The sequence below is a fragment of the Quercus lobata genome, chromosome 6 (assembly GCF_001633185.2).
Source record: "Quercus lobata isolate SW786 chromosome 6, ValleyOak3.0 Primary Assembly, whole genome shotgun sequence".
NCBI lineage: Eukaryota > Viridiplantae > Streptophyta > Magnoliopsida > Fagales > Fagaceae > Quercus > Quercus lobata.
Genome location: NC_044909.1, coordinates 42,354,643 through 42,426,012, shown reverse-complemented (window position 1 = coordinate 42,426,012; position 71,370 = coordinate 42,354,643). Strand labels below are relative to the sequence as shown.

At 35.8% G+C, this 71,370-nt stretch overlaps 5 protein-coding genes across 5 annotated transcripts; 4 read left to right on the top strand and 1 right to left on the bottom strand.

Annotated features, from left to right (window-relative positions):
- Window positions 1-4,749: 4,749 nt before the first annotated feature.
- LOC115995094 (patatin-like protein 3) lies at window positions 4,750-7,349 on the bottom strand. Its single transcript, XM_031119526.1, has 6 exons — window positions 7,034-7,349; window positions 6,776-6,957; window positions 6,460-6,652; window positions 5,679-5,840; window positions 5,232-5,537; window positions 4,750-5,129 (listed from the first exon to the last, which is right to left on the bottom strand). The coding sequence occupies exons 1-6, from the start codon at window positions 7,145-7,147 to the stop codon at window positions 4,905-4,907; spliced, it is 1,182 nt and encodes a 393-aa protein (XP_030975386.1). The 5' UTR covers window positions 7,148-7,349; the 3' UTR covers window positions 4,750-4,904.
- Window positions 7,350-17,150: 9,801 nt separating this feature from the next.
- On the top strand, window positions 17,151-22,980 carry LOC115995174 (phosphoglycerate mutase-like protein 4). The gene is made up of 7 exons (XM_031119631.1): window positions 17,151-17,466; window positions 17,573-17,651; window positions 18,405-18,455; window positions 18,559-18,669; window positions 19,747-19,878; window positions 22,030-22,105; window positions 22,486-22,980. The coding sequence occupies exons 1-7, from the start codon at window positions 17,249-17,251 to the stop codon at window positions 22,707-22,709; spliced, it is 891 nt and encodes a 296-aa protein (XP_030975491.1). The 5' UTR covers window positions 17,151-17,248; the 3' UTR covers window positions 22,710-22,980.
- Window positions 22,981-36,637: 13,657 nt separating this feature from the next.
- LOC115950753 (CDPK-related kinase 5) lies at window positions 36,638-44,426 on the top strand. The gene is made up of 11 exons (XM_031067991.1): window positions 36,638-37,470; window positions 38,612-38,742; window positions 38,923-38,964; window positions 39,130-39,238; window positions 41,415-41,493; window positions 41,588-41,884; window positions 41,966-42,078; window positions 42,362-42,469; window positions 42,545-42,607; window positions 42,688-42,855; window positions 43,836-44,426. The coding sequence occupies exons 1-11, from the start codon at window positions 36,886-36,888 to the stop codon at window positions 43,974-43,976; spliced, it is 1,836 nt and encodes a 611-aa protein (XP_030923851.1). The 5' UTR covers window positions 36,638-36,885; the 3' UTR covers window positions 43,977-44,426.
- A 7,971-nt stretch (window positions 44,427-52,397) lies between these two features.
- On the top strand, window positions 52,398-56,761 carry LOC115950754 (zinc finger CCCH domain-containing protein 62). The gene is made up of 8 exons (XM_031067992.1): window positions 52,398-52,743; window positions 53,382-53,499; window positions 54,716-54,777; window positions 54,858-54,909; window positions 55,021-55,126; window positions 55,331-55,429; window positions 55,522-55,639; window positions 55,738-56,761. Exons 1-8 carry the CDS (start codon window positions 52,509-52,511, stop codon window positions 56,292-56,294), a joined length of 1,347 nt encoding a protein of 448 aa, XP_030923852.1. The 5' UTR covers window positions 52,398-52,508; the 3' UTR covers window positions 56,295-56,761.
- A 3,661-nt stretch (window positions 56,762-60,422) lies between these two features.
- On the top strand, window positions 60,423-60,941 carry LOC115994367. Its single transcript, XM_031118488.1, has 2 exons — window positions 60,423-60,801; window positions 60,877-60,941. The coding sequence occupies exons 1-2, from the start codon at window positions 60,490-60,492 to the stop codon at window positions 60,898-60,900; spliced, it is 336 nt and encodes a 111-aa protein (XP_030974348.1). The 5' UTR covers window positions 60,423-60,489; the 3' UTR covers window positions 60,901-60,941.
- The last annotated feature ends 10,429 nt before the right edge of the window (window positions 60,942-71,370 follow it).

Sequence of the window (71,370 nt, the reverse complement as noted above, 5' to 3'; positions counted from 1 at the left end):
GTTCATTTTCCGCACACAAGTTGTTTGACATAAAACTTGAATTGGTTAATTTGTAAATTAGAGGTCTAAACGTTCAAGAGTGTTTTTACACTATTTAAACTTTCACAATCATTGTAGCCAAACTACGTCTTTTTAAATTATAAGCATGATTATTCATGTATCAAAACTCAACAGTCGTCAACGAAGACGTTCCAAAATTTCAATTTTTCCATAATCATGTCAAGTTGATGCCAGAGGAACATAATTAAAAGATGCATCATACTCTGGTCAATATGCAAACTGGTTTGGTATGGGTTGTTAGAAAATAGGTAGAATGCATCCTCTTCTTCTAGAAAGCTGCCTGAACTGGCTAACTTTTTCTTGACCATAATGTTTTTTTATTGAGAGTTCGTTAGGTCTTAGATTATGGTATTATAATGGAGCACATTCCATACGGGCTGCCTATTTTAGCTTTCAATGAAATCACTTAAAGCAATAATTTATAAATCTGATTGGATGAATATGACTGTATCAGTATGACATGAAAATGACAGCCCTCCCAAGAAGGGTACGGTAACTTTTATGTGCAAGTTCAAGAACAAATTAAACTAGTTTTTACAATTAACCAAGATTGTAGAGTTGTAATTTTAGCAATATTATTTTAACATGAATTTTGTATTATTGATAATATTTTTGTTATATCTATTTCTATTAACTATTAAAAAAATAAATAAATAAATAAAAAAGGCAATGTCTCTACCGTTCCATTTAGGTTTATTGAGTCACTTTGCCTCTATTTTCATTTTTCTTTTTCTTTTTTTGAACAATAACTACAGAACCAAGCGGCAATGTACCTACAGTAGCTACAGTTTTTTTTTTTTTTTAGTCTTCCGTTTGTACTTTTTTTCCTTTATTATATATATATTGTTATACTGACACAACAAATTTCACAATATTTTCACAATTATTGAGGTGTCAATTTCTTATAAGTCAAAATAAAATAATAAAATATGAAACTGTAACCAATCATAACTGAAAATAAATGTTTTGTGAAAATGTTGTGACACTTATTAGATGAATGTATAAAAACTGCAGTACTTTTGGTTTGTTCAATATGCACTGTTTTTTTCTTCTTCTTTTTTCCAGTCATCGATTTGTGCTCTTTTTCTACTAACTATATAAAAAAAGGTAATGCCTCTACAGTGCCCCTTTTGGTGTAGTGAGCCATTTTTTTTCCCAAGTTTTGAACAGTTGCTATAGTGCTACTTTGGTTTGTTCAAGTGGCACTATAGCTACAGTGGCTACAGCATTTTTTTTTTTTTCCAGTCTTCCATTTGTACTTTTTTTTTTCTTTTAAATATTTATAAGAACCCGCATATATATTATTATATTGACACAACAAATTTCACAATATTTTCACAATTATTGAGGTGTCAATTTCTTATAAATCAAAATAAAATATGAAACTGTGACCAACCACAACTAAAAATAAATATTTTGTGAAAATATTGTGACACTTGTTGGGTGAATGTGTAAAAGTTATAGTACTTTTGGTTTATTCAATATGTACTGTTCATCGTTTTTTTTTTTTTAATTTTTTTTTTCAATTATCGATTTGTGCTCTTTTTTTCTATATATAAAAAGAGCAAATAGGCTCATGAATAGTGTTATGAACAGTATTTTTGGTTTAGTGACTTGCCTTTTTCCCTTTTTTTTCCTTCAAGTTCACCAACTTGGTTTGAGCTTGTTTTTTTCTTTTAAAGGATCTTTATATGTTTACTTTATACTTGTAATGTAAGCTTATATTATATACACACAAAAAGTAGCAAATATTATATGCATTTGCAAAAAAAAATTGTACAAATTTTGCAAATGTGTACAACATTTACCAATTTTTATGTATTTACAATATAAATTTACATTGTAAGTGCAATGCATATTTCTACATATATATATATATATATATATATATATATATATATTATATAAAAAGCGTGAATGAGAAAGGTTATAGTAATTTCGCTACAGTAGTTTTCGTTTGGTTAACTTTAACGGTTTTGTTGGCCTTTTTTCTTTCTTTTTATTTTTTTTGTGAATGCATAAAGTTGTAGTATATTTGCTATATTATTTTTGGTTCGTCCACAATAATTTTCACAATACTTTCATAACAAATCAAATATGGTAAATTGTTATTGGTTTCAATTTAAACTTACCAATGAAACTACTTTTTTGCCCACCAATAACAACTTGTAATAACCTGTTACTTATAATTTGTTGTGAAAATGTCATAGACATAGTATTTTTTTGTGTGAAAAATGTTAAGACATCTTGATGTTGTTACAATATTTTCAAAATTGCTGAGCTGTCAATTCTTTACAAGTTAAAATAAAATATAAAAAAATTATAAAGGTATTATGAAAATGTTGCATCATTCTGTTGTGTTTTTAGAGATTTTTTGTTGGTTTAGCCAAAATTCACTATTCTTAAGAAATTCAACTTGTAGTATTTAAACTAATACCAATGGCAAGAAAATATGACAGAAACACTAAATCAAAGGAAGAGGACAAAAGAAAATAATATTTTGGTCTGAGTGAATTGAAACTACAAATAATATATATTAATATATATATATTTTTTTTTTTTCTGTTTTCTATTTCTTTACTAAAATCTTTTTTTTTTTTTTTTGGGCGCTTGGTGCACAATTTTAACCTAGTGCACGTCACAAAATAAGAACAAGTAATAAAGAACACAAAAGAAACAAGATAGGATGATAACAGGAAACAAAAGATAAAGGGATAGAAAACTGATTTTAGAACCTGTGCTCTGATACCAAATGATACGAACCTCAATCGACACGTTTTGAGACCTAACAAAAATATTGGAATACTTACCCAAGAAAGCTAAAATTCAAATTTTTGATAGAAACCCTAACCCAACGTTTATAATCGAAACGCGAACCAAAGGTATAAGTATAACACCTTGACCCAATGATTATAATTGAATCACGAACCAAAGGTATAAAATTTGAACGCCACAAGGAAGAATCTCTAATAAATTCACAATTCTTGAAGAACCAAAAGAAGAGCAAAGCCTCACCTTTTCTGATTTTTATTCAATAATTTCTCCTCTATTACAATAAGTGCATGCTATTTATATGACATGACTGAAAATAGAAAATCTGAAAACGTACTAAATAATAAAACCCTAAATAAAAGTTGATTTGATCTGAAATTAGCAAATCCAAAATAGGAAAATAGCTAAAAAAACGTTCTAAATAATAAAAGCCTAAAATTAAGGTAGATCTAGTCCGAAATTAGAAGCTCCAAAATAGGAAAAATATCTATTAACTGATATGGAGCTGGAAAATCAATCAGCCATTAATCCACGCCATAAATCAAGCCCAATTAAGCCAAATCATCCCTCAATAGCTTGAATTAAATTTATTATGCCTTCATCTTCCTTTGGGCCCAACTTGGAATGTCCTGCGTTTGAATCAGCCCAAATCTCTTGAATTAGCCCATTAAGTGCTTCTTTGATCTTCTTGGATCTTGCTTTAGTAATAGGCCCAACTGGAACATGCAATGGATCCTTGAATGCTTGTTGATTCTCATCAGAGAAGATCACAGAAATGAATACTTCGGTTTTTGCAATGGTGACAGAGCTCTAACTCGCCGGAAACCAAACTGAGACGCCTTGGTATTCCGGTTCCGATTCAGATGCAAAGAAATCAGCTGGGTTTGGTGCTTCGATTTAGATCTCTGGAGGTTGAGATTTGATGGAGTAGATGAAATGTGAGACAAGACGGAGAGAGGGAAGTGAGAAAGAGGGAAAAATTTTGCTGAAAATTTTTGAGGAAAGTGAGAAATGTTGAAGCCCAAATTTGCAACAATAATATCACATGAGTTCTGAACTGATTTGACAACATACAGGTTATGGGCCCCACAAACTCCTTATATCTACCGTTGTTGCCACTGAGAATTAGTTCTCAATTTTTGAAAACACCCAATTCCTGTTTCCAGTTTCCATCGCTCTAACTCAAATTTTTGAGTTTTGAGTGATGGAAACAAGTGTTAAAAACCAATTCAAACACAAAATTTTTTTGTGGGACCCACACGTTTTGGAAACTCAGTGATGAAAATTGAGTGATATGATCCAAAATCTTAGTGATCCAAATAGGCCTTTAGTTAGTTAGTTAGTTAGTTAGTTAGAGATATCTTTGTAATTAAACAAGGGGCTACAGGTAGTTACAAACTTACAGTGCCAACAGCCATCCTAATCCCCTTGTAACTGATTAGTTAGTTAATTAGTTAGCTAATCGTTTAAATATTGGCCAATAGGACTTAGACAATTGTCAACCATCTAAAAGGTGGTTACCAGCGCTAAACAGTGAGTATTAACTATTAAGCATTTTGTAACCAGCTTTGTATGGGAGGCAGCTAATGCAATGGTATTCATTTTCGCGGCTCTTCCATAAGAAGTAGCTATGGCATCTCTATCAGCTAGTTAGCTAGTGTCATGGCCTATGGCAGGTTGCTTGACCGCCTTACCCGTCATTGAAACAAAAGCTGGAGAATGGTATAAGAAATCAAAGGCAACCCAATAGGGAAGTCAACGAACTCACCCTCACATATTTCCATAATATAGATTTATGAGGGTGTGATAGGAATGCCTAAAGCGTAGTGATTTAGCTTTTTCAGTTCTAACTTCCAAACAATCACTTCCCATTTAGTTCTATAAACCATGTTACAGTCCGTCACATTCCTTGCATCATATTGAAACTTAGCTGTATAAAATATTAAAATGTTAAATCATTACAAACCTTTTTCCTTTGATGGAAGGTATTATTTCAACCAATACAAGTTCATATTTTGAAAACTTAGTGTTTAAATAAATTATCATACAAAAATAATATTCCTCAAGAACTCTCATTTGTCTTGCCGAAGCTTCCTTTCCTCGGCAAGCAGTTTGGCGAAGTAGGTAAGAGCTTCTTCATTAGTACCCTCGCCCTCAATTTTCTCAAACCTGCCAGTTTCCAAATTCACTCTTGACACTGGCTTCTTCAATAGCTCATTTCCAATCTCCACAAGCCTTTGCAGATTCTCCGTGGTAGCAATATCAACAAAGGAGGCATCTCCAGTTAATGTATCATCCTATGGTTTATATTTTACCCAAAAAAAAGATGTTAATAGCATATGGTCATGCATAATGTCTCAAATAGATATAGTAAACGTGGTCATTTAATTGGTACGTACCTGAATACGGAGGTAGTTTTTCTTGCAACCAATGGCTTGGAAGAGTGTGGACACATGAATGTCGACCATATCAGAACTTGCGTCTGCATAAACGTCGAGCAATGGAGTTGCACCATTGTCATAAACCCAACTAAGCAATCCCCATTTTGAGGCTTTGGCTGCTGTGTACTTCTCTTCATGCTTGGCCTCACCTGTGCCCAATGATAGAACTAGCATTCTCTTGCTGTAATCCATTGGTTTTATGTCAGGTAACTCAAAGCTTTGCATCAATATTTCTTTCCTAATTTGGGTTATGGCCATCATCGTCTGTGGATTTAGTTTAAAATAGATAAGAGAAATTGCCAACTTGATCCAAAATAAATCAAGAAATATCTAAATAGAACAACCAAATTTCCAAATTAAGCTTCGTCACCAAATGCAACTTAAATTATCAAATTAGGTACTGACAGGATTATTTGCAGCAACCCCGCCATCAATGAGATCAAAACTTCGAGTTTTTTCCTCTGCATTTTTTGTCTCGAAATAGTGTGCTGGAAGAAAAGTGGGTGCTGCAGAGGTGCCGATGCAAATATCTGCTAGCCTAGCGTTCTTCAATTCATTTAGCTTTGCCTGTACAAATGATTATAACGGTTGAGACCATGTAATGGCCAATTGGCCATAATTCCAACACCACTTTATTTAAAAGTTTTAACAGGTAAGTTTATTTTCAATTATGTAATCCCAATATCACTTTTTTCTTTTCTTTTTTTATGCAAGACTTTCACCAATAGAAAAAAGTTTTTCTCCAAGCTTCATGACATGGCGATTAAAGACGTTATTTTAATTATATAACTTTCTAAATGAATCATATGACTTATTTAAATATAATATACATAAAAATTTATAAAATTATTTATTTTGAAAAAGATAGCTTGAAACTAGTTTGAAGCGAAACCATTACTTATCTCGTGTGTGTATGGTTTCTCAAAAGAAAAATAAAAAATAAAAAATTATCTGAGTAAAACTTTGTTTCCACCGATAAGTCTTAACATTTATTATTATTAAAATGATATGTTCTTATTAATGCATAACGAGAAATGGTGTTAGCCATAAAATCAGAGAAAAGTAATATTATTATAATTACAAAATTTTGTAAGAGATATTGTAAGCATATATAGTATTACTCGACTTCCACTCACAAGCATATATATAACACTTTCAAGTACACTTATTTTTGTCATACTCATACATCATTGGTCGAAAAGATCACTGGCTGAAGGAGTTTGATATCAAAGGTTGGAATGATCACATCTGTTAGAGTCTGTTTCACAGTTAGGTTGCCAAGTAGCCCGTTTGTCAATGACCGCAGGTACTTCCCATCATACTTGGGCCCCACCACCGCACCAAACAAGCTTGTCACTGAACTCACAAAATTTTTCTGCCTGCTTCCATGGAACCAACTTTAATGGAAAATATATACCTTTTTTGAATTCCCTTAAAAATTGTAAAAACTGAAACAAATTAAAGGCTTTTTTTTTTGGTATTGTGATTTCATTGAGATTTACCTGCTCTGGGGAAAAATTTTGGGACAGTTCTCCAAATAGAAGTTGATGATGTCCTTTGCAGCATACATGGGCCGTTTGTCTTTGTCTGGAGCTGTAACCATGGCTGTTACTAGCCCACCTGTACTTGTTCCTGCAACTACGTCGAAATAATCTGCAATTCTTGCATTGGGCCCGTCGAATTCCTAAACATAATATAGAGATACACAGAAATTATAACAAAGAAAGAAGAGGTTCATGGCTATGGTTAGTGAAGTATACCTGAAGTTTGGATTCAAGAAAGCCCAAGAGGGTTCCAGGAATAATGCCTCTAATGCCACCACCATCAATGCTCAACACAGTCACCATCTTTCCCTTTGCAAAACCAGTCGCCATCTCTATATTCAAGAGAGCTTTTCGTACTGTAATTCAAGTGTCTTTTAGCAAATTAATGCCAATTAATGTTGTGTATCAAGCACATATAAGATATATCTATAGCCAGATCAACTTCAAGCTAGGATATTTTATGTGGATTCAAAAGAAGACTTTAAAAGCATTCCATGGCCATTATAATCAAAACAAAGAATTCTATCACTTTTGTCAAAAAAATAAAAATCAAAACAAAGAAAAACCAATTCAATGGGCCACCCACGTGTTTCAGCAAAAAAAAAAAAAAAAAAAGGGCCACCCACGAGTGAATACGACCTTATTAATTATCACATCCTTGTCCGTCCTGTCGGCACACCTTTGTTGATAAGTTTTTTGATCTTATCGCTCTTATAATTGGATAGGGTAATTATCGAGTCCTTTTATGGCATTATAAATGAGTATTTTTTCTTTTCATATAATTGAGGGTCTTATTAATTAAATTTATAGTGAAACTTATAATTCATATGAAAGGGAAAAAAGTATTAGGTCCACAAGAAGGACTGTTGACGTGGTCCTCCCTAACTTTCCAACCAATAAAATGCTGTTATTTATGTAAATGTGACATCATCTGATAATTTTTATTTTTTTATTCATTGTGCTGATTAGAAAGCTTACACATACATTTGCATAGATGACATCATCTCATTGGTCAAGGAGGACCAAATCAACAGTTCTTTCGATGTAAATAATAATTTCTCATGAGAGGGGGAGTACGCATTTATGATACTCCCAAAGTATCCAATAATTTTCCATTGAGTAGAATAGAAAATTAAAGATGTTTTTAAATGTAGATAGTTTAGTTACAACCTTAGTTGTAACTAGTGGTTACAAATTTATTTAATTTTTTTTTATTGAATGTGAATTTTGATAAATTTATCACTGAATTATATTTTCTTCTCATACCTTCCATGCTTAAAAAATTTTTAGAAAATCAAAAATCAATAACTTTGTCATCAATCAAATATGTAAATTTCTTAAGTTTTTGCAATCTAAAATCTTGCATTAAAAAAAAAGTTTATAGATCGAATAGTAAATAACATCAGATTGACACAAAATATGACATATGTATTAAAAATATAAAGAATATTCAATCCAACGATTAAATTTTCAAAGTTTGTAGTTATATTAATTTTTTTAGTGAATCTTGTAACCACTGGTGAAGCTAGGGGGGGCATGAGCTAGCTTTTGAAAATTTTCATTTACAACAACGAATTTCCTTAATTTCAATCACAATATACTTGCCGCCGCCCCCCCCCCCCCCCCCCCCCCTAAATTTTAGAATTTGGCCTCTCACAATGTAGAGTTTACACTTAAAACATTTATAATTGGCTCTCAACTTTTGAACTTGTCTTGGAAAACCTAAATAAAATTGAACTCTTTTAAGAAGAACTTAAAAAACTGAACTTGTTATAAAAATAAAATAAAACCCGGAAATTAAAATAGCCGAAAAATAAAAATACCCAGCCCATTCCTTAGCAGGTGACCCTCCAATTCTCTCTCTTCCCTCTTTTCCTCTCTTTCTCTCTCACCGTATTAAAATGTATTTTTATTTTTACAACTCATGAATAGTAGGGTTGTATATATACAATCTTACTGTTCATAGTTGGCAAAAAAATTTAGGTATATATACCTAACTAAAGCCCTCTTTTAGTGTCTTGTTTGGTAAACTAGCAACTGGGGGAATTTTTACACCCCCAATGCTAATGCTAATGTTCTAACAATCTCAAATCACCAATATTTAAAATAAACAAATTAAACAAAACAAAACAAAAAAATCCAAATTCCTATAAGGTTACTATGTGTACACCCGCCCCATGCTGCCTCCTCTTACTGCCAATCTATCACCATGAATTCGGCCATGACGTTGTTCGCTTGGCTCCAAGCTCATGATCCAAATCAAGCCAGCCACCACTACTTAACTTTTACCTTTGGTTGACCTCTAACTTGCGTTGCAACCTGAAACCCAATTATGTCTACACTGTCTGATTATAATTTTTAAATAATATATTATAATATATAATTTAACGGTTTTGTTTGTTTTCTTATTTTTTATTGTTTGTTTTCTTGTTTAAAAGAAGAAGGCTTTTGTTTATATGCACGCTCCGTTTTTTTCAACGACGATATTTTCTAAAAAATGAGTTATTTTTTAAAAAAGTATTTTCTATAAAACTATCTCCTATAAAACTATCTCATTTTCTTATGTTTGGTAGCAACTTTAAATGAATTGAAAAACAATCTCATAACTTCTCTTAGTTAACTTACTGTGAGATAGAGTTGTTTTCCAAAAAAAATTAGTGAAAAACAATTTATCAGAGAGAAGACAGCAATGAGCATAGCAGCAAGCAACAAGAGCAGCAAGCTCTGTGGTTAGAACAAAACAGAGCACAAAAACGACAGTAGCTTGTAGTGAATTTATTTGTACATGTGACTTGTAGTTTAGTAGATGAATTAATTTCTTTAAGTAATAGCACATGAGAAAGGTAGTTATCACTCTAGGGACACGTGTGTAGTTAGTTTTTCTTTTTTGTTAAGCAGTTAAGCGGTTAGCTTGGTTCAATCGCTGTATATAAAACTTTTGTACTCATTCTTTCTAATTAATTTGATTGAGATCATTTTTCATCCAGTCCTTGATATGGTATCAAAGCTGAAGCTCTAGATTCCCCCCAATTTTGTTCAATCTAGGGTTCTTCCAGTTCAACAGTTCCTTCAATTTCACTTCATTTCTTGAAGTTTTTCTTTCAGTTACACTTCATTTCTTGAAATTTTCCTTTCTTCATTCGAAGAATTTTCCTTTTTCAACAATGGCTTCTGCTTAATCATCTCTTCCTACTGCTACTGCTGAGACTAGGGGTGTTCACCAAACCACACAAACTGCAAAAACCACACCAAAATCGCCCACAAAATATCATAAACGCACCGCACTGCATGGTGCAGTGCAGTTTATGGTTTAATAATAAGAAAACTGCACAAACCGCACTGCACTACAATATTAATTTTTTTTAATATTAAATATAATATTAATTAATAGTTTAATTCTCAAAAAAAAATTAATAGTTTAATAACCCTAGTTTTCAAAAAAAATTAATAACCCTTGTAAGTGTTAATTAGGAAAGCCAACCCAAAATAAGGAAAAACAAGCTCAATATTTTAAGACTTGGCCCAAAACAAATGGGAAAATTAGTTTTTTGCTAGGCAGGAAAAACCCAAAATCTGGAAAAAAAAAATATATATATATATATATATATTAGTTTCAAACCGCATCTTATATATCGCACCGCACAAGTGACCGCAAAAATGAGGTGCGGTGTGGTTATGGTTTTCGTTAACTCTAAACTGCACCGCACATGTGACCGCAAAATTGAGATGCGGTGCAGTTATGGTTTTGCCTAAACTGCACCGTAAAGTGCGGTGTTAAAAAAGGCCCAAAACCACACCACGAACACCCCTAGCTGAGACTACCACTTCAACACAAGAATCTCCAATGGATGACCCATTGTTTCTTCATCATGGAGAAAGCACCAACACTGTTCTTGTGACTCAGCCATTAATAGGGAATGAGAATTACCCAACTTGGGCTCGATCTGTGAGAAAGGCTTTGCTTACAAAGAACAAACTAGGTTTAATTGATGGAACCTTGACTCTTTCATCTCCATTAGTGTCAACTCCTTTAGCCATTCAAGCCTAGATTAGGTGTGATAACATGGTTGGGACATGGTTAAAAAACTCAAAGTCTCCCAAGATTCAGGCTAGCATTGTGTATGAAGACACGACCTTTGAGATCTGGACAGAATTAAGAGATAGATTTTCTCAAAAGAATGGCCCTAGAATCTTCAATTTGCAGATGCAGATAGTAGAATTACGTCAAGGTGAAGTTTCCATTACTGATGTCTTTATTCAGCTTAAACTATTATGGGATCAATTGCAGAGTTATAGTCATTTCCCTTCTTGTACTTATGGCAAGTGTGTCTACAATGTTAATAAAAGATTGACTGAATTGTAAGTTAGAGAGTCAGTAATGAAGTTCTTGATGGGTGTAAATGACTCTTTTTCCCAAGTAAGAACTCAAGTGTTGTTAATGGATCCTCTTTCCTCACTTAATAAGCTGTATGCCTTGTTAATTCAAGAAGAAGTGCAAAGGACCATGATCAATGGTGCAAGTACTCATGTTGAGTCTACTGTGCTTGTAGCCAAAGGTCAAAACTTCTCTTCTGAATCAACAAGCAATTTGAATAATAAAGGGAATGATAGGCCATTGTGTACACATTGTGGAAAATTGGATCATACTATTGACAAGTGCTATAAGTTGCATGGGTTTCCACTAGGGTTTAAGTTCAAAAACAAACCCTCAATGGCACATCAAGTGTCCTCAAGTCAAATTTCAGAGTCATTACCTTTTGCTTCTCCATTGCACAATCATCCTGCTTTCACTCCTTATCAATATCAACAACTATTAGCTTTGATTGGTGCTTCAAACTTATCCCCTTGCAACAAAATATCAAGCAAAGGAAGTTCCAATGGCCAATGTGGCATCTTCTTCCAACACTGCAATGGCAGGTATTGATTTTTCTCACAGTGTTTTTTCTACACAAATGGTCAATAGAAGGGCTTATGGTAGGCATACTTGGATGTTAGACACTGGTGCTACTTACCATTTTGTTTGTTTTATTGACTTGTTAACCAAAATTACTACTACTATGCAGTCTCTGGTTCAATTGCCTAATGGAGAATCAGCACAAGTGACTCACATTGGAACTGTTGTTCTATCTTCCTCTCTCACTCTCAAAAATGTCCTTTGTGTCTCATCTTTCACCTTTAACCTTTTATCTGTTAGTACAATTACTTAATCTCAACCATACTGCCTTGTTTTCCTTTTTGCTTATTGTTTTGTCCAGGACCTTTTATCTTGGAAAACAATTGGGGTGGGAAAGGCAATTGATGGATTGTACATGTTGCAGTGTGAAAGCCTTCAGCATACTCCTGGTTCTTCCCTAGCTGACTTCTTAGCTACTCATAAAATCAATGCTGCATTTCATCCTTTCTCTGCAGCAACTTCTACAAATCCTCATTGTAACTCTTTTTTCCTTTGGCATGCAAGATTAGGTCACCCTTTTGACATTAAACTTAATGTTTTGAGTCATGTTATTCCTTCTTTACAATCTTCTTGTAATAAAGACTATCAAGTTTGTCCTATGGCAAAACTTAAATGATTGCCTTTTCCTTTCAATAATAAAATCAGTAGTTGTGTTTTTGATTTGGTTCATATGGATGTAGGGGGACTATATTCAACTCCTACTTTAAATGGCTTCAAATATTTTTTAACTGTTGTGGATGATGCAACCAGAGCAACATGGTTCTTTTTTATGAGGTCAAAGTCTGAAGTTAGGCAATACTATGGTTTCTACACAGTTTGGACTAAAAAATCAAAGCTATAAGAACTGATAATGCCAAGGAATTTGATATGCTAGATTTTCTTAATTCTCATGGTATCATTCACTAACATAGTTGTGTTTACACTCCACAACAAAATTCGGTTGTGGAGAGGAAACAGCAGCATCTCCTTTCCATAGCTAGAGCATTGCAAATTCAATCTCAAATTCCTATCCAATTTTGGGGTGATTGTGTTTTAACTGCAGCCTATCTAATCAACAGATTGCCCTCTCCTTTATTGAATGATAAAACACATTTTGAACTTCTTTTTAAAAGGCCACCAGATTATAATCATCTCAAGATGTTTGGTTGTTTGTGTTTTGCTTCCACTATTGCCCAAACTAGGAACAAGTTCTCTCCAAGAGCAAGAAAATGTGTTATTGGTTATCCTTTCAATATAAAAGGATATAAGCTTTTTGATCTTGAGTCTCATACTATTTTTGTCTTAAAGGATGTCATTTTTCATGGGTCAATCTTCCCTTATATTTCAAACTCATGTGAATCTAATCCTCATCCTTCATTGTCTTTACCTTGTGTTCCTACTATCCCTACTATCTTTGATGACATTATTCTACCAAAAGCTCCTCCTTCTGCTATTCCTCAAGATTCAATCATTCAAGTTCATCATATACTTGATGAAGTAACAGAAGAACCTCCTGAATATGTTGTTGATCTTGTCCCTCTTAGAAGGTCATCTAGACCAATCAAACAACCATCTTACTTACAAGCATATCACTGCAATCAAGTCTCATCTGTCATTGATGCCAGTCCTACTCATTCAGGTACTTCCCATCCTCTATCTTCTCATGTTTCTTATCAGCACCTCTCTCCCTCTTATAAAACCTTTTGTTGTTTTATTACATCCATTGTTGAGCCCACTTTCTACACAAAAAGAAGGAGTGGACTACTTTGAAACATTTTCCCCAGTGGCTAAGATGGTATCTGTCAAAGTCCTTCTTGTTGTGGCTTCAGTTAAGGGTTGGTTCCTTAGTCAATTGGATGTAAACGATGCCTTTTTACATGATGATTTGGATGAAGGAGTGTATATGGCTCTTCTAGAAGGGTTTCATAGCCAGGGGGAGGTAGTTTGTAAGCTCAATAAATCACTATATGGCCTTAAGCAAGCTTCTAGGCAATGGTTTGCCAAATTTTCCAACACTTTGATTCAGCTTGGCTTTAATAAATCCAAAGCCGATTATTTTTTATTCACTAGGAAGCAAGGGGATATTTTTATGGTTCTTTTAGTATATGTAGATAATGTTTTAGTGGCTTGCAATGATAAAGATGAGATAGGTAGGTTCAAGGTTATAGATGAAAAGTTCAAGTTGAAGGACTTAGGTGATTTGAAGTACTTTCTTGGCTTGGAGGTTGCCAAATCAGACAAAGGCATAGCTCTTTGTCAAAGAAAGTACACACTTAAATTTCTTAATGATGTTGGTTTGCTTGGGTGTAAGCCTACTAAAACACCAATGGAGCAAAATCTCAAGTTAAGTAAGTTTGAGGGAGAAGAACTTAAAGACCCAAGTAGTTATAGAAGGTTAATAGGCAGACTTTTGTATTTGACAATTACAAGACCTGATATTACCTTTACTGTTCATAAGCTTAGCCAATACATGTCTAGACTAAGAAGGCCACATCTAGATGCAGCATATAGAATCTTGCAATACCTGAAGAGTGAACTAGGAAAGGGACTTTTGTTTTCTTCCAACACAAAATTGCTCTTGAAGGGGTTTGTAGATGCTGATTAGGCCTCATGTCCTGACATTAGAAGGTCTGTGACAGGTTACAGCATTTTCATTGGGGACTCTTTGGTGTCTTGGAAGTCAAAGAAGCAGTCTACAATGTCAAGGTCTTCAGCAAAAGCTGAATACAGGTCCATGGTAGTTGCAACATGTGAGATAGTGTGAATTTTGTATTTTTTTCAAAGATATTGGAGTAGAACATGATAGAGAAGCTCTGCTATTTAGTGACAGTCAGGCAGCATTGCACATTGGCTCTAATCCAGTCTTCCATGAGAGGAAAAAGCATATTGAAATTGATTGTCACACGGTCAGGGATAAAGTTTTGAAAAAGGTTATCAAGCTAAATCATGTTAGGACTCATTGCCAATTAGCTGATGTACTTACTATAGCATTGAGTTTCAATCAGTTTTCTAACCTTACTTGCAAGATGGGAATGATAAATATACATACACCAGCTGCTCTTGAGGGGGAGTATCAGAGAGAAGACAGCAATGAGCATAACAGTAAGCAACAAGAGCAGCAAGCTCTGTGGTTAGAACAAAACAGAGCACAAAAACGAAAGTAGCTTGTAGTGAATTTCTTTGTACATGTGACTTGTAGTTTAGTAGATGAATTAATTTCTTTAAGTAATAGCACGTGAGAAAGTTAGTTATTACTGTAGGGACACATGTGTAGTTAGTTTTTCTCTACTATTTTGCAGTTAGGTGGTTAGCTTGGTTCAGTCACTATTTATAAAATTTTTGTACTCATTCTTTCTAATTAATTCGATTGAGATCATTTTTCATTCATTCCTTGATACAATTTATAAAAATAAATCATACTTTTTATGTTAACTAAATATAGTTTTCCTTTGACTCATTTTTTCTAATGCTACTAAACATTAAAAAACACAGAAAATTATTTTTACATAAGATTTTCTATCGAAACAAATAGAGTGGTAATTTTTTTTTTAACTTTAGAATATTTAATATTAAACTTGGCTCCCTTTTAAAAAAAATTATGACTTTGCCTCTATTTGTAATTTGGATACAATCATTGTAGCCAAACTACGTCTTTTTAAATTATAAGCATGATGGTTGTTATTCATGTATCAAAACTCAACAGTCGTCAATGAAGACGTTCCAAAATTTCAATTTTTCCATAATCATGTCAAGTTGATGCCAGAGGAACATGATTAAAACATGCATGATACTCTGGTCAATATGCAAACTGGTTTGGTCTTGACCATAATTTTTTTTTATTGAGACTTCGTTAGGTCTTAGATTATGGTATTATAATGGAGCACATTCCATAAGAGCTGCCTATTTTAGCTTCCAATGAAATCTCTTAAAGCAATAATTTATAAATTTGATTGGATGAATATGCCACTAGGCTTTGTAGCTTAGTGGCATCTGGTTTCGTTGTGTACCTTTAGCTCGGGGTTCTATCCCTCTCATTTACCCAGCAAAAAAAAAAAATCTAATTGGATGAATATGACTGTATCAGTATGACATGAAAATGGCAGCCCTCCCAAGACGGGTACGGTAACTTTTATGCGCAAATTCAAGAACAAATTAAACTTGTTTTTACAATTATCCAAGATTGTAGAGTTGTAATTTTAGCAATATTATTTTAACATGAATTTTGTATTATTGATACTATTTTTATTATACAGTGAAAAAAATTTGTGTCATGTAATTTTTATTTTTTTTTTGAGAAATTTGTGTCATGTATTTTTTGGTATAGCATCATAGTAGGATATAATAGGATAATAGTCCTTCCCCCACCCAAAAAAAAAGTTATTAGTCCAATGTGAGCCATTTTATTGGGCTTGTAGGCATATTTTAGCTGGACCAATCGGGTGGCTAGCCCAGTACTTATACAGTACCCTTAAATCCAAACCTTAATAAAAGAGAACCAACTTCTAGATTGGGACTTGTAGGACAAATACAAAAATGAAGTGGGGCAGAGGTGGAGCTTGGAAACCTTCACGGTGTTCGACCGTAAAATGAAATAGAAGTAAGGGTTAATTATATGTTAGACTTCAGAATTTAAAAGTGGTCTAAAATTGAACTCTACGTTTTTCAAAATTATTAAAATAAACCATATGCTCTAAAAAAATTTATTTAAACTATAAACTCATTTATAACGAAGTCGTTAATTGAAAATGTTCAAATAAAACAATGTTGTGTGTGTTCTTTTTCTTTTTAATATATAAGAAAATAGTGTTCCAACCTTTAACTAGATTATTATTCCACTTTTAGTCTCTGAGACACTCAGGAACCCATGGACACATAAGCTAGTCATATAAACAATTATTTCAAACATTTCTACCTAATTAGTTCAACCGTAAAATCTATTTAGCAACTAGATTTTAATCAATGGCCCAATGTTGGAGGCCCACTAAGTAGCATCCACCCAAATACCCATTCTTTTTTAAATGAGAGTTGGCTCACTGATGAGTTCTAAATCATAGAACTCTCAAAATGTCTATCGAGTTCACCTCATGTTTCCAAGAGATTTATGGTTTAAATCATAGGGCCAATATTGTCTAATGGAGTCCTTATGGTTCAAATCCTAATATCTCTATTCGCTGGATTGCTAGAGAAGCGAATTGTGCAGCAAATGCTCTGGCCCAAGTGTTCCTTGAAAAACAATATATTTTGTAATTTTGATTTTAGGTTGTGGCCCTCCTTATTTTGTTTCTGTTATCAGGGCTGAAGATAGCAGCTCTCCTTTGTAATCTCTTTTTATCACTAAAAAAAAATGGAGTCTTTCTTTGACTTCCTAAGGAGGCCCTATACATTTGAGAAAGAACTAAAAGCCCACAGCCCATTTTCAGCCCCACTTGTGCCAATCGGAAGACGCGGTAGTAGTGGTAGAATAGAATCTGGTTCCAAATTCCAATTGGTGAAAGATTATGAGCACGCTGCAAACCTGGCTCTCTATAAATCCAGCATCTTTGTGTTCGCGTAATCCCTCACAACCAGTTAATCATCTTCGTCCACCTTCACGCTTCACATTTTCTGGAGCTAAAACCAGCGCGGCACAACGCTTAACCTTCACTCGCCACACAATTACTCACCTACTCAAATCGTACATGGCCGAGTCCCACTCCGAGTCCAACTCCGATTCTAGGTTCGATCCCCGTTTCTCATTTCTTTTTAGACTTATTTATTTACAGTCTAAAATTGGAAACTTTTTATTTTATTTATATTTGGGGTTCGAACTTTTAACAACACAGCTTGGTAAATCCAAATTACGCTGAGATAATTGTGGTGCGTCACGGTGAAACGGAGTGGAATCATGATGGAAGAATTCAGGTACTGCCTTTTTTCTCTAACATCAACTTTTTTTTTTTTTTTTTTTTGATGATATGTAGTCATATAATCGAATGCATGTTTTTTTTGTGTATAGTGTGCGCTTTGCATTTTATACTCTCTTTTTTTTAGACGTAGGGGACGCTAATGCTTTTGAAGTTTGCTTATATTAGCATTGAAGTAATGTCACAAATAACCTTTGCTGTAAAATTCAACATAGAGAGAATTGATATGCAAGTCCATTTTTTGCTAATAGTCCAGTATGTTTAAGGTGATCTTACAACAACTATTTAGTTTATCTTTGTATGAAGACTTTGGGACATATGTGCTTATATGGGTAGTTATTAGATGTGGCATTTTCATGCACTTGGGCAGTAAAATGAACTAGGCTACCAAGCTCATCCTAGAATTATTTCATTGAGGAGCACATGAGATTTTTCTTTTTGGATGTTTCTCTCATATGCTTACCGCGTATTAGTGTTGTGCCTCCATATTGTGGTTTTCCCTTTTTAATGAATTGATTTCTTTTTTTTCTTTTTCTTTTTTAAATCAATAAGTAGCTGATAATCTTCTGAAAAAAAAAATTACCCTTAAAGAGGCTATCTACTCAATCTCAACTTTAGGTCAGCTTAATAAATAGTTTGCTTGAGATCGCTCTATATATAAAAAGCCAAGCTCAAACCTTTTTTGTGGCTCTCATTTTTGCCTTGAAGTGTCAATGATTTTCGTTTTATAAATTAATTCATCTTTAAACAGGGACATCTGGATGTTGAATTAAATGAAGCTGGGAGACAACAAGCAGCTGCAGTAAGTTATGACTTGTATATTACATGCTTCACTTTGGCTGTGAAAACCCGATGAAATATGTCATTTGCCTTAGCCTTTCCACTTATTCTTCTTTTCTTGTAAGGTGGCTGATAGGCTATCCAAGGAACCTAACATCTCTGCTGTATACTCTTCTGACTTGAAACGAGCTTTTGAAACTGCACAGATAATTGCAACCAGCTGTGGCGGACTAGAGGTATGAATCCAGAAGCAACATTTTTGAAGTTGGATTTCATTTAAATACTAAAATAGATATTAGGAGATGACGGTACTGGTTTGGATTGCAATAATAATTGCATGTATATTACTTACATTGTAGTCTTTTTTTTTTTTTTTGATGTAATTAATTTTATTTTGGCAATGAAAGCAGCATGAAATTAATTGACTGTGTTTTGGTGATCAGCTTAAGCAGAACTATTCACACATGGAGTCCTGGATTTGGATTATTAACCCACATGAGAAACTTTCATAAACTATTTGGCATTGACCATATGAATCTTTTTCTCATGTTCTACCATATGTGGGGCCATGTCTTTTGCTAAATTATAAGATTTTTTTCATCTCAACCTTGACTCCAGTAACTGACCTTTGGCCTTGAACACTAAATGTACCAAATTGAAGATAAAATGGTGGTTAAGTTGTCATAAGAGCGTTATGTGAAATGGAACGCTAATCATTTTAAGCTTGAACAATCAATTTTGTATTGATAAAGGTGCCGACTAGCTTGGCCAATAAAGTCTCTTTTATTAGAAGCATGACCTTGATTCAAATCTCATCTTTATAGAGTTAAGGCATGAAAAAGTTATATATCCTATAATGCGAGCAATCTCCAATGGAATCCACCCCCTCCCCTCTTTCTCTTGCTCCCAAAAAAATAAAAAAGGCTTTGTTATTGCTATATGTTAATACTCATTCCTGATTACAAGGGAAACAATTGGTTCTTTGATAATGATTATCCATACAATATAATTTTTATGGTACTACACCTCTCTCTCTCTCTCTCCCCTCTCCCCTTTATAATTGTTGAAACCTATTAAGGTAATTGGGATAGTAACAAGGACATATTTGGAAATTCTCAAGATGGATACCATAATTGGTGCATCTTGAGATGAATAATGATTAAGTCTTTGACAATATTGGGTTCCTGTATATTATGAAGCCAAAAGTAATCTGTTTCTCATCTGTAATTTGGACTTACCAAAAAAAAAAAAAACCTTTTTCTCATCTGTAATTTGGAATCTGGCGCATTATTGTAGTTGGATTTTAATTTCAGGTAAGTAAAGAACCTGACCTACGGGAAAGACATTTGGGGGATCTTCAAGGCCTTGTACTGCGCGAAGCAGCCAAAGTTAGTACTAAGGCTTACCAGGCTTTTTTATCCCACAGCACAGATCAAGAAATCCCAGTAAGTACTCTTTACTTTAGAGTTGCAATTCCCTATTGGAGAATCTTATGGCCTGTGAAGCATTGAAGTTTGTTCTATAAATGTATGGCCAAGTAATGTTGGTTCAGTAGGTGACGGTAGATCTCAAGCTGGATATTTGATAACTCTTTTTTAGGGGTGAGCTTACTAGATTGATTATGGGGACTACGCCTGATGGAGTGTAGGTCACTAGTTCCTCTTTATCCCTCCCCTTGGGTGAGAACTCACTTATAAAAGTAAATAAATAAATAAGTTGGAAGTTTGAAGGGGGATACTTTAGTATCTAGAGGTTTTATGTTAAGCAGAGCTAAAATGGAGTATATGAACTGCAAGTTTAGTGACTTATCCAAAAAAAAAAAAAAAAATTGCAAGTTAAGTGAAAAATAGAAAGGAGGGAGAGATAGTAAAACTTGATGGTTGGGAAATACCAAAGAGTGATTGCTTTTGGTATCTTAGGATGGGTAATTGAGGAAGACGTGGCTCATAGAATATGAGTAGGTAGATGAAGTGGCGAAAAGCGTATATGTAGTATTATGTGACCATAGAATATCTACTAAAAAGAAAGTAAAACTCAATAGGACTACTGTAAAACCAACTATGCTTAATGAACAAAATTTCGGGCTCTTAAGAAGCAACTTGTTTGTAAAACTTGATGGTTGGAAAATACCAAAGAGTGATTGCTTTTGGTATCTTAGGATGGGTAATTGAGGAAGACGTGGCTCATAGAATATGAGTAGGTAGATGAAGTGGCGAAAAGCGTATATGTAGTATTATGTGACCATAGAATATCTACTAAAAAGAAAGTAAAACTCAATAGGACTACTGTAAAACCAACTATGCTTAATGAACAAAATTTCGGGCTCTTAAGAAGCAACTTGTTTGTAAAATGAGCTTAATCAAAATGAGAAATCTTAGAATAATGGTTAAATAATTAAATTCACTATTTCCTAATAGCTTAAGCTCTTTGGACAATCAGTAATTTATCATATTATCATAGAATGTTTGATGCAAGATAGAAGCTTGCATGGGCGTTGATACCAATTTTGATGTAGAAAGACTAGGATTACTAATAATAAATTAAAAAGATACTCGAGAACTTCTAAACAAAAGGACTCTAAACTCCAATTAGACTCATGGGCCTTTGGTACAGCTAAGGAAAGTCCATTCCAGTAATCTAGAAGTTTCGTTCTCTTTTTAGTAAAACTTAACCAACAGCTTTCTAAGCAAAGTAGCCTATAACTGAAGCAGCCTATAAAAGGTGCCAAGATAGTCCCACATAAAAAATAGACCACAAATCTTGAATCTTTTTTAATTTAATCTTGTTTCTCCTTGAACTCTTCTTTACTGCCATCACAGGTGGTCTTGAATTTGAACCCTATCTCTGCTCTACCTCTCATCTAAAAAAAATTAAAAATCTACATGTAGGGTCCCGCTTCTTAAGAGAGATTTTGGGCCACTTGTGAGGAATATTAGAATAATGGTTAGATGATTAAATTCACAATTTCCTAGTAGTTTAAGCTACTAGAAATGGAAATACTAAGAAAGATAAGAAATGGAATCATTGTTAAATGCTAGAAGTGACTCTTATAGAGGAAAATATGACATGCAATACTAATTAATGCTTAATGAACTGTTAAGAAAGAGTAATATGATTCTAATTGATAGAGTGCAAAGAGGCAGAAAGAGATCTAGAATAATATTGGTAGGAATAATAAAGGATATGTTAGATAAGGAGATGACAGTCTACGGTCATGAGTCTTGTAGCTCAATTGGCATCTCCTAGTATTTCCAACAGAAATGTCCACTGTTCAAAATCCCTCCACCCTCAATAATCGAATTATCAAAAAGGAGATGACAGTCTATTATTCTAGATAGGATAAAATGGGGGAAAGAAGACTTAGGGTTGATCTGAACTAGTTGATGAGAATTTGTATCTGCCCCAATTTAATTGAGATGAGTTAAACCCGTTCCATATGATTGATTCTGCTATGTACTTTTTTTTTTAAGAAAAAAAGCAAAATAGTTCGAAAAATATGATTAAAACAACAAGTACTATAATATTGAATGTGCATGAAATTTTAGTTTGGAAATAAGCAGAAATTTTTTTGGATCAATCTCTTTCATTACATGCAGGGTGGTGGAGAAAGTCTTGATCAACTTTATGAACGTTGCACGTCTTCATTGGAGAGAATTGGTAGAAAGCATAAAGGTATGGCGTCATTTGGCTTGTCTCTTTTATAACCTTTCCATCTGGAACATTTTAAAAAGTTAATTTTATGTACTTCAAAAACCTCTTCAATTTAGGAGTGAAGAAATTTTACTAAGTGTTACAATTCATGAAATGTATGTGTGCTAGCCATTTTGTTTTATGGTTTGTATTATTACTTCAGTAAATTGCAGTACACATAAGTTCTACCTCTATGGGGGTATGATAGCAGAGGCTTGACTTGGATTCCCAACCACCCTGAGTTTGGGTGGGGGACAACATTAAAGTTTCAATATTGTTGGTGCAAGACCTATTAAATATTACTAGTATAAGACATTGCACTTGGAGAATGACCAGTTGAAAGCTGCATTTGCCCATTGCAGGAGAGCGAGTGGTTGTGGTCACTCATGGGGGTGTTATCAGAACATTTTACAAGCGAGCTTGTCCAAATGGTCGAGCTGGAGGGAAGGTACTGAATACATCCATCAACATATTTCACTTGTCAGATGGAGATGAGTGGACCATAAAATCATGGGGTGATGTTAGTCATCTCAACCGAACAGGGGTTCTAGAGTCGGGTTTTGGTGGGGACAGAACTTCTGGTTAGTTCATGCATGGTGTGCTAGCATTTTGCAGTCATTTCTTTCAAACATAGCTAAGATCAAAATTAAAAACATGAAGTTCCAAGCAGTAGCATGCTGAATTTCTAATGGAAATAGAAATACTTGGCATTATTGAGGCTCTAATAACAGTGATTGTTTCACCAATCAGCCCGGGAATTATTTTTATATGTACGTCTTTATCATTACGGTTGTTAAGGTGTACCCAAACTGCTATGATGATGATATATTTACCTGCAATGGAAATTTTCAATTAAATTTTATGTCTCAATATATTGAATTTGGTTCTGTGGTGTGAATTTGTTACAATGATCTAATTGTTATTGTAAAAAAAAATCTATTCAGTAGATATACGAATACCTAAATAACTTTTTGCTTGTTGAATGTAAGAACAATTGAATGGATTGATAGGGAAGGATCTCTTTGGCCAAATATAAAATTTATCTGGGTTGAAGTCATGAGACATTGATTGATCACCAACGCCACATGGCTTGAATTGTGAAAGGTCCATTCATAAGATATTTAACTTCACATAGCATCAAAGTAAGCGGTTAAAACAACCCGAGCATCGAATCGGAATCTTCATATGTTGGAATTATTTCTCAAATCGGAAGCCCTCTTGTCCAATGTTGAAAAATCTTTTGGAGGCATTGTCTTTTAGGTAAGCTTATGCAGCTTTCCCCTCTTGGTAGTATTTGCTCAATTAAATCATACTTAGAGCATCTCCAATAGAATAGGCAAATCGCAAACCCAAAATCCTCTTTATTTTAGAGAGTAAATCCTTAAAATATAGGTCTAACAGTCTCTCTAATATATACATTGCTCATGAACAATGACTCTCTTTGTTTGAAGACTCACTATTTATTAGCAAAATATTTTTATGGCTTAAAAAATGAAAAATAAAGAAAGAATGAAAAACTGTATTCAAAAGAGTGAGTAAATTTTTTTTTAAGAAATAATATTTAAGTGGGTAGAGAAAAAATAGAATATATAGGAAGATAGTATTTGAAAAAGTAGCGGGTAAAAATTTAAAAATAACTTTTACTTTCTAATTTGGGTGAGAAAATACCTCTACACTGCAGATGTAAGGGCCTTGTATCGCATTCAACAATTATTTGGATCAGTTTCACAACACACTATGGAGCCTCGTATTGTTCACCATTTTCGGGATTTACCAAATAAAGAGTAGAGTGGACAGTGGAGCTTTACCCAAACAGTCATAATCACAATTGCGAAAACAAATTTCCCCTTACCAAGCTTGCAAATTCCTTTTCTTTTTCATTTTTTCTTTCTTCAAACTGTTTGGCCAATTTCCAGTGTTGCTTAGAATCACTTTCCACTAGTAGAATTGAAATATGCAATTTAAAAATAAATAAATAAAACTATAGGGAAGATATAATTATGCAAACATTTTAGTTATGTCGTCGAGGATCATTTTAGGTGATCAAATTTTATGTTCTATGATGAATAGGTAGTGCAAAATATATATATATATATATATGAGTATTGCTAGTGTCATATAAAATGGCACAACTTTAACACAACTCGCTTATATAGTGAGTTGTGAATGGTAAAAGTGTAATGACGGGTCCACGCAAAAAAGAATTTTTCATTTTCGCTATAAAAATGTAAGTTTTTCGTCAAAAATCTTATAATTCAATTAGCTCCTTTTATTCTATGCATTTTTAATAAATCTAGCGACACAACTCTTTTGCAACCTTTTTTATGTTCATAATGATGTCATGCTCGCTTTGGTACTCCCGAGAAACAAATCTTCAAAGACTTGCTAAAATGATATGTTGTGATTGATGCACCATAAAAAGAGTGCTAGTGGCAAGTCCATGTGAAATTAATATTGCATAAATCACGATTTGTCATCTTAACAAGTTGTGATCCCTACTTGATCCACCCAAAGATTAGCCAAACCAAGAGCTAAAAAAGTCCTAAAACACTTTAGAAAAAATAGAAACGAAGAAATAAGGTATGTGTGATATATATGTGTGTGTGTGTGTGTGTGTGTGTGTGTGTGAGAGAGAGAGAGAGAGAGTAATGCTAGTGTCACATAAAATAACATAATTTGTACCACAACTCGCCCACATGACAAGTTGTGAGTGGTAAAAATGTAATGGTGGGTTCACACTAAAAAGAATTTTTCATTTTCGTTAAGCTATAAAAATGTAAGTTTTTTATCAAGAGTCTTATAATTTAATTAGCACATTCTACTTTTGGGTAATTTCATCAGCCGACCTCCCCCACCCCCCTCCCCAATTTTCTCTCCATTTTCGAGGGATTGAATTTTGGTGGGCCCAAAGAGAAAACTACTGGGCCCCACCATTTTCACCCCATCTCTCTTTCCATCCAAACAAACATACTCATATTTAGCTTTCTCTCCTTTCTTTCTGGATCCATTTGGTTAGGTGTTTTAGGAATTTAAAAAACCGTTTCTTAAAACTCAAAATTCTATTTTACCATAATTCCTCATAATTTTTTTTACAAACGCTCATTTTAAACACAATTTTTCAAACGCTCATACAAACACACACTTTCTATCCTCCCTATTCCACCTCCAACCAAATGGACCCCTAGATGCAAATCTCCTTCTCCCCCAATTATTAAATCATAAAAATAAAAAATGAAAAATGTTCTTCATAACTATGTTCATTATTGGCAAGGGACCGTGTTGCTACTTGCTATGCTGCTATAGGCGCACTCAAATTTATTCTCAATTTAAGGTAAGCACGCGCGTCATGTGTGGGTCTGATTATTTTTTTTCTATGGTGCAGAGGCAATTATCGAGATGTGGACAACTTTTCATCTAGTTGGTGCTGTTGATGTTGAAGCCGCGCCACTTTTTCTTCTAACTTTTCTCGGAGAGAGACCTTTTTGACTTTAGCTCAAGGGCCCCTTTTGACTTGGAGAAGATATAATTACACAGACATTTTGATTATGTCTTTGATTATGTCTTTGATGATCATTTTAGGTGGTCAAACTTGATGTTCCATGATGAATTGGTAATCCAAAAGAATAGTAAACAAACGGAGAAAAGGGACATTTGCCTATTTTACCAAAAAATTTTAGCAAAATGTTCCATATTTAAAACTATTTAGAGAAATGACTCTGTTTTGAAACTCGATTTTCTAAAAATCGAGTCTCAATTAAAATTCGATTTTTGGACAATCAAGTTATAGGGAATTGAAAATAAATAAATAAATAAAAATTCTGGAACTCGAGTTCCATGTGAAGTACTCGAGTTCATGGAACTCAAGCTCCAAAACAAAAAAAATTTCTAAGTCCATGTTCGTTATAACTTGATGTTCCAAAAATCGAGTTTTACATTTAAAACTCAATTTTTAGAAAATTGAGTTTCAAAACACGGGCATTTTCTTAATTAGTTTTAGACATGGGGCATTTTGCTAGAAAGTTTGTGAAAAATGGATAAAAGCCCATTTTGGCCATAAACAAACAAATTAAGCAATATAGAACTTGGTCATTGATGGGACTGACGAGCTAAACTTCCCTAGACGATCTCACTAAATATGCTCGTCCACCTAGGCATGACACAGACGAACGGAGGAGAGTCATTAAAGGGAGCATTCAATACCTTGAACAGTTACGAAACAGTTGGCAAAGCATTGGAGTCTCATCAAAACCCATATTCATGAGCCTTGAGGCAATACAAAAAAGGTACTAAAGCCACAGTTAAGGCTCCAACAGCTAGGAATCATGAAATTGTATATATACACTTTGGTCAGAGACAAACCAGGTACATAGAAACACCTAAAAGCACTCATAGTTACTCTGATATTTTATCTCATTCTCTAAAGGCTTCCTTATACTGACTTTGGCATCAAAGACGTTATGGCAAGCACCACATCAGTGACCAACCTGAGGGAACCATCTCACTATATTTGCAGAGACACGTACAAGGACTCAGCTCCATCTAGACGCACCTACGAAGACTGATGATTTGCACTTCATTAGTCATGTTCAGTCGCCCAGAGAAGTTGAACTGAAAAAATCGATTTCACAATGGCTCTTTTATAATATTGTGCCCATAATCTAACACATTACTTTTATTTGAGAATTAGTTTGCACTCCTTAATTGTTTTTGTTCAATGGATCCATCGTTTCTTTGGTCAAATGGATGTTATTCGTCAGGCTTTAAAGATGGTACATTTGGTGGATTGAGTGATGCACAATGAAATATTCATTGGCAATACTAACAAGATTGACTTCTTCTTTGGGATGGATACAGTAATCTTTTCAAGCCAAAAATAAATAAAATATAAAATTCCATATCCATGACCGAAGCTTAGAATCAAACCCGCGTAATATTTGACAAAATCAAACTCCACCAAATAAAATCAAATAAATATACTCACTGCACATGTAAAATCAAACCCAACACAGCATCGACACAACCCCCCACCATTCAAAATCTAAACAAAGACCCATTTGAAACCCTCTTAAATGATAAATCTATGATTCAAAAGGTCACCTAACAACCAAATCCAATACCTAAAACCCTCATCAACCTGAAAACACCAACAAATCTCTTCCTCCAAAGCAATGTGGGCCATACCCCCACCACTCTACCATCAAACTCCCAAAACCAAGACAATTTTGCCACCTTGTACCCCCACAACCTCCATCTAAACAAGGACGGAACTACCTAGGGGTTGAGGGGGGCCATGCCCCCCCACCCCCCTAGTCTTTGAAAAAAAATTCTCTAATATATATATGAGCATAAAAAATTTACTTTTGACTCTAAAATTAATATACTTGGCCCCCTCTCCCAAACAATTTACAAGCTGACTCATGAAACCAAAAATGAAAAAAATTATCAAATCATCCCTTGTTTGGTTGTCCCAAAAATATCAAGGAAAACATTTAGCTAAACATTTGGACAATTTACAAATTTGGACTACAAGGAAAATCTACAAAACAATTCACATATTCAGATAATAAAAAATAAAAATAAAAATAAAAAACTTTGGACACAATCTAAGTGTGTGTTTGTATTCAGCTTCTGCGTTTCTTTGCTGCGTTTTGTTCCTCTTTTTTTTTTCTTTTTTTTCTTTTTTTTTTCTTTTTTTTTTTTCACGCGTTTTGGGGTTGAACAGTAACCGCAAATGTTGACTTTCTGCAGTGAACAGTGCATATATGCACTGTTCACGAACCCACAAATTTCATTTTTTATCAATTTTTTCATTAAAAATGAGTCCCACAGCACTATTCACACATTTAAAAATTATTTTGCTACAGTGTTTTCAGTTTTCAATTTTCAGTTTCAGCAAAATAAGTTCTATCCAAACACACCCTAAGTAAAAAATAATAATAATAATAACAAATCAATTATAAATCCTAGCAAAACAAATCACAAAAACTCAATAATCTTTACCCAATTTTTACCTCTAATTTGAGAGCTCTTTGTCCCTCTCAAATAACTCTACCCCATAGTCAAATAGACAACTCCTATGTTGCTAATCACTCCATCCATACACCAATTAGTGTCACTGGCAACTTGGATTAGCTAGTGCCTTTAACTCAACCCATGAAAAAATTTTATTTTTTTTAAAGAGCTGCTGCTCTTTATCACAAACGGTGGATAATTTTTTTTTTTTTTTGAATGATAGAATTTTATTAATTTTTAATGTTTTATTAATTTTGGGACACACTTGACATGCATGCATAAATGTAATATACGTGTGAAACAAAAATATACTATTTTGTGCCTTACCTAAACTGCCACCAGCATGTGTCTGATTAGTCTATTGGTAATAAACTTTCTGCCTTAGCTAAATTAATGTAGTGATGGGAAAAACTTTATTATTTACATAGTTGAAGACTCAAAGTTACTGTTCATTATCATGTGATTATTTAACAGATTTCTTTTTCTTTTCCTTTTTTACTACTTTTTCAAAATGGAAATTTTTTAAAGGAAAAGATCTCACATATTTATGCTACTGCAACCTTAACCAAGTAATTATAAATAAAAAAATTCCTTAACCAAGACACCAATAATTGTTTCAACCTTTTTTTCGCTAAATATTAGTGCATGTTGTTGATTAACCATTATTTTAGTTGTTTTATTAATGTAATACTAGACATGGATTTGAACTTTTAACTATAGTTTTTGCATTTTTTTTTTAGAATCTTTTATATATAGCATTATGAATTTATTAGTAATAGAATTATGTGAAAAGAATAAATATATTTTTTTTTAAAAAAAATTATAAATATCTATTATTGATTTAAGAAAAGAAAAAATTAAAAAATTAATGCTAATAATGTATCATTGTCAACCTCTAGTATTAATATTCAAACTTTCTAAAATTCTTGAATAAAGAACTTTGGCTCCCTCCAAGTTTGAATCCTGGTTTCATCCCTGCATCTAAACCTCCATTCGTTGCCCCAACTTCAAAAAATTACCACCCAATCACAAACTCTCTCTCTCTCTCTCTCTCTCTCTCTCTCTCTCTCTCTCTCTCTCTCTCTCTCTCTCTCTCTCTCTCTCTCTCTCTCTCTCTCTCTCTCTCTCTGAGAAGAAATAAGAAATTTCCTTTTTTAAATAGATTTTTTTATCATTAAAAATGAAAGTAAAATTTTTTGGATAGGGAAAAAAAAACTAAAACTGTATAGGGGAAACTAACAAAGATGAAATTTAAAAGACAAAAAATGATGATTAACCAAATTGGGTGTAATTTATATTTTTGTCTAAATGAAAAAGGGAGAGAAAGAGAGATTTTTCCTTTTTCTTCCTTATGTTTTATTAAGTAATTTTATTTAATTTAAGAAAGAAATGAATGAATGGGACTCACATTAAATTAAATATATCTTAAGCCCATTTCAAAAGAATATTTATTCTCCACCTTTTAGAAAGGAGTGAGAGATGCAGAGAATGTGGAAAAACTTTTTCAAGGGCTTACTCAAGACCGAACCCTTCCCTTGATTTGGGCATGACAAACTAACAAGCAGCTAGCACATCAGTGCATCATTATTGTCATCATTATAATACATAAGTCAAAACCATAGCTCAAGTGTGGCAAAGATAAAATGCCAGCATCTAATATTAAAATAAAAAAGGACGGCATTGCATGAATATCCAAAGCTTTTCTTTTTTCTTTTTCCTTTTTTTGAGAAGTCATGAATGTCCAAATCAACCGTTCAAAGTGGATAAAAATATGTAAGGGCGCAAAAAAAAAAAAAAAAAAAAAAAGGCCTATGCTTTTCTTGTGTATCAAGCACCACGCGGGGTTTTGAATTCCAAAGTCCAAAGTCCAAACATATATAGAGACAATAATTAAGCATAATATATATAAACAGACTCTAAAGCAATAACAAATTTTAGAGGAGTTTAGCAATAATTTTTAAGGATGATAGGATAATTTTTATTAGTAAATTAATAGTGATGAATTAGTTCGATTGTATGACTGATGTGAATAATATATACTCGGATACACATATAAAGAAGAAGTCTGAAAGATATGGTATGGTGCTGGTTAAGTTTATATATATATTTATAAGAAGTCTTACTAGCTAACTTATTCTGAGTGAGCCCGAGTTAGGTTTGGCCTTGAATGGTTTGGCCTAGCAGAGTAGATAACATGCATGAACCATGCATGTGTTGCTTGTGAATGGATTAGAATCTTAATGACATGAGCACCCTACACATGTGAAACAACGATCTATGTGAAGTATTTTGTTATCTTCAAGGTAGTTTGACTTTAAACACATAAAGTAATCACTCCTGTCCCAAACTATATGTGAAACAATGTTTAAAGTATCCATTTGTTGCAAGCTTTTTTTTTTTTTTTTTAATATCATTAGTAAATAGTTAGTAGCTAGCAATGGAAGAATTGGTAAAGGACAAAATTGTTGAGTGGGCAACAAGATATGCAATGAATGTTACAAACACTTTGATGCGAAACTTTTGAACTAATATATTATTTTTTTGAAGGATAGTCGTCCTGGGCTCAGTGGGAGGACCAAATCAGCAAGATGTTTCCCACAGGCTTTTTTGCTTTCTTTTATTTGATCTTGAAGTGGCACAATATATGCATGGTAATGAAAGAGCTAGGAATAAATGTGTTTGCCACTTTGTACAGCTTATTTAATTTCTGCTGACAATAAAAAACTACATGAGGCGACATGCATGATGCAAATCAGCTTGAAACATTCCATTTGATATAGTTCATTGTGCGTCATGAATGAGTTCATATTGTTCTAGAACTTTGGCCTAGCCTTTCAAAAGAAAAAGTAAAAGTAAACGAAACCTCAACACTGTTGCAAGTGAAGCAAGAGCATCACAAACAGACAAAAACTATTCTAGAAAGATTGTGAAAACAAATTTGAACCATGCACAAACACCTATAGGCTATAGCTAATGGTTGGAAATAAAACTTGCACTATTAACATGCACAAACCCCTAATGGTTGAAAACATAACTTGCTGTAGCCTGATGATCTGGGGATGAATATCTATAGTACTTCCCATAACCATTAACACAGCCTATATATGGCTTGAGTTTGAAAGCTGGAGATCGGTGTTTGCTTAATGTTTTTAATTGCTGTTATATCATATATGCTTTCTAATTCGAGCTAGTTAAATAAATTTTCCTTTTTCATCGAAAAAATAACAGCTAATGGAATCTATAAGGGTTTGTGAACCAAAATCCTAGCACTGTTTAGCCTTTGCCAGTTTACTAGGTCTAATCCGATAGCGGTCAAGAAGAAATCAAGAAAGTTAGAAAGGTCACATATCACATGGATTTCTTGCTTCTTATTTCTTTCTTTCTTTTATGTTTGTATACTTTACAAATACTTCATTCCAATTTATAGATTGTGTCCATAAATTCTATTTCTACTAAGTTAAAAGGGTTTTGTAATTTAATGATACCATTTAATCTTCTCCATGAAAAAAATCTTCCATTCAAATTATCCTCCCCAACTTGTTGTAAGCAAAAGGGAGGAAAAAAAAATTTCTCCATATAAGTGGCCACTTACATGTAAGGCAAATAAACCAAACTGTTTATGGATAACCCTTGGACTAGTCTCCAAAAATACTTTTCAAATTTGTTTATTTAGCAAACAAACAAAGGTCAAACTTAAATTTTAGTTTTGAACGAGTTCAAATGTGATATGTACTAGTGAACAATCTCATGAGTATGAGTTTGATTTAAGTGATTATCAAAAAAGATAAAAAGAAAAAAAGAAGAAGAGAGGTTTGATTTAGTATACATATATGTACATATGTATATAAAAATATACTTATATAGATTTGAGATTAAATATGGAAAAATTACACTTTACCACCCTAAACTATACCTCATATTATATTTTGTACCTTAAACTTTTCGAATGCACATTTTGCACCCTAAATTATGACCCATGCTACCATTTGCATTCCAACGTTAAGTTTTCTATTAATTTGAATGGAAATTTAAAATTTATGATGCAAAGTGTAATAAGGGGTACAGTTTAGGATGGTAAAGTGTAGTTTTTTTTTTTTTTTAAGAATTGAGAAGATGGACAAAAAATAGAACTTTTTACATGGTGTCATATTTTTCCATCCAAGTTAATGGTAAACTTGATGTAGGAGTGCAAAGTGTAATAAAGATCATAGTTTAAGGTGTAAAACGTTCATTCGGAAAGTTTAGGGTGCAAAGTGTAAATAGGGGTATAGTTTAAGGTGGTAAAGTGCAATTTCCTCTTAAATTACATATAAGGAAAATATTAACGGATGCACTAAGAACATTAATTAGTTTAAAAACTATTTTTATAAATATTTTATGGGAAAATGATAAATCAATTAATTTTTTTGACTTTTTTTTATATTTCCAATGAAATTTGTATTAAAACTTTCATAGTGTTAACAATTGTTCTAAAGACACTCATTAACATGACCTAATATATAAATTTATAAATAAGTCCATAGGATTTCAAATTATTTATTTAAAATTTATTAAGAACATAAATAGTCAAATTATATATATTATTAACAGTACAAGATTAGTAGATGTAATTTCTATAGTTTAATTAATAAACAAAAATCATTCTATCTAATATAATTAATAACTCAAGTAGTTTATGAATAAGTTTGAACCTATTCAATAAAAAGATGAACTAAACTTAAACTTATAACTTACAAGGCTTATATCTAAAATATAATTAAATAAACAATCAATGTACTTTTAATAGCCGGCCGGTTCAAATTGGCTTGTTTGCTACAATGCTTTTAAATGTTTTTTAAACTTATAATTTTCATTAAAGAAATTTTAATTATCAGTCAGCTAATAAAATAATACTCCTATATCTTTCGTGAATACATATATTATTAACATGTTAAATTAAAAATGTGATGTATATGTTGTTTGACTTTTTTTTTTTTAACTTTTATATCTTTACCGTCCGGCCGAATTGTACGTTGAACACTGACCTATGTTTATTTTAATTTTTGCTGGTCATTGGTGGATTGCAATGATTCAAATCTATGGCTCAATGATATCGTACTGACTAAGAAATAAGAATACAGGTAACGTTTCTCTTTCATAATATTTGAAACAAAATTGAAGATGGGTTCTAATTAAATTGTCAAGTCATCGATCTCGTTGCATGTTTACATTTTGGTGGTATATTATTCCACATACCATCCTTATTATTTCTAAATATTAAGATGATATAAATATAAATATATCATGAAGCACATTCAAGTTGAAGGACCACCTATGCATGCATAGACTTGTAGCTGAGGTGAGGTGTAGGACACTAGGATGGTGATTCAATTTTATTTTATTTTTCCTTCTCGCATTAGCTGTACCAAGGTCCAAGAATCGTTGGGATTTGATTCCCTTTTAATAGTGAGATCGCTTCAGAATGAAAATAAAGAAGAACTGTATAAGAATCACAAAACACAAATGTTTACTTGGATCTTAAGTGATTGAGTTAAGAATTAAGATACTAATATGATGGCTAGAAGCAATGTACATCACTGTGATCAAAAAAAAAAAAAAAAAGGTTACCCTCCTTAAGAGTGATACAAAAATTTTGGACCCTCCCTTCAAATCAATAATTGCACATTTGCACCCAAGGTTTTTATTATTTTCTTTTTTGCTTAACGATTTTTTTTTTTTTTTCCTGAATGAAAAAATGGGGTTTCTGATGTAGATTCATCAACCTCATATTACGTGACAAAAATAGATAATATCACATATACCACTAGAGTCTTGATAAATTTATCATTCGAACTATTCATCAAGTGAAGCAATATGAGAATTCCTATGATTCTACCATCAAGCCACACCTTGCAATGGTATTTGGCCCCAAGTTCATGAGCTACTCTACGAACCATCTTTGTTTTGAGCTCAGCAATGTAAATAATTTTAAAAAGGTATTAAAATCAAAGATATAAATAAAATAAGAGAAGGAAATATGAATAATATAACAAATAACAATACAATTGTTTACCTAAAAATTTTCGTAAGCTTTCTTTTACCTAGTGAACTGATAAGTTGTAATTGCTAGTATATATTCTATAATAAAAATTGACAAAGTTTGACTCCAAACATGTTTAAAACATTGGGCTTTAACCACCAATAGAAATATGACTGTAAACACAAAATTTCTCAAGTTTGAAAATCAAACAATCGAAAGTGCTTTACAAATATAATTTTTGATTCATCAAATAATGAATACAATTCTCTGTTTTTGACCCTTTTACAAAATGGTGATTCTCTGATTTTATCTTCTTTGTAATCTTGACTGGAACACGAAATCTTCTTCACTTTGGTTGAAAGATGGATTGAATGGTTGTCACAACGAAATCTCTGGATTCAAGTTCTTCGAAGATTCTTTGAATTTGAAGGATTTTGGGTTGAAATTTTTTGGGGCTTTAGAGGCTTGATCCGTTGAACTTCAATGATTTAGACTTTTTGAAGTTTATGGAGGCTTTTGAACTTGATTCCAATAGAACATTCAAATGAATTTCGTTGAATGTTCTTCGGGTGTTCTTAAGGAAAAATTTCTTTAGAGTTTTGACGTCTTGAAAAGTTCCTCTAAAAATGAGAGGGGTGTCCTCTAACTATAGTGGTTTTAGAAGATAAGTCCTAACTAGCCAAGTCATGAGTCATGTGCAATGCTCTTGATGACGGAACATATATCATCTTTCTATTAGTAATTGGAACCAAGACTCCAAATATGTTTAGAGTCAAACATTTTCATTAAGGTAATTCAAAAGATTATATCAACTTAAGGCATAAGTCCTCCAACTAAACCGAGACATTATTAGAGCATTCACACTAGTCCGTGTATAATAGAAAAATGTGTAGAATTTACCTAGTTTTGCCTAAATATAACACACACCAGTCTATATATAATTGTGTAAATTTACAAGTTTGTTATAGTACTTGTGTAAATTTACACTGATGCTATTCATTTTGCATTTAGTTGTTTATTTTTTTTTCTTTACATATCTCGAGCATGAAAGAAGAAAGTGAAAGGTGGTTGTTTTGTGTTAAGAAAGAGAAATAATTAAAAAAAATTAAGAAAAATAGATAAAAATAGATAATCTAATGTAAGATGTTCCGAAAAGTGAGTATGTAAAATAGAAAAAATAAATTCTTCTACTAAAATAAACAAAAAATTTTGCAAGAATTAATGCGAATACTCTTAAGGTGCCTTTGAGACTTTCACCAAAAGTGGCTAAAAAATAGTCGTATATAATTTTGTTGAGAATACTAAATATTTTTAACATACACACGGGAAGAGGGGAGAAGGTCTTAAAGATAGTCGTATATAGTTAAATGAATTACAACCATGTGAAAAATACACAAAAAGAAATTGACTAGATAACAACCGAATATCACAGAACAAAAATGACCAACCGTTTCTACTTTATTTGTATTTCTCCCACTTAATATATAGTTAAACGAATTACAAACATGTGAAAAATACACAAAAAGAAATTGACTAGATAACAACCGAATATCACAGAACAAAATTGACCAACCGTTTCTACTTTATTTGTATTTCTCCCACTTAAAATATTATAATTTAAGATTAACTCCATGATCACCTGAGTTTATATTATTTTATGTATTTTCATTTTCTTAAACTTTTTAGAAGACCTATATGAGGAAGCTGCGACTGGGACTCTGCCAAGATAGCTTGTTCAGGAAGCAAGCCAGCCAGAATAAACGGCGTTTAGTTTGAAATTTGAAGAATCGGAGACGCGTTGCTAGCACCTTTCTCTCTCTTGCCCAGACAAAGTTAACGAAATGTAAACGTCCATTGCGCCCCAAAAGGAAAAGAAATCCTACGTTAGCAATATTTTGGTAACACTTTTGCAATATATTTTAGGCAGTATGTTGTTACCAACTCTAATTTGAGAGCATACCGACATTGCTTAAATTCCTCTCTTATCCATTAATAACAACTCGTAATAACTTATTACTTAATTATTTATCATGAAAATGTCGTGCACATCACAATTTTTTTTAACAAAAGGCAAAGGAAGCTTCGTCTCTGTTTCATTCTTTCACCTAAAAATAAGGAACCGAACACACAAAGCCACACCTAATAACACTATTAATTCATTCGGTTAACACACACAGCACACAAACCAACTCCAATGCACGCCACGTGGACTTGCTTCAGCTTTATACCATACCCATAATAATTCTGGACCACTGGTACGTACGTACATTTCACCTAGTCCCCCCAACACAACCACCGAGTACCTTGTACGCCTAGCTCCATCCATTAACACCTAACAAATTTAACTACTATCAATGCATGTGTATCACAGTCTCATTAATCATCATTGTCAATCACTATTCCACTAATTAAAACATTTAATTATTTAATTAATATTATACTTATGGAATAAATAATACTAATAATCGTCGTTTTCCTTTTTATCCCTTTCTCTCATATGGATCCCTCTCTTTTTGTCTTCCACCACCACCACTCCAAAACTGTAGTCTTTGTTTCTTATAACACAAGCACTCATTTTTTTATTTAAATTCTTCCACTCAAAAAGCGAATTTCAATTTTCAAATCAGGGTTTATCTAATTATAACTAGGAGCACGGGAATTACCACTTCACCACTAGAAATTGAAATGTTTTGAGTTCTCTGTTTGGTGAAGGTTGTGTTATCAGAGAGAGATGGGTCTCTGTAGCTCCAAGCCCTCTACAAATCCTGGTTTGTCATCTCCACGACGTGATCTTCAGCTCGCTAATGGTAATTCTATTCCGGATAAGGATAACTCTGTCGCGGAAACCAAACGACCGCCGCAGATTCCGAGCTCCGACAATGGCGACCATAACCGAAACGCTAGCGAAGCGCAGAACGGCAAGAAATCTCCGTTGTTCCCGTTCTACAGTCCGAGTCCAGCGCATTCCCTGTTCTCGAAGAAATCTCCGGCGAGATCTCCGAGCACGAAGTCGACGCCGAATCGGTTCTTCAGGAGACCGTTTCCTCCGCCTTCTCCGGCGAAGCACATACGATCTTTGCTGGCGAGGCGGCAAGGCTCGGTGAAGCCAAACGAGGCCTCGATACCGGAAGGGAGCGAGTCGGAGCGCGTGTCCGGGCTCGACAAGAGCTTCGGGTTCTCCAAGCACTTCGGGAACAAGTACGAGCTCGGAGATGAGGTCGGCCGGGGGCATTTTGGGTACACTTGTTCTGCTAAGTTCAAGAAAGGCGAGCTCAAAGGCCAACAGGTCGCCGTAAAAGTCATTCCCAAAGCCAAGGTTCTTCCTTCAATTTCTTGCCTAATTGTGCTTTAATAGTTCAATTTCCATAATGTGCTTTGTTACACTTTGAATGAATATTAGTGAATTTTAGTGGCTTTTGACACTTGTGGAAATTGGATCTATAGGCAGATTATTATCATCATCATTAGTGTAATTATGATTATTGAGTTGTAAAATTGTAATTCATTTTATATTCGCCGTGATATAAGGATCGGTTTGGTTTACTAGAAGAAAGGTCTCGGTCGTCGATGACTTGTATGTCTCTTGGACAAATATGTAGATGTAGAGGTCTTTGATCCCTGAAAGTGGACTGTAATATGATTGGAGTTGACATTTTCTTTAAATAAAACTAACTTTTGCTGGTGGTCCTACAATGATTTGAGATTAGATTAGATGGTTACCAAATTGTTTGGATTGGCTACCAAGTATTAGGCTTTGGAAGGAATAAATTTGAAAAGGGTTTACTCTTACAATTGATTTATTTATTTTTTATTGGTCTAAGACTAATGTTTGGTTTTAAGGAAGTTAATTATATGACGGACTGGTTTTAAGTTAGAAGTTCTTTATATGTACAAATAGGTGGTAAATTCTGGAAGAATCTCCTGTTTCTTTAACTTGTGTAAATATCAAGAAATTTTTGAGATATTCGAAAAAAATTTACCTGTATTGTGAGAATGGCATGAATAAAAGCCTTGTGGAATTAGTTTATGGAGCCCCGTCGAATGTTATGGAAATAGATGTGAAAAGTTAATAACTTATGCTACAAGGTTTCACTAGTACAGCTTTTCAATGTTGGAGATAAACATTGCGTGGTGTCTGTCATCATAATGCTATATAAGACAAGTTATCATTTGTTCTACTCTTTTGTTTTTAAACTTAGTTTTTGTTTTTAACACTTAGTGTTAAACCAGCTTTTAGTCAGTGATGCATCTTCTTTTATTTTATTGTTTTGACGAATTTGTTGCGTGTTGTTAATTGTTCCAGCATTACTTTTATAGTTCTATTACATTAAATCTTGCTATTTCTATCTATGTGAAAATGGAGCAGGTTTTATCTTAGGGTGTAACACCCTGAGGTGCCGTCTTTTGGATTTTGCTACTGTCTTTTTTGCTTATTGTTATTTTACTGTTGTTGTTAGATGACCACTGCCATTGCCATTGAGGACGTGAGAAGGGAGGTTAAAATGTTGAGAGCATTGAACGGGCATAACAATCTAATACAGTTCTATGATGCATATGAAGACCATGATAACGTGTATATAGTAATGGAGTAAGCTCTGACTGCAACCTTTGCTTTGAATTAGATACTTCTGTTAATATTTTTATAACTACTTGGAAATATCTTTTTTCTCTTTGTTGGGGACCGGTTATTAGCAAGAGTACTCATCATTATTTTCTTGTATGGAATTTTAATTTAACGAGCACTGGTAAATTGTCCTGCGTCTTGCAGGTTATGCGAAGGAGGGGAGCTCTTAGATAGAATACTATCAAGGTATTTCTTTTTTAAATTGCAAGATCCAATGCGGTACTCTTTGAGCCTATTAAAGTTGATGGGCAAAGAAGGATATATATATATATATATATATATGAAATTTGTTAAAGAGAAAATTGATCAGTAACTCATAGCTTGTACATATATGATCTTTCTCTTCTTCAGGGGTGGGAAGTACACGGAAGATGATGCTAAGGTTGTCATGATACAGATATTAAATGTTGTTGCATTTTGCCATCTCCAGGGTGTGGTACACCGTGACCTTAAACCTGAGGTAGAGTATATTCTCAAAATTTCATAACCTTTATGGAATTAGATTGATTTCTGCTGTAGTGCACCTAGTAATTGGAATGTCCTTCGTACTAAACCTTCTAAAAAATTTCGACAAGCATCACAAATGGACCAAGCTGTCTGTTTGAACCAATATAGCATAGAATCGAGCATCTGGTTGGGTCTCTCTACTTAACAACTATGTTTTTTGTCCCACCCCTTTAGGAAGACTTTTACATGATTTGTCTTATTTTCAAGACTGCACCAGATGTACATCTTTTCCCATCAATTGTGTGTCAGTATTCTATTAAATAGAATAGAACTTGAATTATGTTAAGAAATTTGAAACACCTTTTTATATGTCATCTGTGCGATTTACCATGATATATCTTTTAGATAGGGATGACTGCTTTCATGCAAGTGTTTCCTTGTAAATCCTTATGTCTATATCCCATGTCCATCTTTCGTTGAAACATCATTTTCAAATTGTATAAATTTGGGTTAGTTATCATTTTGGTGTCTAATGTGTTCCCTATGTGTCAATATGGTCTCTAATGTTTCACATATATTGCTTTAGCCCCTAATCTTTCGGTATTGTGTCAAAAATAGTCCCTACCATTAAGTGGTGGATGGAAAATGGTGATGTGGCTAACGGTGATAATAATAAAATTATTTTTATGCCACCTAGGCTTCAACATGGACTGCCACATGGCCTGAATTAAAAATATTAAAAAAAAAAAAAATCAGACTTAGTATCTGTTTGGATAGTGCTGAAAAGCACTTGCATCTGCGTTTCACGTTTTTTTTCTTTTTCTTTTTTTCTTTTTTTTTTAGAAGAGCGTTTCACATTTTCAAATATGGGATTATGCTTTTCCAGTGAGTTTCATGCACTGTTCATAGGACCTGCAAGTACTTTATTCAAAAAAAAAAAAAAAAACTTTAAAACTGGGTCCCACATTACTATTCACACATTTAAAAATTATTTTGTTACAGTGTTTTCAGTTTTTAGCAAAATAAGCGGTATCCAAACAAACGCTTTGAGAACAGGAAAACTAAAACTAAACCAATTAACCAAAACCCATGTAGATGGGACCTAGTGGTACTGAGGGAGGGAGTAGCAACAGCGGCGTAGACAACAGAGGGAAGAGTGAGGCCATGTAGAGAGTGGGGTACTGAGGTGGCAACGACGTGGTGTACATTAAAGGGCATTGGAAAATAGAGGAGGTGTTGGTGTTGGTGTGAATGGTGGCCTTGGTGTTGGTGTATGTAAATTGAGAGGATTTAATCATATTCGTCTTGATTCTTTAAACGGTGTCAAATTTAATCAAGGTCCAGTATAAGGAATGCACTATGGGGTCACTTTGAGTTTCAGAGAGAGAAATAAGGTGGAGATTTGAAACATGTTTGGAAATTTCTAGAATTCTTGTAGGAGGGATTGGATGCTTTACCAATCACTCACTACGTATTGGTTTTACAACAACATGGGTTTATTGTAATTTTCTTTATAATTTTTTTTTTAATAATTATTTTGTTCTCTAGCAATAATTATCTAGTCCATGGAGCATAGATTCTTTGAGAGCATGGAGCCAAATTGTGAATGATAGGTTTCTATTGTGTCAGTTTCTTTTTTGAAAGTTAGGGATCTCAATCCCAATTTGTTATTTTAATTGACTTCATTCCATGTGGCAGTCAGGTGGCATAAAAATAATTTTTTGTTATCATTGTTAGCCACGTCTGCATTTTTTATTCACCACTTAACGGTAGGGACTATGTTGACACAATACCAAAAGATTAGGGATTAAACTAACACATTAGAAATGGTAGGCACCATTTTGACACATTGGGCAAACATTAAGGACCAAAATGGTAATTGACCCTAAAAATTATGAGCTCTAGCTCAACTGGCATCTCGTTCCACTCTATGTTCTAGATGATGAGGTCATGGGTTCAAGGCCCATTGGGTCTTTGTGTTGTTTTACAATAAAAAAAATTTTAAAAATTATGGAAGCTCAGTGAGCAAAGACTCACTTACCTGAGGTAAAAAAGGTTTACCCTAAATCACTTTTTCAGCAATGTTTGTAAAAGAAGGTTTTATATTTTCTTACTGCATGTGTTTGTTGCAGTTTGCATTCTCTTTCATTTATTCACACTCATCTAAGTGTAGTTAATTGCTTCATCAGAATTTCCTGTTTAAGTCAAAGGATGAAAACTCACAATTGAAGGCCATAGATTTTGGCTTGTCAGATTTTGTAAAACCAGGTTCGTCCTCATTGCTTTCAACTAAGCTGCACAATTTGTTGGTTATAGCTCCTTGAATGGGATAATGGTTCCAAATGTTTCAATTTCTTTGCAGATCAAAAGCTTAATGACATAGTTGGAAGTGCATACTATGTAGCTCCAGAAGTTCTACATAGATCTTACAGTACAGAGGCAGACGTTTGGAGTATAGGCGTAATTGCTTATATCCTATTGTGTGGTAGCCGTCCATTTTGGGCCAGAACTGAGTCTGGGATCTTTCGGACTGTGTTAAAAGCTGATCCAAGTTTTGATGAACCACCTTGGCCTTCTTTGTCTGCTGAAGCTAAAGATTTTGTGAAGCGCCTATTGAATAAAGACCCACGGAAGAGAATGACTGCTGCTCAAGCTTTAAGTGAGTGCCTTATCCACTGTCAAAAATTTTTAGTTTTTCCTTGTATATTCCTATAGTGTGTCTGAGACATTTCTCTTGCAGGTCATCCTTGGATTAAAAACTGTAATGATGTAAAAGTGCCTCTGGATTTACTAATATTTAAACTCATGAAGACTTACATGCGATCATCATTTCTACGAAAAGCTGCATTAAAGGTGTGTATTTGATGTAAATGGAGATAATTTATTTGTATTTTCTCTGTTAATGTCTATGTGAGTCTGAAGTAATAGATTTCTTTTGAAATCATTATGAAAGTTCTCTTCATATTTGCTTGAATTCTATTATGTCCTTGTTTGTTGACATTTAGTTCATGCAACTAGTAGCATTAGTTGTTCATGACTTAATCATTCAAGTCTAGTCTGCTATATTATTTATCTGCATTTGGAAAATAAAATTTGCAAGTGTCCAACAGCTTTTTTTTTTTCATTGTTGTGGCAGGCTCTATCCAAAACGTTGACTGTAGATGAGCTATTTTATTTAAAGGAGCAATTTGCACTTTTGGAACCAAACAAGAATGGCACCATAAGCTTAGAGAATATAAAAGCGGTTGGTTTCTTTCCATATGTTTTTCTTTTTAAACTTGATATGTCAGTTATGCTCTAACTGTCATGCTTTTGTCAGGCCTTGATGAAACATGCAACAGATGCTATGAAGGATTCGCGCATCCCTGATTTTCTTGCTTCAGTATGTGCCTTGACAACTGTAATCGATTTGGTGTGTTTTTTCCCCATCTTAAAAAATTCACTTCCTCTTTTTGGTTGCAGTTTAATGCATTGCAATACAGAAGGATGGACTTTGAGGAGTTTTGTGCTGCTGCACTAAGTGTGCATCAGCTTGAAGCTCTTGATCGGTGGGAGCAACATGCTCGTTGTGCCTTTGAACTTTTTGAGAAGGATGGAAACAGAGCTATTGTCATTGACGAATTGGCTTCGGTAGGTTTGGTTTTACAAAATGCATGCCCATATTGAATCTACTTATATTAATATTTCAAATAAATTACACACACGCCAACAACAACAACAACAACAACAAACCAAAAAAAAAAAAAATGCATTTTGAGGTGGTTTAGTTGGATATTCATTTGTTATAAGCAGAAAGCAGATAATTAGGTAGTGACTTTTCAATTTTTTCATAGATCAAATTTCTTTTGGTTATTATGGGAATAATTCTGCAATTTGGAAAGTTGGTCAGAGTGATTGCATGCAACTGAATCTGAACTTTGCATATTTGTGTATTAAAGGCAACAAATGATCATTGATTGTGGCAGTGAGTGCTTGGTCCCAACTAGTCTCTGTATCTTGCCTTTGGCATTATTTATTGCTCCTGATTTTGATCCTGCTAGCCACTTGCCACATTTTCTCTCTCTCAAACTGTAGTATAATTTTAACTGTCTAAATATACTAATGGCAACATTGTTTAGATTCCTAGCTTAAAAGTGAAAAATAACTTGGTAGCCTAGTAATTTGCTGAATTACAAAGCATAAGTTGCCTAAACTCTTTTGGTTTGTAATTTAATTGTTCATGAATTATATATATGAGACCAAGTTTAGATTAATACCTCAAAATATTTTAGCAGTCATCTTTGAATATGATAACTAACTTTTTAAAATTAAATTAATCTGATTGACTGAGATAACAGAGTTTCTCAGATTGCTTTGATGTGAATGAGATATTTTATGCTTATTCGGTTCAATCAGTTTTCTATCTGCCCTTTCTATTAGGTTGATATGTAAACCCATAAATATTCATCTGGTTTATTCATAAAAATCTGAAAGATCCAAAAGACCATTCTTCTATATTCACTCTTACCGTTTAGTTGTTGAACTTGGCTGCAAAAACAGCAAAGCATGATTTCAATTTCTCAACAAACATAATACAGATTGATCAATGGATTTCATGCACACTTTTTCAGGAACTAGGCCTCGGTCCTTCTGTCCCTGTTCATGCTGTTCTTCACGATTGGATTAGGCATACTGATGGAAAGCTGAGCTTCCTTGGGTTTGTTAAATTGTTGCATGGTGTATCTAGCCGCTCACTTACAAAATCTCAATAAAATTGTTGAAGGCCAAGCTGGATATCCAAGAAGCATTGATTGTTGCATACTGACTTGACCAGAAAATGAGCTGGTAACAGATGATTAAGGCACTCTCCAGACCTTTAATATTCAGGGATAGTTGCCATTGCAATTATGGTCAGCGCCCAGTGCGTTTGGGACTATTTTTATCTCGACAGACCATGCTTGCATATTGCATGCACTCAGGATTGGAGTTGACCCTTGTGCTCCTTAAAGCAATGAAGCACATGCATTTTGTATTTCTTATGTAAAGCTGTAGTTAAGTGTGTTTAGTTGCAGGTGAGAGAGTATTTCTCAAATGTTTGTTACTTGTTTGACAATTATACTTGATCTTCTGACATATTGGACTGGTCTGACAAGTCCAGAGTTGTGTTAGATCATACTGTGTTTCATTCTTTCTAATCAAAAGTTACTGCTCATTTTCACTCATTCTCTCCAAACCCAAATGAGGATATGCACTCTTGTATAATGTATTATATGATATGGTCACCTAATTGAATCCTTCGTTTTTCTGTTGAGAGCTTCTGTGAGCATTTGGCTTGGACAGGACTCTCCGGAGCATTGATTTTCTGCTTCAGTTTGATGCAGGTTCTGACACCTGGCAAATTTTTTTGAAGGTGGAAGTTCATTGAACTAATTTATAACTGATCAGATGTTACCATAATTTTCTATCGTAGCGCCTGAGTTTTGAGCCCATTTAATGAATTTTTCCCGATCTTAACATTGTTAAAAGCGAAATATTTGCGAGAAAGCTTTTGACAGCATTATTCCCCTTGATAGATACAATAATATGAGCAGTTTATTTTAAGAGTAATGGTATAAATACAAATTTACAAATTTTTCATAAATTACTAAAGGGGAAATTTGTGATTCATACGTATCACTCTCACATCATCTCTATAAAATTTCCATTTTGAACTTTCATGCCTTTGTTATTCAAGATAAGGATATCACACAATCTCGAGACACAAAACCTTCTTTATTCAAGAGCAACTCACAAGTTTGAAATGCGAAAAAACCTTCGTCTAAGATGAGAACATTCCTAAAGATTTGAGACATGTATTGTGCGTTTGGATAGTGCTGAAAAGCACTATCCTACATCTGTGTTTTCTTTAAAGCGTGTTTCAACAAAGCCAATACACTTCCAGTGGGTCCATTGCATTGTTCACAGGATCCATAAACCTCTTTTTTCAACAAAACTTTCATTACAAATGGGTCTCATGGTACTATTCACACATTTAAAAATTATTTTGCTATAGTGTTTTCAGTTTTCAATTTCCAGTAAAATAAGCGGTATCCAAACACACCTGTAATCTTCATTGTTTGAGATGATGACATCACACAAGTTCAAAACAAGAAACCTTCCAAGTCTGAGAAGAGGACACCCCTTCTCCACTCGAGATGAGGATCATTTCTAAAATTCAAGACATGGAATCCTTGACTTGGCTTGAGACATGATTCAACCCACAAAACCAAAGTTCGAGAAAAGGAACCTTCACCTCAACTCAAGAATCAAATCGTGGCACTCATAATCAAATATTATGATTCCATCTAAACCAAGAAGAAGGTTGGTCCTCCTCATGGTAAGCAATCTAACTCATCATATCATCTTGCCCTATGTATCAATTCATCGTTTGACTAATGCGTGCATGGGTGAGCCTAAATTTTAAGTCAAAACAAAATGGATAATCTATTTAGGCTTTTGACTATACTTGTTTCATGAAGCATGTTCAAAAGAGAAACAACTATAGACACCCCATTTTGCATTCCTTACAACTTAAGCCCACAATCTCTAATAACAACAATTAGGCAAATTTGGCCAGGAAGAACACCAAAATGTCAAAACCATTTTCAAAAACTCCACCTTTGCATATGCAGCGTTCATTCTCGCTAACTCGTGCTTGACCATGCATACGTAGAGTTGGTTCATCTGAATGCAACCAACAATTGGAGAAGCCATTTATGGAAGAATTTTTCAAAAGAAATGATTTGAAAACCTAGGTTTTACACCCCAATTTTCAACTATAAAAAGGGCATTTCAGCCTATAACAAATTATCAAGAATCACTTTGACGAAAACACTATAAAAGAGAATAATCAAGCATATGAGAGAGAGAGAGAGAGAGAGAGAGAGAGAGAGAGAGAGTCTTTCCAAGCATTATCTTTGTTCTTAAATTTTGTTTTTCTTAAAAACCCTATTTGTGGTTGTTGATGTTTAAGCCCAAAAGTTTTCTTACGTGGTTGTGCTCTTTTTTGATAGAATTATTCTACCAAAAGATCAAGGGGATTGGTTAAGCTTTGCTATGAACTGGAAATGAAATGATAAATCATCTCCTGAATGGGGGTGAGAGAAGAGAATTTTGGATTAAACTTTTGCTTGCCTATTTATTCTGCTCTTAAATAGTCTCAAGCAAAGTGCTCAACTAGGAAATTCAAATTACATCTTGATAGTTCTGCAATAAATTCAAATTGTGAACTAATCCTAACCAACAACTCATCCTAATCAACAAATAACAATCCTAATCAACAACTCATCCTAATCAACAACTTGAAATAACAATTAGATAACCATCAACTCCATATCAGCTCACTCCTTATCTGATGCATGCTTATCTCCTCCCTTTATTTGAATCATAACAAGCTTCAAGACTATTGTCTTTGTTAAAGATAAGTTTTCTTTTATTTCTTACTATTTTTTTTCTTCTTATGTTTTTAAGTTTCTATCTTTTAATTATTTGTAATTAGAATCATGCATAGGATAGGAATGTAGTTTTCATTAGAGTTTCTGCCTTTAGGGTACATATACAGCACCTAACCTATTTACACATCCTTGGTCATGCATATCATCAAACTCAACAACTTCCAAAAACCCTATAAATTCTTCTTTTTTTTTTCTCTTTCCCTTGTTCAATGAATATGTGGATGTTATTTCATTTCAATGAATGTTAGAAACATGTGATTACGCCAACCCCTAGGGATATGATACCTCACTCCATGGGCGAAAATAGCCAATATGACATTTTGGCAAAATTTGTGGTAGACTAGCACTGTTTCGGAAATATGTAGCAATCTACCACTTTTTTAGTACTCAAGTTTCATAAAATCAAGTTCTAAATAATACTCGAGTTCAGTGAACTCCAGTTCCTAGGAGAGTTGCTAGCGTGACACTACTGACCTGGAATTTGATCAATTAAAAGAGCAATGTGGTACTCGAGTTTTCTAAGCTCGAGTACCTTGTTTTTATTTTATTATTTTTTTTAACTGCTTGTGATTTGTGTCCACCAAACAAAATCTTGTGGTCCATGAGCACATAGACAGCTTCTCCTTTCTTACTGTTACAAAATCATCAACACTTGACTTCCAACAACCCCTCTCAAGGAGATCCACTAGCATAAAAATCTCCTGGCTAGCCCCTAAAAACTCTATTATGAGAAGTATGCTCTACCAGCCTATTAAAAAGCTTCAATCTACAACATCCACAACTTTAGCAATGCCAGCCTAAATGTGTGGGATGGATTATGAAAACCCACCGAAGATAGCAGACCTCAGCCTCAAACATGTTTTCATGACAACATTGAGCATACTTTCATCCCCAATATGACTATGAGAAGGCAACCATTAAGTTCAACTAGCTGAATAGTGAAATTTGGACCTTTGAAATACACCCATCTCCACTGAGATGCCTGAGTTTCTGATCTACTGTGATAGCAAGCTACAAGATAAAAGGGATTTCCGAGCAAAAAGTAGAAAAAAAGAAAAGAAAAGAAAAACAAGGTACTCAAGCTTATAAAACTCGAGTACCTTAAAAAGTACTCGATTTCCACAATATCGAGTACCACATTGCTTTTTTAATTGATCAACTTCCAGGTTAGCAGTGCCAGGTTGGCAACTCACCTAGGAACTCAAGTTCATTGAACTTGAGTACTATTTAGAACTTGATTTTGTGAAACTTGAGTACCAAAAAAGTGGTACATTGCTACATATTTTTGAAACAAAGCTAGTTCGACAAAAATTTTGCCAAAATGTGGTATTTGGCTATTTTCACCTCACTTCATGTATGGAACAAATTATTTCTGTGTATATTGTTTGGATCTTTATTTTGCATGTTTATGATAGATTCTGCTTAGGGTGCTCTTACTAAAATATGGCTTGGAGGTATAGAGTGAAAGCCAATCCATTCAATCCGTCAAACTTAGGTATTTAACATTTTCCCAATTAGGTACCCTAATATGTAATACTTGAATTATAATATAATATGCTAGACCTCTGCATAGGGGTCAAAAGCAATTTTTGAACTTAGTCCAAGTGGCGAACTACCTTTTTTTTTTTTTTTGGTGAAGCTATTCTTTGTCTCAACTCTTAACCCTCAAGTTAGTGATGATGCACTCTAGTCTTAGGCCATACCTAGGATGAGCTCACATTGGGTTGTAGACATTCACATGGCACGCGCGCGCGAGAGAGAGAGAGAGAGAGCTTCTTTCCAAGAATTGTCTTTGTTCTTAAGTTTTGTTTTGCTTAAAAACCCTATTTGTGGTTGTTGATGTTTAAGCTCAAAAGTTTTCTTACGTGGTTGTGCTCTTTTTTGATAGAATTATTCTACCAAAAGATCAAGGGGATTGGTTAAGATTTGCTATGAACTGGAAATGAAATGATAAGTCATCTCCTGAATAGGGGTGAGAGAACAGAACTTTGGATTAAACTTTTGCTTGCCTATTTATTAATTGCTTTTGCTCTTAAATAGTCTCAAGCAGAGTGCTCAATTAGGAAATTCAAATCACATCTTGATAGTTCTGCAGTAAATTCAAATTAAGAACTAATCCTAACCAACAACTCATACTAATCAACAAATAACAATCCTAATCAACGACTTGAAATAACAATTAGATAGCCATCAACTCCATATTAGCTCACTCCTTATCTGATGCATGCTTATCTCCTCCCTTTGTTTGAATCATAACAAGCTTCAAGACTATTGTCTTTGTTAAAGATAAGTTTATTTATTTATTTATTTATTTCTTATTATTTTTTTTTCTTCTTATGTTTTTAAGTTTCTATCTTTTAATTATTTGTAGTTAGAATCATGCATAGGATAGGAATGTAGTTTACATTAGAGTTTCTACCTTTAGGGTACATATGCAGCACCTAACTTATGTACATATCCTTGGTCATACGCAACAACTTCTAAAAACCCTATAAATTCTTATTTTCTTTTCTCTTTTCCTTGTTCAATGAATATGTGGATATTATTTCATTTCAATGAATGTTAGAAACATGTGATTATGCCAACCCCTAGAGATATGATACATCACTTCATGTATGGAACAAATTATCCGTCAAACTTAGGTATTTAACATCTTTCCAATTGCGTACCCTAGTATGTAATAACCGAATTATAATTTTTTTTTTTAGAGAGTTTTAACTTATGGTGTCCGCTCCTAATGATAGCTTTTTATCATTAGACCAATACATCAATCAATTTTTTGTGTAGACGGAAATTGAACCCTAAACCTTTTTTTCAACCATTAGAAACTTTATAAGTTAAGTTAACTGAAACCCACACCCAAATTATAATATAATATGCTAGACCTCTGCATAGGGATCAAAAGCAATTTTTGAACCTAGTTCAAGTGGCGAACTCCTATTCTTTGTCATTTTTTTTTTTTTTTTTTTTTTGTGAAGCTATAATTTGTCTCAACTCTCAAACCTTAAGTTAGTGATGCACTTTAGTCTTAGGCCATACCTAGGATGGGCTCACATTGGGCTGCAAATACTCACATGGCAAGACCTAAGTGGCCATTCGAAAAGGCCCACAATGTGGTGTTAGCCGTTTAGGATGCGAATTTTTTTTCTAAATAACAATAAATATTAAAAAATTTAGTTAAATGTCACGTTTCTAAACAATGTTGAAAACTAGCATCTCGAGTTTCTAAAACTCGAGTTCTAACATAAAAATCGAGTTTTTAAGTCTCGATTTGTAAGTGGATCAGTTTAAAGTGGAAAAAAAAATAAGCTGAAAATCGAGTTTTAAAGACTCGATTTCCATAAATTGAATAAAAACGCCGCTATAGGTCTATAAAACGTCACTATAGGGCTTAAAAACACCACTATAGGACTCCATAAATCTGTACTAAAGAAAAAAAAATTTCCAGGAAAACGCCGCTATAGGGATTTAAAACGTCACTGAAAGGCTTGAAAACGCTGCTATAGGTGTAATTTTTTCGCATAAAACTCGAGTCTTAAAGACTCGAGATCTATCTGGGGTTTTTTCTAATATGGATCTCGAGTTTCTAAAACTCGAGATGTTAGTTTCCTTTATTGTTTCAAACGTTGTCTAACTAACTATATACAATTCTTTTGCATTGTTGTTTTGCACATTACCTCTTAGGATGCTCACGCTATAGTTCCATAAAAAACCGTATAAATCGGTTTAATATTTAAATAAAGCTTTTTTTTTTTTTTTTTTTTTTGTTTTGATAAGTTAAATAAAGCATTTTGAAAGTATAATTATTTTTAAAAAAATGACTCTAAAAAAAATTTTAAAATCGAAATTGAAGGTTTAAATGATATTCAAAACTTTAAGAATTAAAATATAATTTTTCCAAAATGCCTCTTGGCTAAGTAGTATACGAATACCGGCGTTCCTAGCCTCTTCGCCGGCGAAAATGGGTAAATATCCATAGAAAACAAACTAATTAGTTAATAGGGTCCGGTTACAAACTATATATATTTTTAGCAGGCGAAAATGGCCAAATGGCCATCAGATTCTAACTATTTAGTTAATAGACCCATTTTGAAACTATATAGCATATTAGCAATTCGAGTTTGAGAGTCTCGATTTTGGAATCCAAAATCGAGTCTCTCAGACTCGATTTACAAACAAATTTTTTTTTTTAAAAACTTTGAGCCTCACCTCACCGGATCGGATCAGATCACAGAGGGAGAAAGAGTCAGATCAGATCAGGGAGAGGGAGACTAGATCAGAGAGAGGGAGACCAGATCAGAGGCCGCACGACCTGGGTCGCGCGACCTGGGCAGCGCGATGCCGCGGCCAGGCCGTCGCGCGAGCCCCAGGTCTCGTGCGACCTGGCCGCGCGCGAGCCCCAGGCAGGCGCGCGCGAGCCTGGCGGCCTGACTCGCGCGGCCAGGCTCGCGCGCGGCCAGCTCGCGCGCGGCCAGGCTCGCGCGCGGCCAGGGGGCGCGCGGCCAGGTCGCACGAGACCTGGGGCTCGCGCGACGGCCTGGCCACGGCGTCGCGCTGCCCAGGTCGTGCGGCCTCTGATCTGGTCTCCCTCTCTCTGATCTAGTCTCCCTCTCCCTGATCTGATCTGACTCTTTCTCCCTCTGTGATCTGATCCGATCCGGTGAGGTGAGGCTCAAAGTTTTTAAAAAAAAAATTTGTTTGTAAATCGAGTCTGAGAGACTCGATTTTGGATTCCAAAATCGAGTCTCTCAAACTCGAATTGCTAATATGCTATATAGTTTCAAAATGGGTCTATTAACTAAATAGTTAGAATCTGATGGCCATTTGGCCATTTTCGCCTTTTTAGCAACTCGAGAGTCAAAGACTCGATTTTGAGCTCCTAAATCGACCCTCTGAAGCTCGATTTTCATACGTTATTTCTCTCTGATCTGGCACTTTGTCCAGGTGGCGTCTACATGGAAATCGAGTCTCTAAGACTCGATTTCTAACCCAAAAATAAAATATTAATAACCAAAAATGCAACCCCAAATGCAGAATCAGCGGAAAAAACGCAGAAAGAAAGAAAAAAAAAAAAGAAAGAGAAGAAGAAGAAGAAGGAATGGAGATCAGCTCAAGCCGATCCAGGCCGCGCGCGACAGATCCAGGCCGGCGACCCGGCCCAGGCCGCGCGCGACCAGGTCGCCGAGCGACCCAGGTCGCACCGCGCGACCCAGGTCGCACCGCGCGACCCAGGTCGCCGCGCGCGACCCAGGTCGCCGCGCGCGACCCCGGTCGCAGCGCGCGACCCCGGTCGCCGCGCGCGACCCCGGTCGCCGCGCGCGACCCCGGTCGCCGCGCGCGACCCCGGTCGCAGCGCGCGACCCAGGTCGCACCGCGCGACCCAGGTCGCACCGCGACCTGCCGACTGTTTCTGGATTTTTTTTTTTTCTTTCTTCTCTGATGAACAAGTTGCAGTGGTTTTTGTTTTGATTTTATATGTAAATCGAGTCTCAGAGACTCGATTTACATTCAGACACCATCTGGAAAATTTGCCAGATCAGATGCGAACGACTCATGAAAATCGAGCCTTAAAAACTCGATTTAGAGCCCAAAATCGAGCCTTTAAGGCTCGAGTTGCTAGTTTCCCAATTACTTTCAAAACCGAGCTAACTAACTGAATAGTTTTATTTTTATGGGTAATTACCCATTTTTGCCCCTCTTCGCCGGACCTAGAAACTTTACTTTTCATTGTATAAAGAGATCGCTGCTAGTTAAATTTTGCCTCAGTTTCTGTTTTTGGGATTTTTTGTTTCTACATTTCCTTGTGATGACATGACCGAGAGGAAGGGTAAACGCATTCTCATATGGCTTTCTTCTTCGGAAGAAGAAGAAGATGAAGAAGTAGAAGACAGCGACAATGAAGAAGAAGATGATGATGATGATGTTGATAGCGACGAAGAGGATGATGATGAAGACGATGACGAGGACGAAGATGACAGTGATGGTGACGATGACGATGACGATGACGATGAGTCTCTCTGCAACAAAGTCATTCGCCGTCTGAAAGGTTTGTTTGTTTTTTAGGGTTCCTTCATTCTTAATTGATCAATTTTTATTTGAAATTTTAGTTTCGTATTGAATGTTTGATTCTCTCTTTATATTTATTCCTTTGATTTCAGACATAGAATTGCAATTACGTGAGAATTAGCAAACGAATAGCAATTTTGTTTTTCAACCCGGAATTCCAATAGCTCAATTCAACGAATCACATGCCTTTGTTAGACTTCAATAGCTATATATATCGTTGCCTTTTATGTATTTGAGGCTTTCTCATTGAACACAGCTGCTAACACATTCATGACTTCAGTGAAAAAAAATGTATGCTTTAAGTGATTTATATGTCTGTAACTGTAAGTGATCTTCATTGTTTCAGTAGTGGTAAATGTATTGTTAAAAAAATGTTGATTTTTAGTTACAAGTATATTGGTCGTGATTGAAAGAGGTAGCATCTCACTATCAAAATATTGAAATTTGTCAACTCTGATTTAGGAGTTGAGGCATTGGTTCTTTCAATATGGTAGTGAGTGTGAATTTCTCTTCTGACGGGTCATTTGCAAGTGGAGCTTTTGAAAACCTGCTCTTGTGTTTCTCATTATGTTGTAATCGTGGGACATCATGAGGTCTTGACAGTCTTGTGTTCTGCAGAAGGGAGTGGTTTAGACTCCTTAAATCTGAAAGAATGCAAAGCATATTTGCGGAAGCATGACCTCCGGCTAGCAGGGACCAAGGTGGTTTGTATACAAAGAATTAATGAGCACTGGAGGTAAGTGCTGTTATGCTACCAGAATATATATGCATACTCATGAATTTTTTTGGTAGCCACAGTTTGTAATGCCACTTGTTTGTGGTGATAAAAGAAAACATGTTAGAATGAAAGCATCTGACCCCCACCAAAATTTCTTTCCTCTCAAATACATAACAAGTGACACAGACTCACCTAAATTTCCACATTTTGTCTGACATGATCTTATTGAGATAGATAATCTACTGATTCTGACTTGACAACTATCCTAACTTTTTGTCGTCGGTGATTTTCTTATGAAAGAGATATATTACTTATTAGTCAATTAGTCATGGGTCAATATGGAACAAATTGGACTCAGATAATAAGGTATCTTTCAGGATTCTGAGTTGAACCTGGTTCATTCCTTTTAAGCACAAAAAGTAGTTGACAAAAGGGGAGTTGGGGTTTCATTAGAGAAGTCCAGATATCAACAGTATGATTGTTGGTGCTTATTAGAAGCAAACACAGGGTACATTCCTGTGGCATCAATAAAATTTCTAACTTCTTTTTGGAGATTGTCATGGTCCTCACGGATACAAAAAAAGCCCCCAAACCGCTATTAGGTTCCAAAATTCTACATATTCTTCTTATCCCTTCATGGTTTATCATCCTACTCTATTGGACATTTGCACATATTGGGGAAGACGGCATTGGGACACCAATGGTGATTTTTTTTTTTTTGATAAGTAGGGCACCAAAGATGCTTCCTCAGATTATATAATATATATTGACCTTGCATTTAAACCACGAAGCACAAACCATGCCTAAGGGCATTGGTTTAGGAAATATTTTTAGTAGCTTTTTATGGAAAAGAAAAAAGCGACTAATTTTTTTGACAGCTTTTTATATTTCTCATAAAAGTAGTATCAAAACTTTCTTAAATGGTCTGCTAACAAATGCCCTAAGGGCACCCATTAACAGGACCCTTTCATCATTCCCAAATAATCAAAGAATGGCCATGAAGTCCCCTTGTAAGTACCAGTTAAGTAGTGAGCCCAACATCCTTTAAATATCTCAGTTTTTGGCCAATTTCCAGGAGTAGTCAAATTAAAAATCATATATGTTTGTGGAAATTACTGCCTCTAAATTTAACGTCATTTACAATTATACAGAAAACGATGTAAAGGATAGCATTAGAGTTGTTTTATTACTCAATTAGTAATTTTCTGTAATATGATTTTTTTTTACATCTCAGGATAAAAAATGGAAGTGGTGAGGCCTTTTATCCCAGATCAACTTTTGTCATCAATTGTACAGGTAAATATTGTGTCTGTTCCTTTATTTTGTGAACTTTGTGGCATTTTGGAGATAATCAATGACCTTTTAATATATTGCAGGTGATGTCTGTAAGGGAGATGTTGTTCTGTTCACACAGAAAGTTTATGAGAAGTATACAGTCACCCTGGCTCTTCCTCTTTATTGTTTCTTATCTCTTTGATGTTTCATCTAGGTCCTAAATTTTTATTTTTCTTTGTAAATTAAGGAAGTATTTTCAAACAGGTTTAATAAGGTGACAAGGCATGGTAGGCTTCTAGGGAAGAGAATCATTGCTGGAAGGGTTGTTAAGGAAAGCTATGGTGCATCCAAACAACAACATACATTTACAGTAGGGCAATTATCATCTTGATGATTTGTGCTTATTATGTATACCTAAGTTAAATGCATTACTGGAAATAATCAGTTTAATGATCTGAGTGATTTGTTGATAATTGAATATCTGCTTCTATTACTACACTTTTTTTTATTCGTTGACACTGTAGTTTACCCATTTAGTCATTTATGTATCCAATCAATGCTTCTGATTTGCAAGGTTGAGGTTCTCTGGAGCAAGGGTATTAACAGATTGCCTCCACTTTTTCCTTTGCTTGTTAAGGGCCGTAACCTCTATAAGATGAGAACTTTCAGACGGGTAACTTGTTATATAATGGAATGACAATATTATCAGGTAAAGACTTTTCCAGAGGTTGGCTTACTTGAATGTTTTCTTGTCCACCTTTTTAGCGTTGGAGTAATGAATCAGTAAGAATAAAAGTGCTGGCTGAGAAGCACAAACGAGGTACAGCAGCAAGACTTGTGAGAGAAATGAAGAAAAGGAAGAAGACATTGTCTTCTAATGGAGGTATGGGATGATGGGATTAAGGGAGGTAGAATTTCTTGAGTTTTCTACTTTTAGAATATTAGAGATTCTTATTCACATTTATTTCTGATGATAATTAGGTTCAAAACGTCAGAAACAATTCCATCATACAAGATCATCTCAATCAAGAAAGACCACTGTGCCAGAAAAGGAGAAGCATTTTGATAGACATGGAAAATTTAAAAAACATCATCAACATCAAGAGGCCCCCCTACCGAGACCTGCCAATATCAAAGGAAATGCAATCTCAGGAGCCCCGAAATATTCGAAGAGGCACCAGAAATTTGCTCACCCTACTAATAATGATAGAGTTCCTGCTTGTCAATCATATGTTGGTCCTCCACAAAATTCTTACCAATTTCAAAGTGGCAATCTACTGTCTAGTTATGATATGCCATCCACTTTGACCATGATGAGGCAGCCTTTTAGGAACTCTGCTAGTGCATCTTTTTTGCCTGGGTCGCATCATCCGTGGTTTGAGCATAGCAATTATAAATTTAATGCCTACTCAAATCCCACCTACAACTTTGAACTTAGAAATTTTAATCACATGCCAGAGTCCCTGTATGTTGACAGGCTGTTGCATCCGTTTCCATCAAGTACAGAGACCTATGGACAGAGGAAGTATGGATTTTGAGCTGCTCTACATTTGGGTGACAGAGATGAGATGCTGTCTGCCCTATTGTGTCCCCTGATTTGATGGAAGAATTCCTAGGCCTGCAATTTTTTAGTAAGTAAATCTAGTTCCCTTTGGTGATGATGTTGGTTACCTTGCTACTAATATGAAATTATAGTTGCATTATTCTTTTAATAATGCGCTATTCAGGCTAGAGTGGATATATGGTAAAAATCTATGAATTGAGTTTTCCTGAGTATACTGGGGATATGTGTGGGGAGTATATGTTAAAAATTGTTGTTGCGATATAAGCAAGTTCACGGTAGATTTGATTTTATATTTGTGGCTACCTACTGTTATGCCAGCTCCATTTTATTGTTCAATATCAAATGGCCATACGGCTCCACCCCAAACACAGAGAAAATGTGAAAACTTTCTGTTACTTTTGTTTTATTACTGTATTGACAAGGAATCCAGGTATTCTACTATGCTTGTCGACATGTCCTAGATGCAATACTTGTACGAGGTTGCATGTAGTTATTGTAAAATTAAATCAACTAGTTATTAGTTTTCTGGGATGAAAGCATGTTAGAAAGCAGCCCTGAAACCAGAGTATGGATTGTGAACCCTAAGATGGCTGACACAAGCATCAGCTATACCGCCAACTCTTCCATAAACATGCAATGCATCTTTAATTTTTGGGGCAACTGCCTGTATAGTCGTGTTTGTTTACTTCATGATAGGAAGATCCCTTTGTTCAGGATGAGGTTAATAGTAGAACCTTCACTTCACTCTTCTGATGCATCTCCCTTTTTTCTTTATTTTTTAGCAGTGGTATTGATTTGTGAAATCTCATTGTTTTTAAATATTTTGTCCCTGATAACTTATGCACTACCTGACTTTAAAACCCACGACCTCTCATTGTTTTAAGTATTACTTAGACACCAAGATTTCTCGCAATATCTTGGCATTGGTCTTCAGAAATGAAAACCAATATAAATATATTGGTCTCAAAATATCCTTTAGAATAACATTGACCAAGAAGTACAACATCTTGATGTTATAATAAATGGTATATTATTATTATTTCAAAAAAAAAAACATATTTAGAATATAATTTAACAAATTGCAATATTATGGACGAGAAATCGGCGGAGGGCATGATATATACATATTGTTTATGCCCCCTATTAAAAATCTTACCCTATTTTATGGCAGTTCTAAGTTTGAGTAGAGGATTATGATTCTCTTCAATTTTTTTTTTTTGAATTAAGGGAGAATGTCCATTTCATAATGAAGACTTAGTATTAATGAATTTAAAGGTAAATATAATGCCATGTCATTTAAATTAAGATGCATTGGGATGAGATTTTAAATGAGGTGATATTTCGTAGGCTGTTAACAATATGAGAAAGTACATTTCATTCTAAAATGGACAAATAATTGCTTTGGTTTGGAGTTATCTTCCTCCAATTTGCTATATGGCGATTGAAAAATCATCCATATGTAATTTTAGTCACAAAACTTTTATAATAAGTTATATGACTTATTTAAATAAAGAAAAAGTTTAGTTCCTATAAGGACCAGATTTGAATTCCTAGCCCAACATGTGGATGGACTTAGGCCTAAAAAGCCCAAAACAATGAATTTGTAGAGAATGAATTAGAAAACTAAGCTTTAGTAACCGAACAACGAGTTAGATAGGTTTGATGACAAAAGAATGAGAACACACAAGTGTAAACTGAAGAAAAAACGTCCTCGGCAAAATCCAACACTGGTTCTTATATAAAGTTCTTGGGTAACGTTACAAATTTGATTGTAGATTGCTATAGTGTTTCTTTCCTGGATTTTCCGATTCTCCAATCTTACTCCCTCCTCAATCTTTTATACTGCCTTTCCTTTTTATATTCACCCTCCATGTGCTTGCCAGACAGTCGATGTGGATACTTATCCCATCAACACTCTCCGTAAGTTTTTATGTAGTAGCTATAAGGCTGAAATACATTGTTCAGGTATCATTTCTACATTAATGCAGTTAGGGAGTTAGCTACAGTGCATTTAATGCGGAGGTAGCAGTTTTCTCTTTAGATATTTTAGGACATCTCCCTGTCCTGAGTTCTCGTAATGCTTATCCATATCAACTGGGTGTTTTTGTGACATCTTTCCGAATGACAAGCCACCTCTACTGACCTCGTCCTTGGTTAGCCAAGGAGGCTCTCATTCTCGACACAACTCCCAGGGTAGTTATGATCTCCATTGACTTCTCCTTTTGCCAACATGGGTCTTTTTGACAGTGATTACCCCTTCTTGGATGCCATTAGTCCTCGTCTTGGGTTTTAGGCCTATCATAAACCCAAATGACGGGCCCCGGAGCCCAAGGCCCCTACAATAGCCCCTCGAGATCCTTCTTTCTGGATCCTCAGGAAGAAGGGAGGATTTCGATGTTACCACAGTTGTCTTGTGTCCCTTGCCTCTCTCCTCTATTAGCAAAGACGCCTTTTTAACTGCCCGAGGCACGTTTCTGGCGCTACGGCACTTGAGACACGCCCTCATTAAATTCTTATGGCCTATTGTTCCCCACATTCTACGACGTGATGCACATCCAATGACTGATACTTTCGTTGGGTACCGAGCGGGAATTTTCCCGCTTCTAGCTTCTCCCTTGATATAAATACCTCTCAAATCAACTTCTCCTCTTACTTTAGCATTCATTTCTTTCTAGCGCACGTACCCTGAACCTGCACACTTTTTCAACTCACTTGAGCCCTTACAAATACTAAAGACTTGTCCGAGGATACCTTTATTCTTTTTGTAAGTCTTCTTGAACTTTTACTCTTTAATTTTCTACACATTCCTCTTCTCTTCGTATTCTTTCCTTTTCACCTCAGTTCCAACTTCCTCTCTCAATCTCTTTAGTTTTCCCAGCCTTTTCTAGAAATGGGTAGATTTAAGAGCTTAGTAGATTTCGAGGAGGGGATGGCAAATTTTAGGGCGACGTATAGGATAACTCCAGGGGCGGGCACTAGGTACTACAAAGAGGGACAATGACACACAGATAGGAAAGAGGGAAAGGTAGTTATCCCCATGACTGCCTTCATAGAAGGCGGGATGAGAATCCCTATGGGTGTTGTCACCAGAGACTACCTTAGGGCGCATAGGTTAGCTCCTACCCAATGTGCCCCCAGTATGTTCAGAATACTAGGGTGTGTAGATGCCTTTAATGAAAAATGGGTCTAGGGTTGACTCACCACGATGTCAACTGGATCTACAACCTCCACCACCTCACTGGGCAGGGGTATTACCTTAAGTCTAGGTACCTCAAGGTTAGGTTGATCCAATGCCTCCCTGACTCCAATAAAGGTTTAAACAAAGACTTCCTGATTATATCAGGGGACTGGCACGATGGCCTCCCTTGTCCGACGTGGGAGGGCGAACCAGGTGGGACCTTAAGCTTAGATTCGCAATTTCAAAGTTGTTTCACTTTTCTTTTTCCTTGATTTATGTAGGTATTTAAGGTTTCTTTTGACTTATATTTCACTAATGTTATCTTCCTGGATTTTTTGATGATCTCGCAGACCCACACTCTATTGTCCCCAACTTCGGTCCTGTAAACCGGGAAAGTTTAGATAAAATCTTAAAGGCCGAGGTCTTCATTCATTCTGACGGTCAACTTAGAGCCGCTTACTTGATATTGGGCTACACCCCAATTTCTAAGACTTTCCTAATGCCTAAGTGCATTATTAAGGCGAACGACCTGCACCTACAAAGGATCAGTGTAGCCGTACCAGGTTTCCTTCTTCCTGGTCCAAAACCAGAGGGTGTACAAGCCACAACTCCCATCTTTGAAGGTATACCAAAAGTGGAAGCCCCGTCACCATAACAAACAACCGGAGCAACTACTTCGTCTCGCCCCATTACCACAGAAGAGGAAGAAGTGGTAGAAGTAGTTGATTCCAATGATGAATTTGAAGTTTTCAACCAAGCCTTGTCCTCGGAAACTTCAGTCCCTGATCTCGGCCCACCATTCTCACCAATAATCGACAAGATGAGTATTCAACGCAAACCAAAGTCCAGTCTGCTAGATTTGATAAAGTCCCAACCCGGGAGGGATGCACCTGGGAAGGTGACTCATACCAAGCCTCCCACTCCTCCACCTACTTTGCCCTCCCAAACGGCCGACCTAAAGAGGAAAAGAGAGCAAAAAGGGAAGGAAGTGATGGGAGCTGGACAAACCCTTCCCCCCCGCGAGGATGAGGTTCAAAGGGCATCCAAACAAGCCAAAACGGGGCAGAGGGGCGCTGAGAAGAGAAACGACCCCCATATAGGGCCTCCGACTCGGCTCCCTGCCCCAATGCTGAACAGGGAACCTCTCCTTGCCAATGCCTCCATCCACGATTTCCAAGGAGGAACAGCCGACTACGTTGCAGATGCGGTGGAGCAGGCGTTGCTACTCCCCGAGGATATGGCCGAGCTGCGAGGCATGAAGAGACATAAGGTCTTCCTCAGTCTTAAAAGATACCTCACCATGGTATGTCCTTTTCCTTTTTCCCTAATCTGTTTTATTTATCCTCTTTCTCTAATCCTTGTCTCTTTCCTTGACAAGCTATTCAGGCCTCCTTCCGGGTAGAGGAGATGACCAATTACTGCCATAGGCAAATGAAGGAAGAGGAAGGAAGGCGTATCGCTATTGTGGAGGCCTTTCAAGTGGCCGATAAAAGCCTCCAAGAGGATAAAAAGAGGCTACAGGAGGAGGAAAAAGAAAGAAAATACGCGGCAGCCGCTCTTGAAAATGTTGAAAAGCAAGCCGAGAGCCAAAGGCTGCTGTTGCACAGTGCTGAGAACCAGCTGGCCTCCTTCAAGACCCAAATTGTTGCGTTGAAAAAGAAATTGGAAGAGCTTGAGAAGGCCAAGGCTCTAGCCGAGAAGGCTAAGGATGAGGCAGAGAAAGCCAAAGACAAAGTAGAGTAGCATGGTTACGACGTTGGGGTGGTCGAGACTGAGGACGCCCTTAAGGCCGAGGTCCCTGCTGTATGTAGGACTTACTGTGCCCTGGTATGGGATGAAGCCCTTAACCAAGCTGAGGTTGAGGCTTCTTCTGTACTTAGGAAAGCAAAAAGTATCTACTACCGCCCAACTATACGCCTTTCAAGCTCTTTGGACTCCAAGGCTGACCCAGTGTTCTCGGAGGCTGGTGAAATTCAGGGCATCCCATCCAAAGCTCCTCCTGTAGCCAACACTTTCTCAAAGGGGGCAGAGCTGGCCGGGGACACCACAGGAGTAGGGGATGCCAACAAAGAAACAGTCCAAGGCACTGAACTGCCTCCATTTGTTCCAAAGGATCTCTCCCAGGAAAAAGGAACTTCTCAGAGTATGGAGTTGGTGTTGGCAACTCTTGACATACCCCCAAAAGAGGATCCCAAGGACAAGGCCCATGAGTCTACCATGGCAGCAGATACCCAACTTCCCACAGATGCGAAAGAAAAACTTGTAATAAAAATGAAAAAATAGGTTGCCCTTTTTTTTTCCATTTTTTTTTTTAAATTTGTAAGCAACTTGCCTTTTTGTACTTGATATGCCTTATTTTAAGGCTTTTATCAATGAAATTTATAGGTATTTTCTTTCTCCCTATGATTTACATACTGAAGTTGATATGATTTCTATTTTAGCTAACCCTTAATAAAAATAATAATGAGGTAGCACTTCTCTCACTAATCCACTTGAGTAACAGTGTAATTGTCGTGTTTCATATGATCAGCAGCAAAAGCAGGTGAAATTTTAAGAAAATACACAGTATTGCAATGCGCATATAGGTTTAAAATTACTTTGAGCCTTACCTGTCAACAAGTTCATAGGGTCAAAGGGATGGTCAACTTTTAAACAAACACAAATATGCCTGTAAATGCTTTAAGTGATGCTCATGGGCATCTGTTTGGGAATATTGTTGCAATGAAAACCATTGTTGTTTGGAGTAATTACACCTGGCAACAAAGTCATTAATAAATGATACCAATTTACCTTTAACATGTATTTCACCGAGTCCACAATAACCAAGACTTTGATCTGATACTTAGCAATTTGAGGATCCAGGCATAGCTTAGGTTTTGTTTGATACTTAGACAGATGTTAGGGAGTATTAATTTTCCCAAAGCAAATGGTCCGAGGAGTCAGGTATAACTAAGGTTCTGTTTAATACTTAGATAGATGTCAAGGAGTATTAATTTTCCCAAACCAGGTGATCCGAGAAATCAGGCATAGCTAAGGCTCTGTTTAATACTTAAAATGATGACTAAAAGTTATCAATTTTCCCAAGACATGTGGTCCAAGAAGCCAGGCATGGCCAATGTTCAGTTTGATACTTAGATAGATGTCAAGGAGTATTAATTTTCCCAAAGCAGGTGGTCTAAGGAACCAAGCATAGCTAAGGTTCTGTTTAATACTTAAAATAATTACTAAAAGTTATCAATTTTCTCAAGGCATGTAGTTCGAGGAGCCAGGCATGGCCAAGGTTCAACTTGATACTTAGATAGATGTCAAGAAGTATTAATTTTCCCAAAACAGGTGGTTTGAGGAACCAAGCATAGCTAAGATTCTATTTAATACTTAAAATAATGACTAAAAGTTATCAATTTTCTCAAAGCATGTGGTCCGAGGAGCCAGACATGGCCAAAGTTCAGGTTGATACTTAGATAGATGTCAAGGAGTATTAATTTTCCCAAAGCAGGTGGTCCAAGGAACTAGGCATAGTTAAGGTTTTGTTTAATACTTAAAATGATGACTAAAAGTTATCAATTTTCCCAAGGCATGTGGTCTGAGGAGCTAAGCTTGGCCAAGATTCAGTTTGATATTTAGATAGATGTCAAGGAGTATTAATTTTTCCAAAGCAGGTGGTCCGAGGAACCAGACATAACTAAGGTTCTGTTTAATACTTAAAATGATGACTAAAAGTTATCAATTTTCCCAAGGTTCAGTTTGATACTTAGATAGATGTCAAGGAGTATTAATTTTCCTAAAACAGGTGGTCCGAAGAACCAGGCATAGCTAAGGTTCTGTTTAATACTTAAAATGATGACTAAAAGTTATCAATTTTCCCAAGATATGTGGTTTAAGGAGCTAGGCATGGCCAAGATTCAGTTTGATACTAAGATAGATGTCAAGGAGTATTAATTTTCTCAAAGCAGGTGGTCCGAGGAACCAGGCATAGCTAAGGTTCTGTTTAGTACTTAAAATGATGACTAAAAGTTATCAATTTTCGCAAGGCATGTGATCCGAGAAGCCATGCATAGCCAAGGTTCAGTTTGATACTTAGATAGATGTCAAGGAGTATTAATTTTCCCAAAACAGGTGGTCCGAGGAATCATGCATAGCTAAGGTTCTGTTTAATACTTAAAATAATAACTAAAAATTATCAATTTTCCCAAGACATGTGGTCCGAGGAGTCAAGCATGGCCAATGTTCAATTTGATACTTAGATAGATGTCAATAACACATGGCACATTATACAACAAACCCAAAGAGGGTGAAGGAAGCCTTTATTAATAATAATACGTCTTAAGGTTATTTACATTCCAAGGGCGTGGTACAGGTTTTTCCTCTAGATCTTCCAGATAATAGGCATATATCTTGGCCACCGATGTGATACGATATGACCCTTCCCAGTTAGGTCTCAATTTTCCCCATGCTGGGTTCTTTGCAGTTCCTAGGACTTTTCTTAAGACCAAGTCTCCAACCGTTAGTGGCCTTAACTTTACGTTGGCATCATATCTCTGCTTGAGCTTGTTTTGATAGTAGACCAATTAGACCATAGCGCTTTTTCTCCGTTCTTCAATTAAGTCCAAGCTCTTCTCCAATAGCTCATCGTTTTTACTTGGAGTGAAGGAACTTGTTCTCAACATGGGGAATCCGGTTTCTAGAGGAATTACAGCCTCGGCCCCAAAAGTCATAGAGAAGGGCGTCTCCCCTGTAAACATTCGAGGTGTAGTCCGGTAAGTCCATAGGACATGTGATAGCTCTTCTACCTATTTCCTCTTTGCGTCATCTAGTCTCTTTTTAAGTTCACTTACTATGATTTTGTTGACAGCCTCAGCCTGCTCATTTCCCTGTGGATACGCCGAGGTGGAATATCTATTCGTTATGCCCAGGTCACAACAATATCTTCTAAAGGCTTTACTATCAAATTAAAGTCCATTGTCCGAGATAAGGGTATGAGGGACTCCAAACCTAGTGACAATATTTTTCTAGAGGAATTTTTTGACATCCACATCCCTGATATTCGCCAAAGGTTCAGTTTCAACCCACTTAGTGAAATAATCCGTGCCCACTAACAAATACCTCTTATTCCCTGTTGCCTTAGGGAAATGACCTACAATATCCAAACTCCAGTGATCAAAAGGCCAAAGGCTGGACAGAGGATTAAGGACTCCTCTTGGTTGGTGAATGTTTGGCGCAAACTTTTGGCATTGGTCGCCCTTCTTCCCATATTCCCGTGCTTCTTTCTACATGTTTGGCCACCAATAACCTTGTGTAAGGGCCCTGTGAGATAAAGATCTACCCCCCGTGTGGCTTCCACAAATCCCCTCATGTAACTCTTCCAAGAGCAGCTCAACTGCTTCAGGGTGTACACATAGTAGGTATGGGACAGAGAAAGTTCTTTTATACAACTTTTGGTCCACGAACAGCCAGAACCGAGGAGTTTTTCTCTGTATCTTGTTGGCTTCAAACTTACTTTCAGGCATGACGTCTTCCTTAAGGAATAACACAATAGGATCCATCCAGCTAGGCCCTGCTCTTATTTGGTGAACGTGGACCACATTTCTTTCCCTCCTCAGAGGGTTTGCACAAGTCTTCCACAAGGATTACCTTAGGCAAGCCCTGTGCCAAGGATGTTGCCAGTGTAGCAAGAGAGTCCGCATAGCCATTCCTACTTCTAGGAACTTGTGATAAAACAAAATACTCAAATCTAGACTGTAAATGTCTAACCTGGCTTAAATATCCTGCATTCTGAGATCTCTTGCCTTCAACTCCCCTTGTACTTGGCCTACAACCAGCCTTGAGTCAAAGAAAATCTCCACTGATTTTCCGCCCATCTTCTGAACCATGGTCATCCCTTCCAACAGAGTTTCATACTCGACCTCATTGTTTGTAGCCGAAAATCCCAATCTTAGGGACTTTTCAATTATGATCTTCTCTGGAGATATCATAACGAGTCCTACCCCAGATCCTCTGTGATTAGTTGCACCATTAACGTAGACCATCCATGGCAAGGGCTCTTGCAAGGAGATTACGCCAACCAATTTTTCATCCATGTTTCGCTCTTCTAATTTATCTTCTGATGGGGTCTCGGCAAACTCGGCCACCAGGTCAGCGAGGACTTGACCCTTGACGAAGGTGCAGGGCATATATTTGATATCAAAAGCCCCTAGGATCGTGCCCTATTTAGCAATTCTCCCTGTGTAGTCAACGCTCCGAAGTAGAGATCTGAGCAGGAGCTGAGTCAAGACAACAAACGTGTGTGATTGGAAATAATGGAGGAGCTTACGCGTGCCATGCACCATTGCCAAAATGGCCCTCTCTAGTGGTAAGTAACGAACCTCGACCTCATGTAGTAACTTGCTCATATAATAAACCGGTCTCTGTACACCATTATCTACCTGTATTAACACCAAACTCACCGCATGGGATGCCACTGCGATGTAGGCAAACAAAACTTCATCCACCTTGGGGCTGGACATGATAGGCAGCCGAGACAAATATTCTTTCAACTGCTAGAAAGCCATGACACACTTCTCGGTTCATTCAAACCCCTTCCACTTGTTTAACAACTTAAAGAAAGGTTTACACCTATCAGCTGACCGAGAGATGAATCAGTATAGAGTAGCGGTTATCCCCGTAAGCTTTTGGACCTCTTTGGGATTCCAAGGTGGTTGCAGATTGTTGATCGCCTTAATCTAGTTGGGATTGACTTCAATTCCATGGCGTATGACCATGTAGCCTAAAAACTTGCTTGACCTGACACCAAAAGAACACTTGGAAGCATTAAGCTGTAGTTCATGTTTCCTCAAGATAGTAAAGATATTCCCAAGGTCATTTACATGCTTGGACTCTGCCTTGTTTTTTACAACCATATCATCAATATAAATTTCAATGTTTTTTCCTTACTGTGGTTCAAACATCCTAGTTATCATCCGTTGGTAGGTATCCCCTGCATTCTTTAAACTAAAGGGCATCACTTTGTAATGGTAGTTTCTTATGGGAGTGACAAAAGTTGTCCTCCCTTGGTCGTCCAAAGCTAACGGTATCTGATGGTACCCTTGAAAAGCATCCAGAAAACTCATCCGAGGATGGCCCACAGTTGCGTCCACCAGCTGGTTAATCCGAGGCATAGGGAAAGGGTCCTCTGGGCAGGCTTTGTTCAAGTCTGTAAAATCTACACATACACACCATTTTCCCGTCTTTTTCTTTACCACCACAGTGTTGGCCAGCCATTCAGGGTAAAAAACCTCTTTAATAGCCTTAACCTGCTTAAGTTTCATCATCTCGTCCTTTACAGCATCCGAATGTTCCTTGGATGAACGCAGAGGTGGATGCTTCTTGGGGGTGGCAGATGGACAAACATTCAGATGATAGCAGATGAAGCTCAGATCCACTCCCGGAGCTTTATAAGCATTCCAGGTGAATACATCAATGTTCTTCTTGAGAAACACTACCAATGGGAAATTTTCAAGATCATCACCAATGGAAAATTTCTCTAAATCCTCACACTTAGCCTCCTCGGCTAGTCCCTTCGCAGGTAATTCCGGAGACTTTGACTGTTATAAACCTTCCTTGACTGTGTCTGAGGACTTAGCTATTGGCTAATGCAAAATTGCAGACATGAGGCACTGCTTAGCTATGGATTGGTTCCTTACCAGCTCCTCAATCCGGTCTCCGGACGGATACTTCACCTTCTGATGCAGAGTTGATGAAACAGCACCTAAAGTATGAAGCCAGGGTTTGGCCACAATAGCCGTGTAGGGGGGAGCACGCATCCACCACTATGAAGTCCACTTCCACTACCTCTGAGTCGGCCTGTACGGGCAACCTAATCTAGCCCCTTGGGGTAACAAGCTTCCCATCAAAACTTACCAAAGGCGAATCGTAAGCTGTCAAGTCTTCAGGTTTTAAGTTTAGTCCTCTGTACAAGTCAAGATACATGACTTCTACACAACTGCCCTGGTCCACCATTACCCTCTTCACATCATACCCCCTATTTTAAAGGTGACCACTAAAGCGTCATCATGTGGTTGAATAGTTCCAATCTTGTCTTCGTTCGAGAAACTCAATGAAGGTCGGATTTCCAATCTAGCTCTCTTCGACTTGGAGTTGGGGTCCTCGGCTAGTGATTTGGCCACAGACATCACCCTAGCAGGATGAAAACCAGTTATATCAGGCACATCAAAAATGACATTGATTGTACCTAACGGGGGCCTTGAAGAAGCATTCCTCTAAGCCCCTGATCTTGACTGATCCCCTTGTTCGTTGGGTCGATACAGAAATTGTTGCAACTTTCCCTCCTTAACCAGTTGCTCCAGATAGTTCCACAATGTTCGACAATCCTCGGTGGTATGTCCCCGGTTTTGGTGGTACTGGCAATGGAGGCTTTGGTTGCACCTCAAAGGATCTCCACTCATCTTATTCGGTCATTTAAAATACAACTCATTCTTGATCTTCTCTAAAACTTGATGCACTGGTTCTCGGAACACGGTGTTTACCACTTGAGGGGCTGCAAGCCCAGATTGTCCGACAAAATCTCTCCAGGGTCTGTTATTATTGTAGTGGTCCGACCTAAAATCCCTCATCTCCTGAGGGATAACCTTGCCATTCCCCTTATCTTGCTGTTGGTCTTCCTCAACCCTTTTATACTTGTCAATCCGATCCATGAGTTGACGTATACTAGTAATAGGTTTCCCCGTCAAAGACTTCCTTAGGTCATGCTTGGCAGGCAGGCTGAGCTTAAAAGTACTGATGGCTATGTCCTCAAAATCATCATCTATCTCGTTAAACATCTCCCAATATCAGTCCGAGTATGTTTTCAAAATTTCTCTTTCTCTCATAGACAGAGATAGCAAGGAAGCCAAAGGACGACGAACTTTGCTACACGTAATAAAACGGGACCCAAATGTTTGGGTGAGTTCCTTGAAGGAATCAATGGAACCTACTTTCAGACCATCAAACCACCTCATCGCCACAGGCCCTAAACTGGATGGGAAAACCTTGTACATCAAGGCTTCATTCTTGGAATGTACAACCATCTTTTAATTAAAATGGCTAACATGTTCAATAGGGTCCGTTCTGCCGTTATATAAGGTGAAAGTGGGTTGAGTGAACCGCAAAGGAAGTCTCCCCTCCTCATTCCAGCGAGTGAAGGGTGATTTGAAAATTTGGTTGAGTGCTTTACTTATAGCGTCATTTACTAGGCCTCTCGAAGATGAATTACTGTTTCTACGTTCATGGCGGTAGTCTTCATCATATGAGAAAGATTCGCTGGGGGGAGTTCTTGACCTCTGTTTGTAGTCTTCGTCCTTCTCATCATCGGAAGAGTAGTCAGAGTTAGAAGGAGCTCGCCTTCTGTGCTCATGGTGTAAGGTTCTCTTTAGGTGATCAATCTCCTTCTGCATGTTTCTGGCATTCTCCTCATGAGAGACATAGTTTTTACTCCGAGATTGACTCTTACTGGTGTGGGTAGTGTGTACACTTCCCTCCCGGTCTCTCCTTCGCTCAAGTTCACAGAAATGATCTTGATGTTGAGACCCCATAGATTCTGCTTGATTTGGACTTGAACCTACCATCGTTCAATGTCTAACTCACTATCGCACCAGTAATCCCCACAGACGGCGCCAATTGTAAGGACCATATTTGAATTCTTAGCCCAACACATGGATAGACTTAGGCCCAAAAAGCCCAAAACAATAAATTTGTAGAGAATGGGTTAGAAAACTGGGTTTTAGTTAACCAAATAACGAGTTAGATAGGTTTGATGACAAAAGAATGAGAATACACATGTGTAAACTAAAGAAAAAACGCCCTCAGCGAAATCCGAGGATACTGGTTCTTATATAAAGTTCTTGGGTAACATTACAAATTTGATTGTAGACTGCTACAGTGTTTCTTTCCTGGATTTTTTGATCCTCCAATCTTACTCCCTCCTCCATCTTTTATACTGCCTTTCCTTTTCATATTCACCCTCCACGTGCTTGCCAGACGGTCGGTGTGGATACTTGTCCCATCAACACTCCCCATAAGTCCTTATGTGGTAGCTGTAAGGCTGGAATACACTATTCAAGTATCACTTCTACATTAATGCAGCCAGGGAGTTAGCTGCAATGCATTTAATGTGGAGGTAGCAGCTTTCTCTTTAGATATTTTAGGACATCTCCCTGTCCTGAGTTCTGGTAATGCTTATCCATATCAATCGGGTGTTTATGTGACATTTTTCCGGATGACAAGCCACCACTATTGACCTCGGCCTTGGTTAGCCGAGGAGTCTTTCATCCTCGGCACAACTTCCAGGGTAGTTATGATCTCCACTGACTTCTCCTTTTGCCAACATGGGTCCTTTGGACAGAGATTACCCCTTCTTGGACACCATTAGTCCTCGGCTTGGGCTTTAGGCCCATCATATACCCAAATGATGGGCCCCGGAGCCTAAGGCCCCTATAGTTCCAATTTGGTTTGAAGCTATATTTCTCCAACCATTGTGGTGATTGAAAAGACTATTCATATTCATGTAGAACAAAATTTGACTCCAAACATAGTTGGATCTATCTTTTCCAACTTATTACATGGCAAATTATAAGACTACTTAGGTGTTCAAATTAAACAAATCACATAACACATTGATGGTATTTTAATTGACACATAGTAGGTTGAAAGCAAGATAACTCCAAACATATTTTAAGCCAAATTTCTTCTTGTATAGTTTTAGTTACACGATTTCTTTGACTAGTCATATAACTTATTTAAAAGAATGCATATGAATAGTCTTATAAATCATTACGTAGTAAGTTGAAAAAGTTAGCTCCAAATCGATTTCAGGTCCAAATTTTTTTAACATACATGAAGTGTCTTATAGATTGTTACGTAATGATTTGGAAAAGGCCAAAAATAAAAAACAAAAACAAAACAAACAAACAAACCAAAAAACAAAACAAACAAATGAAAAGAAAAGGACTTTTTGTTAACAAATGTTATTGCGTATCCATTAAGAAAGAATCTATTGGATCCCACTCCATTTGGAAACAAAAAAAAAGAAGGTATTTACTCTTTTTAACTCGTGTGATTGCAACCAAAAAATTGATCAATTATGGTAAAATATCCAACCTTTAGCTATTGCCTCCGAAAAATTCTTGTGCCATATAAAGTGGCACAATATTCCTTTATCGACTACAACTCGTCACATAAACAAGTTATAGCTAATATTGGGCCACATTATGTGGCACAAGAGCCTCCATGTATTCGTTAACCTTACCCAAAGAAAAGATCCCCAAAAAGAGAATGTGGGACAGCGTTGACAGCAAAGTCAGAGAAGAGGCGTGTGTGGTGGTAAATGGCGCAGTAGTGTAAGTTGCGAGAGTTGAATTGGAGTTGGTGATTCGTTGTCGACCAAAGCTGATGGTCTGAATATGATTGTGCCAACTACAGTGATGACCAAACGTGCAGACACTAGTGCTGGTCATTGTTTCATTTGTGGTGATAGTTCGATGAGAGGAATTGCAGCCTTTTTTTTGTTTTTTTAACCTTGCTGGTTCGGCCTTGTGATCCCAAAAAAAAGTTCTCTCCCAACTGTAAAAGAATCCACCAAATGTGTCTCCTTATTGCTGAAGATTCTACTTGTTTGGAGCTCAATCCCGTATGACATTTGTTTCTTGTGTTGGCTCTTGCGGTTGGTCCTGTTTGGACCAACCTGCTCACTGGGCCGCTTCAATGTTTCTAATTAAATTCTCAAGCCCATCATTAAGAATTTAATGTCAGGATCTATTATTAAACTTTTGAGATGGGACTTGAGTGTCTGACATGATATGATAAGGAGAGTAGACTCGTCAATTAAGTTAAAAATATACAC

What these genes read in the sequence shown, in the direction of transcription:
- LOC115995094 (XM_031119526.1), bottom strand. Translation starts at nt 7,147, where the DNA reads ATGGCGACTGGTTTTGCAAAGGGAAAGATGGTGACTGTGTTGAGCATT. An exon ending in AAAATTTTTCCCCAGAGCAG is followed by an intron (nt 6,653 to 6,775) that starts GTAAATCTCAAT and finishes CCATGGAAGCAG; the next exon opens with GCAGAAAAATTTTGTGAGTT. An exon ending in AAAACTACCTCCGTATTCAG is followed by an intron (nt 5,130 to 5,231) that starts GTACGTACCAAT and finishes TATAAACCATAG; the next exon opens with GATGATACATTAACTGGAGA.
- LOC115994367 (XM_031118488.1), top strand. Translation starts at nt 60,490, where the DNA reads ATGGGAGCTGGACAAACCCTTCCCCCCCGCGAGGATGAGGTTCAAAGG. An exon ending in TTAAAAGATACCTCACCATG is followed by an intron (nt 60,802 to 60,876) that starts GTATGTCCTTTT and finishes TTCCTTGACAAG; the next exon opens with CTATTCAGGCCTCCTTCCGG.
- LOC115950754 (XM_031067992.1), top strand. Translation starts at nt 52,509, where the DNA reads ATGACCGAGAGGAAGGGTAAACGCATTCTCATATGGCTTTCTTCTTCG. An exon ending in TTTTGTCATCAATTGTACAG is followed by an intron (nt 54,778 to 54,857) that starts GTAAATATTGTG and finishes AATATATTGCAG; the next exon opens with GTGATGTCTGTAAGGGAGAT. An exon ending in ACACAGAAAGTTTATGAGAA is followed by an intron (nt 54,910 to 55,020) that starts GTATACAGTCAC and finishes ATTTTCAAACAG; the next exon opens with GTTTAATAAGGTGACAAGGC.
- LOC115995174 (XM_031119631.1), top strand. Translation starts at nt 17,249, where the DNA reads ATGAGCACGCTGCAAACCTGGCTCTCTATAAATCCAGCATCTTTGTGT. An exon ending in ATCATGATGGAAGAATTCAG is followed by an intron (nt 17,652 to 18,404) that starts GTACTGCCTTTT and finishes ATCTTTAAACAG; the next exon opens with GGACATCTGGATGTTGAATT. An exon ending in AATTGGTAGAAAGCATAAAG is followed by an intron (nt 22,106 to 22,485) that starts GTATGGCGTCAT and finishes TGCCCATTGCAG; the next exon opens with GAGAGCGAGTGGTTGTGGTC.
- LOC115950753 (XM_031067991.1), top strand. Translation starts at nt 36,886, where the DNA reads ATGGGTCTCTGTAGCTCCAAGCCCTCTACAAATCCTGGTTTGTCATCT. An exon ending in GTCAGATTTTGTAAAACCAG is followed by an intron (nt 41,494 to 41,587) that starts GTTCGTCCTCAT and finishes ATTTCTTTGCAG; the next exon opens with ATCAAAAGCTTAATGACATA. An exon ending in GACTGCTGCTCAAGCTTTAA is followed by an intron (nt 41,885 to 41,965) that starts GTGAGTGCCTTA and finishes TTTCTCTTGCAG; the next exon opens with GTCATCCTTGGATTAAAAAC.